The 72,089-nt window shown below is 26.1% G+C and overlaps 3 protein-coding genes across 3 annotated transcripts in view; 1 reads left to right on the top strand and 2 right to left on the bottom strand.

Annotated features, from left to right (window-relative positions):
* Nucleotides 1–2,534, bottom strand: part of LOC145849871 (zinc metalloproteinase nas-4-like) — a 3,403-nt gene extending 869 nt beyond the window's left edge. The window contains exons 1-4 of the mRNA XM_082954962.1: nucleotides 2,441–2,534; nucleotides 1,641–1,776; nucleotides 773–930; nucleotides 1–97 (exon numbers count right to left, since the gene is read on the bottom strand). The exon at nucleotides 1–97 is cut by the window's left edge and continues 869 nt beyond it. Of these exons, the coding sequence (XP_082811088.1) occupies nucleotides 71–97; nucleotides 773–930; nucleotides 1,641–1,725 (270 nt within the window). The 5' untranslated portion in view covers nucleotides 1,726–1,776; nucleotides 2,441–2,534 and the 3' untranslated portion in view covers nucleotides 1–70. The remainder of the gene's footprint in view (nucleotides 98–772; nucleotides 931–1,640; nucleotides 1,777–2,440) is intronic.
* Nucleotides 2,535–21,032: 18,498 nt separating this feature from the next.
* LOC145828564 (solute carrier family 13 member 2-like) lies at nucleotides 21,033–45,427 on the top strand. The gene is made up of 12 exons (XM_082936319.1): nucleotides 21,033–21,125; nucleotides 22,028–22,293; nucleotides 23,071–23,212; nucleotides 23,990–24,100; nucleotides 24,414–24,583; nucleotides 28,035–28,157; nucleotides 29,496–29,567; nucleotides 31,075–31,304; nucleotides 38,545–38,651; nucleotides 40,135–40,296; nucleotides 44,476–44,613; nucleotides 45,278–45,427. Exons 2-12 carry the CDS (start codon nucleotides 22,058–22,060, stop codon nucleotides 45,425–45,427), a joined length of 1,641 nt encoding a protein of 546 aa, XP_082792445.1. The 5' UTR covers nucleotides 21,033–21,125; nucleotides 22,028–22,057.
* Nucleotides 45,428–52,613: 7,186 nt separating this feature from the next.
* The window catches only part of LOC145849707 (H(+)/Cl(-) exchange transporter 5-like), a 36,229-nt gene continuing 16,753 nt past the window's right edge, over nucleotides 52,614–72,089 (bottom strand). The window contains exons 7-13 of the mRNA XM_082954737.1: nucleotides 68,538–68,702; nucleotides 65,087–65,224; nucleotides 64,469–64,655; nucleotides 63,718–63,898; nucleotides 55,917–56,134; nucleotides 54,227–54,440; nucleotides 52,614–53,292 (exon numbers count right to left, since the gene is read on the bottom strand). Coding sequence (XP_082810863.1) covers nucleotides 53,202–53,292; nucleotides 54,227–54,440; nucleotides 55,917–56,134; nucleotides 63,718–63,898; nucleotides 64,469–64,655; nucleotides 65,087–65,224; nucleotides 68,538–68,702 — 1,194 coding nt within the window. The 3' untranslated portion in view covers nucleotides 52,614–53,201. The remainder of the gene's footprint in view (nucleotides 53,293–54,226; nucleotides 54,441–55,916; nucleotides 56,135–63,717; nucleotides 63,899–64,468; nucleotides 64,656–65,086; nucleotides 65,225–68,537; nucleotides 68,703–72,089) is intronic.

Here is a 72,089-nt window from a genome sequence, read left to right as displayed (position 1 = left end):
TGTAATGTTGCTATATCCACAGCTTAAGCAGCAAAACCGCTCCATGTATTTCTGATTTGTTTTACATTTGTTAGTTTTGGCCCAATATGGACAGTTCCTGTTTTCGTCAAAACAAACATTTCTACCTTCTACACAGTTGTAAAGCTTGTTAATCACTGTTACATCATTATTGGACAAACCTTTGTTCTATTTAAAAACATATTTAATATTTTATTCAAAAGTTACAGATATACAAACTAATTTTGAAAATAAAATTCAAAAATTCTCGAGACTAAATGAATAACTAAATTTTTGTTTTCCAAAAAAACTTGTCTGAATAAAATGGCCGACACAGGTAAACAGTTTTATAATTTATTTAGGTAGTATGTATGCATTAAGAAAATAAACTTTAAAAACTAAAAAGGTATCTCATTTCTATTCCTGTATATAAACAGCATCACAAAAAAAATCTATATTAAGTAGAATAATAAAAACGAAACCATCAAAATTTTTAAATATACAACAATATGTTTTTTTCAGACTAAATAATGTAAAAAAACATTTACAATAAGAACTTAGGTAAAACTAATTAAACGTTTTTAATAGAAGGAAATTGAAAACTTTAGTCCAAAAAATTAGTGTACTAAATAAAAAGTAGCTTTAAAATAAAAATGAAAAGCTTGCTAAAATATTAACACTTACTTTTAGATTTACAAACAAAAAGTGTTAATTATTACGATAACAAGCTAACACATATGAAAGTATGACCTAAAAATCAAGCAAATATACCTACTTGTGTTACTACAGGTTTTCCAGTTCTTTTATCGATGATAGTTGGGTTTCCATTTCTTGTGTATAAATAAGCATTAGCATGCATTATTGATCTGGTATCATATTTAAAGGTTGTTTTGTACTCTTCATTTAACCTTTTTTTGAAAAGATGGCGGTAGTCTTTATAACATTTTTTTGAGGTTAAAAGGTATTTTATAATCAAAGTTTTGTTATTTTTATAACTATACTACTTTTCAACTTAGTTTGTTCATCTAACAAAGTTTACTTACTCATTGAGTTTTAATTAATTATTAAAGTTTAAGCTATACATCGAGTTTTTTTTAGTTCAAGACCAAAATTACAATATTTTAGTATTAGCGTAATAAAAATATTGTTTAGAAAACAATAAGGTATAAATTGAGTTAAGTGTTTTAGTAACGTTACACATTTTCATTACTAAATTTTTTTAACTTAAGTTAAGATTTAAATATTTAGTTATAGATTTTTGAGTTTTTAAAAAAAAACCATAATGTAAAGTGTGTTTATATTAAAAAAATTACAGCTTTTAACAAAATATAATGAAAATAAAAAATAAACACGTTTTAGAAAGTTTTACAAAAATTCTTTATTTTGATTTTTGAAACTAATTGAAATATAAAACTTTTAAGAGTTTAAAATATATCAACCACTTCTTATTTATTTTTTCGGTAAAAACAATAATAATAATAAAACTAATTGTAATTATTACAAAACCATTAACTCAATAAAACTATAATAACCTAAATAAACTTATAGAGTTTATTAAATTAAAAAAAAAAAATTTAATATCAAAAGTATACTCAAGAACTAAAAAAGGAGTAACAATAGAACTTTAAAATAAAAAGAAAAACTTTCAACAATGTCTTCTTCAATAACTTTTACATATTTGTCTCGGTCAGGTCTATTTTGTTCATTCATAAACCCCAATATTTGCATGATGATTTGAAGCACGCTTCCTTTGTACCAGCAGCTACTAGAAAACTCAATCTATATTGAAAATATTCTTTAAGTCCCTAGCTACCATGAAAAGTAGATTAAAAAAGGTGTTCAGTTAAAACAACACCGTTTTTTGGAAAAAAATAAAATATTTTACTAACTTTATTTATTTTAATTGTCAGCTTTCTGTTTTTTCAACAAAACTAAATAAATTTTTTTTAGGTGGTCATAATTGATCATAACTTGTCAAGCAAGCTTTTTTAGTTTCTCGTGTTTAGCATTATTTTATTATATTAAATACTAAGTTTTAAATAATTTTACAGCTAATTCAATACTTATTTGATGTTGTTCGATAAAAGAATTTAAACAAGTTATTTTCAAACACATTCGTTAACTTAGAATCAAAATGCAACTTTAAACAACATTACTAATTCTAATTCTTTTTAATTTTAATAGTTCTTTAAAGTCATCAAATATTTTAGAATATCTAAAGATACAATAGATATTTACGCAAAGCAAAAAAAAATCTTATTAACAAGTATAACAAACAAACTCGTGGTTTGCAGTTCTTGAAATGTTTTGAGCTATTTAAGTGCAGTTTTTGTTTTGTAATATTCTAATCCTTATCTAGTTTATAACATTAAACCTTGTTGTTTGGTACAAAGGGTATTTTTTACTTATAATAATAATTATAAAAATAATTGAAAAAACTTACAGTTTGGTTGTTTTTGATTGCTCCTAGTGTTGAATAACACACATTTTCAGTATTTGAAAAGCGTAGATACTTTTCTTCGTTTTTACGTATTTTAAGCTTTATACATGTTTCTTTCTCAAGCTCTGCTGAAGCTGCTTCAATTGCATTTTTTCCTTGATCACCTAAAGTTTTATTCAATATAAAACATACAATACTATCATCAAAGTTTTATTTCACATTAGTTGTATATATTGATTTCCGTTTAATTCAAACTTGGAACATTCATAAGTATTAAGTTTTATACACGTGTATTTGAAAAGTTTTAGCGGATAAACTATGCTTTCCTAATTTTCACAAACTTTACTTACAAAATGATTGACAAACTAAATACAAACAATAAAATAAAATTAATCCAAACAGCAGTTTAAATAGATTTTAAAAAAGACTCAAATTAAATTTATTTACTATTATGTTTAACATTATGCTGTGTGCTTATTACAAATACTATACAAAATTATGAGTTTACCTAATAGTTAGCCGTGGTAGCGAAAATTTTGTATAGTAAGTTTTTCAACAAAGTGTTTAGTTTTTTATATTTTTGGAATTGTAATGAAATCAATAAATTAGTTAAAATGCTAGTTTTAACTTTTTGTTGGTTTTAACTTTACTTTATTAGTTTTTTAATAAAAAAAAGTGTAGTTGTTAAGCTTTTTGTTTCTTAATTAAGACATAAAACGAAAATTATTTGACCTACGCTTGCAGAAACAACGTAAGGGATAATAAAAATTGATCCAGATTTATAATAATTCCATGTTGGAGTTGTATGAGTAATCTCTGTTCTTGGATTTAAGTTTTGCTCCTCATTTATATTATCCTCATTTTCCGCAGAGTTTCCAGTTTCAAAATGACCATCAGAATTGTCTAAATGAAGTTTATTTCAAATTAAAGTTGATCAAGACTAATCTGTAAAACGGTGTGCTTACTTGGAAAATTTGTAAAAAAAATAGTTAAATAATTACTATTTTTTTAAATGTAATTTTAGCCAAATTTTTATAGTTTAAATCTTTACTTAAATCTATATGGTCATTATTAATCCTGGTGTTATGAAAATATTTAAGTTCATATATAAGTTTTATTTGAAAGTTCAACCGCTTATTTTTAATAGAATACCAACAAACTTGTTTAACAAGTGTTTGTACAGATATTAGCAAAGTCAAAAAAGTGTATTTCGTAGATAAAAAATTTTTTTTTTGTAGACATATAAAGTTTTGCGTAATACGGACTTTGACAGTATTAAGTACATTTTATGTACTAATAAAATCATAAGACCTCTACCTCTAGGAGGTGTAAAAATTGGAGTTTAGAAAAAACTTGTGAAAAAAAAACAAAATTTGTAAAAATATTATTTAGTTATTACTATAAAAAATGTTATGTAACATTAAACAAACAAATATAATTAAAAAAAATAGTTAGAAAATAAAAATTAACAGTTTAATGAACTTCTTTATTTACTTTAAACAAAAATAGATAAAAAAGTCCTAGTTGAAAAATAAAGCTGTTACTTCAAATTCAGTTTTATCACAATAATAATGACTCTTTAGACTAAAATATCGGAAAAAATATTTCAAATAAAAAAAACTGTGGCGTACTGTTTTTTTTGAGGAAAACTGTCACTAAACATTAAATATATTTTCTTAACTTTATTATTGAAACCTGAGATTGTTGCACAACTTTAAATCACTACTTGTCATATAAATCTCTATTTTTAAAAGCTAGTGTTAATAAAAACTACATATTGGTAAGTATTGTTAATATTCTAAAGATAAACTGTGTAAATTAAAATTTAAAACATATATTACTTAAAGTAGTTAAAAGTTTTTGACTTTCAGTTAAGCTTGATTGAGTGTTTTCGTTGTTATTTTCTTGAAATTTTGTTTGAACACTGAGGTTTTGGAGAGAAACTAAATATTTTACATCAATTAGTTATTGTAATGTGTTCTTTAATTATAGGACTTAGCTTACCTGAGAAAATTAGATATACGAAAAATCCTTTGTACATTTATTTGATTTATTGAGCAATTAATACAAATCTTTAAAATCGTAGTATAGTTAATAAAGCTTACAACTTTATTATTGCTTCTAACAGTTTTTTCTATGATAAACTCAAAAAATTAAACGAGAAAGTGTTTGATAATATAAAGCTAAAACTGTTTTAGTAGTCAAAAAGTTATACAATACAAAAATTTTCTGATACATAAACGTTTGTTAATTGAGTTAAACATTAACTTTCCTTTAAATTAGTAAGAACTGTATAGTAAAATAAAACAATTACTCAAAGATAGTTTGAAACAAATACATAAACTACGCACATAATGCATGCAGTATGTTTGAAGTCTATGGCCAGATTTAATTATTAACTTTTGTGTTTACACAACTTTTATTTTAAAAACTTGAAAATATCAACAAAAATCTTTTTAAGAGTTTATGTTTAAACAAAAATGATGTAAAATTAAAATAGAAACTCAAAGATACTTATAAAAAAAGAAACAAATTTTAATTTGAAACATTTTTTTGGGTGCACGACTATTCAAATTCGGACAATTCAAATTCTAAAAAAATTGAAACAGCCACAAATAAAAAAGGTAATGTATATTTGTCAAATATAAAAATTACGTATGTAGGTCATACTACTATCTACAAGTCATTTTTTCTTTTTGTAAAACATTAAATATATTTTTAGATATGGTTTAAATACATAGTTGTTTTTAGTAATTTTAAAATATCGTAAAAAGTATTTTAAATTTTAAAAAGAAAAAAAAATTGGCTGGTAGATATTAACAGGATCTACGTATATACATAATTTTTTTTTAAACTTATATTACTTATTGAGATATAGTCTTTTGAATATTTTTTTAAGAATTTGAATTGTCGAAATTTGAGTTGTCCGAATTTGAATTGTCATGTAATCATTTTTTATACAGTCTTATTTTAAATAGACTGTATTAATTTAAAAAAATACTAAAATAACCACATGTTTATTAATTAATATAACTTTAATAATTTAGTGTTTTTTTTACTAAAATGCAAGGTTCGTTTTTAAGCAATCAAAAACAAAATTATAAACTAAAAGTATAACTATGTAGAGACAAAAAATGATACAAAGCTCCATACTAACTACGTATAAACAAGTATTCTTTTAAATCCTAACTGGCATAGTCAATAAACTTCATAGTTTTGCTAATACTAGAAAAAAGACCTGTACAAAATGAAGAACTACTCTAAATCTATCTAATAATATTTAAAAAAAGAGAAATCTATTTATGGTTGGATGTGACAGAGTTTTTAACTACCTAAAGTTATGAAAAACTTTGACCAAAAAAGTCAGTGATAAGAATGACATTTGGAGTTTAATTAAAAAAACAACTATCTTGCATCTCCGGTAGCAATCAAATTATTTAATCACGTGTGTAATGAAACTTAATATCCAAACAACTGAAAATTATAAAACGTAATTCAAACATTTAAGTGAGGATCAAAAATGTTACTGTAGCCAACTTCGATCTTATTTTTTAATAAAATTACTTCAAAAGTTGTAAGAAAACATTTTATATATTTGCTACTAGACATATAAGGTAGTTTTTTGTCTGAGTATGTTTAAACAGATGTGTCTACAGTTGATAAAGGAGAAGCAGTATGTGTAGTCTTACTAGATCTTAGTTTGTACTTAATTTTTAACCATTTTAGATCATTATTATTTTTCACATATAATAGTATAACTGAATAATAATTGTTAATATTTGTTAAGTATTAGTTTTCTAAGTTTTACATAGATAGTTCTATGCTGGTAACCAAGTTAACCTGCGAATTGTTAATTAGTATGTGTTCATGTAATAATACGCTGTAAAAGTATAAACCTCTACTTTACTTTGTTACTGTTGATTACAAGAGATTGCAGTATATATAGTTTCAACTATAGATTTTTGAGTGACTAAAAGTAATATTAGAAATTTTAAAGTATTAAAAATGCGTATGATGTTTTATTTCAACATATCGATATAAAAGTATGCTGTTTATTTACTTAGATTGACACTGTTTTCAGTATAAGCTTTCAATTTGTTATTATTGGCAATATAAATAAAATACACAAAGTGTTTTTAAGAGCTTTTTAAAAACAAACTTCATTTCATAAAAATAAGTATATATTATTTGATAAAAAAAGTACTCTATTATTAACTTAAAAACTAATAGTAAAAGAAAGAGAAAAACGAAAAATCTGTGTACGAAAATGTACAGTAGGTTAAAAGTAAGTGTTTCTTAAAACTTCAAAAACTTCTACACAGTAGATAAGTAAAGAAACATTCCTGAGCGTAACTGTATTTTAAGTAAATACATTTCTTACAAAAATACTACCTGTAATGGTTAAAACACTTATTTTAATAAAATATAAAATTATATCAAATAAAAAAAAAAAAGAAAAAAAACTAAGTGCTAAAGCTATCCGGCCTTTTATCAAACAAAACTAATTAAAAAAAAGTTACCCTGTATTTTATGTTCTAACCGGGATATTTTTATAATTCTAGTCAGAACCCTGTAATAGTCTCAAATCAAATAAAGTAAATATCAACTATATTTAAGTGGCTGATAACGATTTTAGGAAGTATTATAAATGTGCTGGACAAGACGTAAAAATGTATTAGTGTGTAAGGCTCGTTAACCGAAAGGTTCTTTGTGCACTAAGTCCTACGACCAAATGTTTTGAGCACTTATTTTTTGTCATTCAATAAGCTAATATTGTAAAGTATCCTATCAGAAAAGGTATTTAATACGGGAACGGGTCAAGTATGCAAGAAGACGTTTTTGCGCAAAGGGTCAAACATGCATTTATGCACGAAGGCACTTTTGCACGAATGGTCACTTTTGCACGAAGGGTCCTTTTTGCACTAGAGATAAAAAAAATGTCAAAATGTTAGCTATATAAAGTACACTATGTTTAACTTGAATCCATAACTATACTTAAAAATTAAATACTAATGTTTTGAATGGTACAAGTTGCTTACTCTTTATAATTTCTATAGATTCACCCGATATAATAATAAATAGAGTTGTTTTTCAAAATTTAATTTTAAATGAAAGTCTTAAAATCTAGAACTTTCGTAACCTTTTTACCTTCATTGTTACCAAAATGTTGCACTATGCATGTAACTAGGTTTGTCAAAATAAGCTCTTTCTGACGTATAAGTCGTTTGTTTTTTAGAAGACTAAGGTATAATAAATTTTGTACTTTAATTTGAATGATTTTTAAATTGTATTTTGTTTAACGACTGATAAGTTTGTTTAACTACTAAATATCTTTTCGTATTTTGTTTGTTTAAAATGAATAATACTCATTTACTATGGGATTTGATCTTTTAAAAACGTAAGTAGGAAAAGTTTAATGGTTTTACTGCTTTTTTATTGATATCATTTATCAAAACGGACAAAAAAGAACATTTTAAAGCAAAAGTTGTGACTTTTCAAAAAAAGTTATTCGATTAAAAATAACAACCTTTAAAAAAAACTAGTTTAGCAATTAGTTTCTAGTCGTTAGAAGCTTTTTTTTTGGACGTATGATTTATATTTACTGCGTAGTCTCTGTACAGCTTTTTCTAGTTTAGCAAAGAAATGCAGACTTTTTTGTTTAGTGAGAAGCATTTTTTAAATATATCAATTAAGTTTTAACCAACTATACAAACTGATCATTATATTAATATTTTTCAGTATTTAATATCAAAATTATTTTTTCAAATTTTATGTATGTTTTTGTTTAATCTTTGAATCTCAACTCTAATAAAATTTAGAATAATTTTAGTACACTTTTTAGTTATAATTATAAAGATATAAGTTGTGATTTAGAATTATGTTACTAATTCAAATTTAGCTTCTGTAACTCTATTAAGTATTTTTTGGTTTATAACACAGTCTGGTTTTAAATTTTTGGATATTGATTTACATTTTAAATATTTAGTTTACATTTATTTTTATAAAGCTTACTTGGTCATAATCATATACTCTATTGAAATATAAGTTAACTAATAAATAAGCATTGTACTTCTCCCGCTTACCTGGCTATTAAAATCCCTAAACCAAAAATTCAGTCCGATTGAACAAACCAACGCTTGTAACCAGCAAGGAGGGTAATTTTTCATAGGTTTAAAAAGTTATACGATTCCCTTAATTTAAACAAAACTTAATTTGTAAAACTTCAAATTGCATTAAATTTAATAAAAATTGTAATAACTACAATAACACAATTATTAAGTATCGATTTAGTTGGAATATCAACACTTTAAAACGTTTAAGAATACTCTCATTATAATAAGTTAAGAATCCGAAACTTACTTAACCAACTTTAAAGATAGAACTTCGATTATGTATCTTGGAGATAGTAGTGTTTGTATATAAGTTCGGGATAAGAATATTTTTGTGTATTTTAGAAATATAAGCAATGTCCTAAAAAAATTATTTTAACTTGTTTCCTGTTAAAAAAACCAAAGTTGTTAATTAAAATGGGAAATAAACTATTGTATTTAATTTTTGTATGACATCCTTAAAAGTTAGCAACAAGTATATTTTATAATGTTTGATCAAAACAGTGATAGGAATGACCTATTCAAAATATATTTTTTGCTTTAGAGTTATAATCTTTATTTGAGAACATAAATTATTACTGTTTTTTATAAGTTTTCGGTTGTGACTGACAGATGAGTCCTAATTAGGACGAACCGGTTTCTGTCTACCGAAGGCTTGTCTTCTGATGATCGAGTTGGTGTGATCAAACCTTATGTTAATTTCAGCTTGTGTCACGGCATATGAAGGTCCAGGCATCGGCTCTGTAGACTTTGGCCAATGTTTACGTTGATGGTATTTTTATCAAGTGTTGCGGTTTTTGAATCTGAAGTTTGAAAACTTCATAGCCTTGGTTTATACGTTATCTCAATTTTAAGCAATTATGTAATATTTGTTTATCAAAAAGTAATCTACAATAAAACTAAAAAGACAATAAAAACCGGTTAGTAGGTTATTGTAAATACAGACATAAAAACAAAAATAATAAAATATACCACATGTACAGACCAAAGGCAGCTCTAAGATTTTTAAACTGGGTAGCAAAGAACACATTTTTTTCTTGATAAACAACTGTTAGTAACGTCCAATAAAAAAGTTTATAATATAAGATGAGAATTTACTTGATTTTTTGGTAATCAATTTATTGCTAATAACAAAGTTTTTTTCATTTAAACAATTCATTTAAGCTATGCGTTCAAAATTTAACTAATTTCCTTTTAAAAACAAAATAAATACTCACAAAAGTAATTAATCGACCAAAATACGAGTAAACTAAAGAAACAATCAATATAAAACTAATTTAAAAAAAGATAATAAATACAAAAATGGACTACTTAGAAATGTTAAGTGTAGTTATAGGTCCTTTATCAGGACCTAGTTGATGTTTAAATTTAAGTTTAGTTTTTTTAATCACAATTGCCTCTACTGCTAGTAAAATATTTTGATTATTACAAAATTTAATTACCTTAAAACAATTAGAAATATCATCGTGATCTTGACAGATTTTACATTGTTCTGTATGTTAAAATGCTGCACTATTTGTAGGATTTATATGTTTTTTAATTCTGACAAACAGTTGTGGCTTCGTTTCTCCAATATATTGGGTACCCAGGTCAACTGGACATTGAAACTTATAAACGATGCAATTTCTGTAAAATTTATTGATCCGATTTTTTAATGAAAGATAGTTTCCAACTTTAGGTGTTTTAAAAGCTACTTTTTTATTAGTACCAATTGTTTCCAAAATTTTTGTTATCATTCTGCTGAAATTTTCTGAAACCTATAAAACTAACTGTTCATTACTGTTGCTTAGGAAGCTGTGGAATTTTATCTTCTAAACTTTGTAGTTTTTCTATTTCATTAATTATGAATTTAGTTGGATAACCGTTTCTTAAAAGAAAATACTTTATTCTACTTATTTCTAGATTCTGTAGTTCTTCTTATACTAATCTTTTGTTTCTAATGAGCAAGTGTCTGATCAAGTTTTTTTTTCATGATTGCTAGGTACAAGAGTTAAAATTTAATCGAACGTCTGTGTTTGATGGTTTCTTGTAAATTGAGTTAGTAAGTCTGTTCGCTTCTTGTTTAACATTTAAGTCAAGAAAAGGAAGTTTATTCGATGTACTGGATTCCATTGTAAAGATAAGATCTTGATGAAGGTTTTTAATTTTTGATTGAATTCATTTTCCTTTTTTTCATCGGAGAATATAGTAAAATGTCGTCGACATATCTAGTGTAAATTTTGGGTTCGATTTCTTTTAAAAGACTTGTTTCTAACTTACTAACAAACTAATTAGCTAAAAAGGGGGGGGGGGGCAATGGAGATCCCATTGATAGTCCATCCACTTGTTTGAACACTTGACCATTGAAGATGAATATGCTCTGAGAACTAGTTTTTAGTATGTTCTTAAACATTTTTTGTTATTTTTTATTTAGTGAATATTGAGAATGAAATTTTTATTGAATGACCTGGATACCAATACATTGGAGAAACGAAGCGACAACTGTTTGTCAGAATTAAAGAACATATAAAGCCTACAAATAGTGCAGTATTTTCACATATAGAACAATGTAAAATCTGTCAAGATCACGATAATATTCTTAATTGTTTTCAGGTAATTATATTCTGTAAAAATCGAAATATTTTACTAGCAGTAGCGGCAATAATGATTAAAAAAACTAAACTTAAACTTAATCATAAACTAGGTCCTGATAAAGGATATAGAATTACGGGAGCGGGTCAGAATGACACAGCGACAAAATGACACGGTCGTCAAATAGACACGGTGCGTCACTTTGGCACAGCGACAAAATGACACGGTGCGTCATCTTGGCACGGTGCGTCAGTTTGGCACGGAGGGTCACTTTGGCACGGCGACAAAATGACACGGTGCGTCACTTTGGCACAGAGGGTCACTTTGACACGGCGAAAAATTGACACGGTGCGTCACTATGACACAGCGAGAAAATGACACGGAGCGTCACCTTGGCACGGTGCGTCATTTTGGCACGGAGGGTCACTTTGGCACGGCGACAAAATGACACGGTGCGTCACTTTGGCACAGAGGGTCACTTTGGCACAGCGAAAAAACGACACGGTGCGTCACTTTGGCAGGAGGGTCACTTTGGCACAGCGACAAAATGACACGGTGCGTCACTTTGGCACTGAGGGTCACTTTGGCACAGCGAAAAAACGACACGGTGCGTCACTTTGGCACGGAGGGTCACTTTAGCGCAGCGACAAAATGACACGGAGGGTCACTTTAGCACAGCGACAAAATGACACGGTGGTAAATAAGGGAGGGAACGATTTGTGGTGAAACTTCAATCTTTATTGGTATAAACAACGATCTTATTTTTTAGGAAACTTTTCGGTTTCCTGTCTTCTAACTGGTTTTGTGGAATCAGCAACAATCACATTGATTAACTTTAAAAACAAAGACCGCAGGAATTTTTGTTCGTGACTTCATAAAATAAAGTGAAACACGTAATGTTTATACGTTCTATTCTCATCGTCGTACTTATAAACAACATGCTCATTTTTAAGCAGTAGCAAGGTGTTAGGTGTGCTTAAAAGCTGTGCTTAATAAACAACAACTAGTTGTTTGTATCAAACAACGTTCACAAAGATGCAAAAGCAGCAACTTTTTTAACAAAATACGACTGCCAAAATTAAAGGGAATTTATTTTTGATTTCTTTTGAATGGAAAAACTTAAATACAGTTTAGTACTAGAACTTGAAACGAGTAATAAAAATTAGAAAATGACTTGCCATTTTACGACTAAAAAGATAAAAACTCATATAAACACATTTTTTAAACTTCAGCAACATTCTGATTTAAAAAATACAATCTTCATTTTAGATCAATCATTCAGTACATCAAAACAATAAACTAGTAGATGTAAATACAGAGGAAAATTTGTTATATAAACTAAAACTCAGACGTTATCGAAAGCAACTTTTCTGCTGTTGTAATTCTAAATTCTAATGCGGTTCTTATTTTACGTTTTTATGCTTAAAAAATTAATACTTGCGCTCTTTTGGCGATTTAATAGGTTGCAATTTTGAACTAAAATACTGCATTCTCTGACGAAAATATAATAATATTTTTTTTTTTTTACTTTTTCATCAGAAAGAAATTAACTCCTAATTAATAAACAATATTGTTTTAAAATTTTAGAAAAAAGTTTTTAGAAATCTCAGAAAATGTATTTATTTTTACAAAAAACTCCTTTTTTTATTTGCAAGATTAAAAATAGAAAATTAAATATTATTTTAATAACAGAGTTAAGACAAAACCGAGTTTTTTAAAACTTTGTTATAAAACTCAAGAATATAAAGTAGAAGAAATGTTTTACAAGCAAATTAAAATCTGCTTTTACTGTATTATTATGAAATTTATTTACTGATTTTGTTTTAAATATAAATGCAATTAAATCCTTATATGCAATAAAATACTATAATATCTGTCATACTTTAAGTTTAATTTTTTATATTTTAGACTAAAAATTTTTGTAAAAATTAAAAAGACTTATAGTATTAACTTTAATAGAATGGCTGCAGCTTTAATTAGAAGGCTGCAGCAGCAATGTTGTATGTATAACCTCTTCCAGTGATTAATTTTTTTAAAGTGATAAATATGTAAATGCGCATGAATGGTTGCATCAGACTCTTAATTTTCTCTCAACTGTTCATAATACTGTTTTTAACTTTTTCATAAATTTAGGCTCCAGGTCCGTTCATTTTAATTATTTGCTTTTAGACAAGTTTATTATATATTTTCAATACAGAGTTTTAAGTAAACACCCTAACTTATTATCTTTTGTTGAATATAAATATACATACATATTTAATATAAATGGCTAGTTACTACAAAAGCAGCTTAACTCTGTATTTTTAAAAACTAGAGTTAAAACACGCATGACTTATTCTTACTATGAAATAACTCTGTATTAAATTAAATCTTAGCTATATTTTTTAACAATTCCTGATAATAATTAATTAAACTTTTAACAAAAAATACTAAATTTTATTCATTACATAAATATGAAAAATCGTGAAACGTAAAAAATAAAACTTAAGAATTTTTTTTTTATACTATGACTTAAATTTAAAAACAAAATATATCATATATAGTTTCAAATGTATCAAGCTACTAAAGTTACGAAAACATATAATAAATCTTTTGTTTAACTAACTACTATCAAAATTTTACAATTAAAAGTTATATTACTGAAGAAGTTTAGTTTTGCTTGTAAGTTTGTTAATCCATGCAAACTTATGCAATCCATGTTAGTGACGCACCGTGTCATTTAGTCGCTGTGTCAAAGTGACGCACCGTGTCATTTTGTCGCTGTGCCAAAGTGACGCACCGTGCCCAGGTGACGCACCGTGTCATTTTGTCGCTGTGCCAAAATGACGCACCGTGCCCAAGTGACGCACCGTGTCATTTTGTCGCTGTGCCAAAGTGACCCTCTGTGCCAAAGTGACGCATCGTGTCACTTTGTCGCTGTGCCATTCTGACGCGCCGTGTCATTTAGTCTCCGTGCCAAAGTGACGCACCGTGCCAAGGTGACGCACCGTGTCATTTTGTCGCTGTGCCAAAGTGACACACCGTGCCAGAGTGACGCACCATGTCATTTTGTCGCTGTGCCAAAGTGACGCACTGTGTCATTTTGTCGCCGTGCCAAAGTGACCCTCCGTGTCGAAGTGACGCACCGTGCCAAAGTGACGCACCGTGTCATTTTGTCGCTGTGTCATTCTGACACCCACCCAGAATTACACTTAACATTTTTAAATAGTACAATTTTGTATAAATTATCTGTTTTAGTTTTAATGATTAATTTAATTAGTTTTATATTGATTGTTTCTGTAGATAACTCGTTTTTTGTTTGATTAATTACTTTTGTGAGTATTTATTTAGTTTTGAAAAGGAAATTAGTTAAACTTTGAAAGCATTGCTTAAATGAATAGTTTAAATGAAAAAAACTGTTATTCATAATAAATTGGTACATAAAATCATGTAAACATCTTTCGCTACATTAAAATATTTACTTGTTTGTAATATACTTTTTGGTTAAAATATAAACATAAATAAGTACAGTAACCGGCAGTCCAGGTACGCACTTTGAACATAGTCCAAAAAAAAAAACGGCAGTGCGTGCCTTATAAGTGCGTACCTAGATGACAGGTTACTGTACTGAGAGAACTAGTTGTAAAGTATTACTGTTATATATGTTATAATTATTCCACTTATTATATATTCATTCCATAAATTAAAACTTAAAAAAAAATATATAATTTTTGATATTAGTATCTTTTTCAATTTTAAGTTCATATTTTTATATTTCTTTTAACTGATCATGTTGTTTTGGTTATTATTAGTTTATAAACATTACTATAATGACATAACAACTTTTTCTTTTAACTTGATGTTTTTCTTTTATATGCATATACATATTTAAATGTTGAAGCTATTAAAGTTTTAAGTTAAAGTGTTAATTTAGTTCAAAAAGGTTGAAACATTACCAAGGTACAATCTAACGACTTTTAGGTTGGGATTTATAAAGTATTTTTATAAGAACATTGATTTTAGTTAGATTCATAGTTCTAAAAAAGATTTTTAACGTTATGATAGTTTTTAGCGAGCTATAAAAATCAATACTTGTTAATAAGAAAAATTAAAACAAAATATCATGCTAAAAAACATACGGGAGTATTCTTTAATGCATATACCCTAGTTTTAAAACACAAACAAACAAATTCCATTTTTAGGCTGCTAATAAAGAGAAGTTAGCCTATACTAACTAATAATATTTTAAAGTTAAGATCGATTTAGAAAACTTTAGATAAATAAAAATCTAAAAACAGCAATATTTCAAGACTTAGGGAACTTAGGGACTCAACTTTAAATCAAGCTTTAGAAGTTTACAGCAGTCAAATACTTCAATAAAGCGTTAATAATTACATATATCTTATATACCTCTTATAATTAAAGTAAATCTGTTATAGTAATTGTTGTGTCAGTTTTAATCCAGGATGATGTTTTACAACTTTTTCAAGTAAATAAATTTAGCATTTAAAATATTGAAGTGTACCAATAACTTTTCCTCAAGCTCAAGTGAATAGTATTTTAAAATCATAGAATGAAAACAGTTCAATATTGTAAACTAATGCAAAAGCACCCATTATTTTCAATTAAATAATTGTTGTCGACCGATCGGTGGTTATGAAACCCGTAAAAAGATGAAAAAGATAGTTAAAAGTTGTGATTAATTTTTTTTATTTTATTTTAAACACAAGTTGATTTTTGTTTATTATATTTTTTTATCTTATATATTCTTAATTTTTTATTTGTTATACCTTCCATTTATCTGTTAATATTTTTTTTCAAGAATTATTTGTAACAACTGATGATTTATTAGTATAAGTGTGTAACAAGCATTGGTTTGTTGATAATAAACTGTAAAAAAAATATGTAAATCGTACTAATAATATTTTCAAATTTGTATATTTCAGACCTTTAAATTATTTTTTCTTAGATTCCTTTATTTATTTTTCAGTAAGCATTAACTTTGTTAACAAGTTTTTTTTTTCCTTTAAGTTTTGTTACAAAACTAAATGACTAGTAATATCAATTTTAAAAAACGGTTAAAGATTCTAACGTAGAAAGTTTATACTTTTGTGTATTGACCAGTTTTAAATATTTTGAAAAGATATATTATTAGAAATTTACTTTTTGATAAAGATATTCTTTAACCTTCTTGCATAATTTATTTTTTATGACCTTGATTAGGAAAATTGTACAAAGTTTGTACAAGAGGTTTATTTATTTTTGTTGTTTTAAAAGGATAATAATTAATCTAACATTAAATTACCCTTGATTTGATCAAGCCTGTTAGAGTAAACAAATATTTTATCAAAGTCACACTTTTGTATAAGGTTAGTAAACATTTATGTGCAAATAGTGTCTAGTTGTGTTAAAAAAATGTTCAACTTTATTTTTTTTTGTTGTCGTTAGTATAAAAAGCAGTTGTTGTTGTTAAAAAAGTGTTTTTGCTTATAATTTTTACTTTAAGTAACTTTAAAAACCATAAGCTAGGTTCAAAAGTAACTTATCTTATATTTTTTTCATAATGTTTAAAAAAAAATACTTTTCTTGTTTGATTTAGAACAAAAAGTGCACTCAAAAAGAATTATAACACGCTGTATTTTACAAATACTAATAAAACATTTTAATACAGCTAGCTTTTTATTATAAAGAGTCATTGGCTTAACTTTTTTCGATACACAGCTGATCAACTTTTTACTAATTAAAGATAAAACACTTGTAAAGTTTATGAAAGCACAAAACTAGTTGTAGATTTAATTTTTTTATTTAAATATTAGTAAGTAATAGTAAACGACCTTTTTAGCATATTGTTTAACAAGCTTTTACTTCTTGAATATAACTTACTTTCAAATATAAGAATATTTAACTTTAATTTAATATATTAAAGATGTTACAACTAGTTTTATAAGCTTAGCTTTTTACAAGCTAACTTATGTATTAATAACATTATAAAAATTATAAATAAATATGTCTTTTTAATAGTGACTGAATCCTTATTGCATTGTAAACGTGTTTTTTTAAAGCTATAAAACAGTTTAGAAGTTAAAAAAAATTATAATGGAACATATGAAGTTTTATATGGCTACTTTAACATTCATTAAGTTTTTATTTATGTTTTTATTTATTTAGTTTTTATAATATCTTAAAGTTTTAGGTTGTTAGCTCTGTTATTATTAATGCTTTGAAAAAAAAAGGAAAAGTTGATTGTATTTTAATGTTTAGTTTAACAACACTACACGTTGAAGTACAAAAACAATAAAAAAATTCTTTATTAAAAAAGATAAGTTTTCAATTGTGCATACTAAAAATTTTTTACTTAAAAATATTTAATAGTTTATTTCTTTTAACGTTTAACTTACTTTATCTAGTTGTAGTATAAACTATTTTTCCATTTTTAATTTCGTCAGTTTTTATTTTAGTTAAAATAATTATTTAATCTTTCTTTATTCAGATAAAGACTAAACTTAGTTTTTTTAAAAAAAGCACACTTTTTAAAAAATCCACAACATTTAAGCAAGCTTTTAGATAGTTTTGATACATGTTTATTTTTATCCGAACAGGCTTGGACAAAAAAATTAGGTCAAAACAAAGCAAACATAGCAATACTCAAAACAACATTAATATTTTTTTCTTTTGTATGATAATTAGTTTAGTATAAAAAAGATTAAGTTTAAAAAATGTATGGTTTGAAAATTTTTGAAAGCTCTTATTGCAATGTTTAGAGGCTTTTGTTGTATTAGCAATATTATCATATACAGCTAAATAAAGAATTAAAAAAACACTTTTTTGTCGAAATTTTTAAATAAAAAACTATTAAAAAAAGGATACTGTTTGAGTTTTTTGACTATATCAAGTTATATTCAATATAATTTTTAAGTTTAAGCGAGACTTTATGCTAGTATTAAGTTTAATTTTTTCAATTATTTGCAAGCTTTGTCTTTGTTTAATTTAACAAGTCAATTATTACTGTAGAAATATTGATCGTTTTTAAAAGTTATTTTTTAAAGAATTCTTTTGACGTTTTGTATAAGTAACACAACACTTTAAAAGTTTTACTTATTTAATAGTTATTTTAGCCACTTATATAGTTATTCCAAATATTTTTGAATATAAATATTGTTTAATCTAAACAAAATTACAATTTTTCAGCAAAAGTCTTATACATAAATAAATACAAATTTTAATTTACAAAACTTAGAGCAGGGGTCGGTAAACTGCGGCCCGCAATCACATTTTTATTTTGAATGGAATGCGGTCCGCGAGAGAAAAATCTGCGGTCCGCGACCATGTTAGTGTGGTCCGCCGAACAAAGCATTTTTAAGTCGATTTTTTTTGGTAAAATAATGTAATTGATTATAAGTCTTTAAAAACGTCTAAAACTCATTAAAAATATTTACTGGTTAGGCTTAGAAATGTAAAAAAGATAGATTGGCTTTCTTGCAGTCTTTTTTCTCAGTTTAGATAATAGCTTCTTTCTTTCAACAGCAACTGGTGAACTAAAAATAAATTTTAAAAGTACTTGGACTAGGTAAGTTATTTATAAAACTAATGTAAATTAAGTAAATGCGAATATTTTCTTTTTTGTACAAAAGTAATACACAGTAATGAACTAAAGTTTGATTCCTTTGAAACTTAGGCGTTTTGTTTAGCATGTAATTTAGACCTAAGTTTTAACTACATCTAAGTTTTAATAATAGATATCTCAACTACGTATTATATTTAAAAGATCACAACAAAAACACATAAGGTAGAAATTTTTCTTTTTTGATTTTGAGTCGTTTTGATTGATTTACATAAGTTTTCCTGTGCTCTATAAATTAGTTCTTATGCATACTAAGGTTTTTATAAATACGGTGACATTTGAGTTTTACAGCTATTTTTTAAGTAGTAAACCCCCAAACACACCCTGTGTAAAGTTTAAGATGATTTGAAGAAACTTCCATCTTTGCGAAATTTGATTTTCCATAACCCACCACACTGCAAAGTGTATGGGACCAGAAAAATTCGACCTTAGAGTTTTTAGTTGTATTTTTTTCACATGTCACAACTTATCACGATTTAAGAAAACTTAAAGAAAGTTTAATGGTGACACTTCTTGAGTTTTTGAACAAAAAAGTTTTTAGTTGAAATATTTCAAATTCTAAAATCTCCGATTCGGTTTTGATCATCAGTCTGACTTTTTTGCTCTGAAGAGTGGCAAAGAAAGCTTATGATGTATGTCGTTTTCAATTCACAGTTTTAGTTTTAATTATATATACAACTTAAAGCCGTGAAGATGCTATGAATTAAAATAATAATTATATTAATTGTATACATATAAGTTTAAAAAACGCACTCTAGCTTTTAAGGCAACTGCAGTTAAACCTGAAAACTTTTTCTGAAGTATTTAAATCGGAGTTGCCCTAAAAACCTTGAATCCAGGAAAAACCTGGAGTTTAAAATTTGTAAAAAACCTGGAACTTTGAACCAAAATCACTAAAAAATCTGGAATTTTGAACAATAATCACTAAAAACCCTAGAATTGTGAACAACTTTTACATATTCAATAGAAACATTTCGATTTGAAAGAAAAAATCTATCGTATAGATAAAAACTTTTTGTCATCATCAAATCAAAAAAAAAAAACACATTTAAAAAGCTTTACGATATCTTTTTAAAGTCGTTATACTATTAAAAACAGTTTTTTACCTTGAAATTAATTTTAAACTTAAAATAGACCCTAAAACGTGTAATTTTAATAACCTTGAAGAAATTTTGAAAACCTTGAGAAATTTTGCCAAAAATGCTTGGTAATCCTGTTTAATAAACCCAGACTGATTTAAGCTAGGCTTTAGTCACTTAGAATAATTTTCATTTACCTTAAAAGAGTGTAAGCCCTAATCCTCTTAAATTTGAATAGCAATTTAAATATATTATTATACATTTAAGCTTTATTATATAGAACAACGCTGTACTTTCAATGTCTTGCTTTGTAATAAAAGCATACAAAATATATTTTATTAAGATTAAGAACATATAATGAAACAGTATTAATGGCCTGAGTTTGTTTCAAAATTCTTTCTAAGGGTTAAAAACAGCACAAAAAAATAAACTTTCTTTATTTACATATTCTATGGTTACCACTCAGGAAAAACGAGCTTTTATAAAATAGTGAAAAAAAAAGTATAAAAAATAAGCTACTTATTTCTATGGTTAAAACTAATACAATTTTTAAGTATTTTTTTCTTGACTATTATGTAAAAATAATTTTAGTTTAGTTTGAATGCTGAATCGATTTAGTATTTAATAAAAATTATATTTTTTAAAATTGCTATCCACTTATACATTCTCAGACTTGTCTTAAAATTTCTAAAAAATAGGCTGGCTCATACATACTAGTTTGAAGCTTTTTTTGAAAGATTCAGGCTGTTTTATTATTTTTACTTAAATGAGATTAATAAAACAAAATTTCAAATGATTAATTATTAGGAGTTTGAAAAAAAACATGCTTTTGTCTTTCTTTAGTTAATATAGCATTACTATTTTGTCTTAGGGTTGCTACATAGTATTTAACGTATTAAGTTTTTAAAATAGTAAATAATTTATTAAGACTTAAGTACGTTTGTCAAAGTAAATTTTAGTTCAAAAATATGTAAAATGTAAAAAAGCTTTCTGTATATAGATAAAAATCATTTTAATTAATTAAGTGAATAAAACTAAAATCTTAAAGTTATTAAAAAGTGACTAAAACTAAAAATGCGGCCCGCGAAGATTTTGAAACTTGATATTTGGCCCACGAGCACCAATTGCCTGCCGACCCCTAACTTAGAACGATATCTGTAATTAATTTAATTTATAAAGTAAATATTTTAGCTAGTTAACTCAAATTTTAAAAGACAATGACTTCGAGTGCTAGTACATGGCAAAAGGTTTGGGCTTATAGATCTACTTGGTGGATAATACTGCCTCCTATTCTACTTCTACCTATTCCACTTGTCTTCCAAGATTCTGTTAGTAGATTGTTTATTTTGAACTCTTTGTTAAAACAAAATATTTTTAATAATAACATGTTGTAACAAGTAATTCATAATAACTTTCAGGTTATTTGGTTTGATAAACTAAATAAAAGATGTAAATACAAAAGTATTTTTTTTCAATAGTTGCACCATACTTTTAAATAATAGAATTTTTTTTAATTAAAAACTAACACTTTTACAAATTGAATAAAAATAGCTTCGGTTTTTGTTTTATGTATTTGCTTTCATTGTACTTATAGTTTTGTTTTTTTAAGTAAAGTACATTTTAGAAACTTAGTGTTGTAACTGTGGGAATAGACCTAATCTTAAGTAGGAATATTAGTTTTTTAAGTAGTTAAAAAAAACAGATCATAAGTAGATATAAAACGATGTTAAACTTTCTAAAGTAATCGAATTTAGTAAAAAATTTCTATTAGTTTATACAATAACTTAACTTACTAATTTTAGTCTGTTTGAATAAAAATATTTTTCATAACATTAAAGACTTTTTTGTTGTTCTTTTATATAAGTTTTTTGGTAGTTAATTTCTATACTCTTTGATTTTTATATAATTTTTAAACTTCAAAAAACAAAGTTAAAACATCATAAAACTATATCACAGAAAACTATATTGTAAATATAAAACCTATAAAAAACTCAAAGTAGGAGTATAATTTTATGTTTTGTATGGTAAACGTTATATTTATTATAAGTTTTATAAAATACTTAACTTGAAAAATGTTTTTCTGGAAAGTGGCCAAAATTCGAATTAAATAAATACTTATCGAAAACTATGACTACATCTATGTAAACTGTTTTAATTTGAATCAATAACTACTAAACATTTTTTATTAATAAAGAAGTTTTCCATTATTATTTTTTATTACTTTTTCAAGGTATCAGCCTGTGGATATACTATCTTGCTGATGGCTATTTATTGGATTAGTGAGGCAGTTCCTTTAGCTGTAACAGCTTTTCTTCCTCTGATTATATTTCCTGTAAGTGGTATTATGTCAGCTGAAGCCGTTTCCTCAGTTTACTTTAAAGATACAACTTTTTTGTTTATTGGAGGGTTGTTAGTTGCAATCAGTGTTGAAACTTCTGGCTTACACAAAAGAATTGCACTTAGAGTACTACTATTTGTTGGACCTAAACCACATTGGTACATAATTTTTTTATATGCTTAACTAAACTTGATGAAAGCTTAACTGTGCTAGTAAACTTGTCTTCTATAGTATTTTGATAAATTTTTGTTGTTATATTGTTTATCGAACAAAAAATATTGTTCAAAACATTTAGCTCTAGGATCTGGTGTACCAAAAATAACCTCCCGGTTATAGAGTCCCACAGCACTTGGGTACCATTTAACGTATTGTCCAAGACTATAAAAACTATTATAAATATATAAGTCGAAACAATAATTAAATACTACACACAAATTTTTGTTTATGTTACGTGTTCAAAGTAAAAAATAAGAATAAGCTACTATTTATATCGAGGTTTAGGGTCACTTTGAGGTGTTATGCAGATTTATCACACTGCCATAATAAATAATTACAACTTTTTTGTACAAAATATAAACATTATACAATAATTATGTACTGGTTATTTGTTTTAAAACTGATATCTAATCCAATCTATAATATTTTAGTGGATATTCTTACAAATAAAAATATTTGACCTTTAAGCTTAAATTACTACAAATTTAAAAAGGTCAGTTTTTTAACATTCTGTCAACTCCATGTTGCATTAGCTCTCGAAATTCTTTAGCAGGTTTTTTGTAAAACGTTGATTAACCAAAAATAACTAGTTTAATTTGACACTATTATTAAAACCGTTATTCTAATTTTAAGTGTTAAACTATATAAAAAAAGAATAATAAAGGTAAAACATTTAAATCAAAAAACTAATAATTTGTAAATAATAATAAAAAATACAGCCTTATGTTTGGATTTATGTTCACAACGTTTTTCTTATCGATGTGGATAAGCAATACAGCTACTACTGCTATGATGCTGCCTATAGTTGAAGCTGTTTTTAAAGAACTTCAGTCAAGTAATGCTGATGATAATGACTCAGAGGTTTGACAAACTTAAACCATAATTTTGAGTTATAATTTCTTTTTTTATTTATAAAAACTACAAAAGATTTATTTATATTTTTTTACAAGAATAGTAAGATTTATAAAGCAAAGTTCAATTGAAGAAGCATCACGATTTAAATATTTATACTTCAATCAATAGCAATAGCATATAAAAATAAAAATGTTTAAAAATAATAGCTAATAGTTTGTTAATACAAATCCTAACGAGTTAGTTGGAATGTACAATAATAATAATAATTTGCACAATACTTTTCTTTATCCAACTGAAATAAGATTATTGGTGTTAAAAAATTAAAACAGTTCCACGGAGTTCTGTGAAAATATAATCATCTTAATTAAGAAAAGAAGATGAAAAAAATTAATATTTGTATTTGATATAATATAAGCCATAATTAACATTACTATTAAATCTTAATCTACAATAGTTATGGCTTATATTTTAGTAAAAACATATATTCACCTTCTTTATCTTCTAACCTTTTTTGGAGTATTGTTTTTTTAAAGAACTCCGTGGAACTGTGTTAATTAGTATGAGTTAACATCAAACTGATAAAATAATTTCAGTTAGAAAAAGAGAAGTACTATGCAAATGGTTTTCATTATCACATGAAACTTATTTATACTTTTTTAATAATAGTTAACATTTTCGTAACTATGCTTATCTGGTTTAAACCATATATATATTTATTTTTTTTTGCAAAAAGGCTAACTAAAACTAGAAGTGATTTATAGTACTTCTGTTCTATAAATTCAGAAACTTCAAGAAAGTGAAACAAGCTCTACAATAAAGATGCAAATTACTTCCTTTAATGACAATGAAGCTTATGAAAGCGACAAAGAAGAACAAAAAGGCAACGATTTAAAAGTAAAGTTGTTGTTTTAGTAAATATTGTTCGAAAAACACTGTTTAAGTTTGAAAAATCACACAAAGTTATTATTAAACATCTTTATTTACTACATTTCCAATTACCTGAACAAAAATAAATATTGAAATAATCCTTTTCATATTCAATTTACGTTCATGTGGAACATGTTTTCTTAAATACTAATAACTTATCAGGAAATTAAACATACGTTCTATCAACATAAAACAAACATATTTACACCAGATAAAGAGTTTTTAAACATTCTAAGTATTTCTAATTTACAAACTTTTTATCATTCAATTTAAAATTCAGGAAGTCAGTGTTGAAATAGCTGATACTAAAAAATCTGGCGAACAAAAATTACGCCTTAATGAGTTTGTTAAAGGTATATCTATCAGTATTCCCTACTCATCAAGCATCGGTGGAACAGTTACGTTGACCGGCACAGCACCAAACCTCGTACTTGCTGGACAGTTCGAAACGTAAGTTTTACATCTAGACCAGAGTTTTATAGGCTTTTATGGCTAGTAAACTTAAAGGTCAGTCTGATTTGAATAATGCTGAGTATGCAAAAAAAAATTTTTTTTCATGTTGTTTTTAATATCAATTTTTATATTGTTTATTGAATAATAGAAAAAAAGCGCTCAAAAAGTTTGGTCTAAAGACCTTGTGTACGAAAAAAACCTTTCGGTCATCGAGTCGTACACCACATGATTTTACAATTTCTTACGAGAAATCTGAATTTTCAAGTCTTAATATATAAAACAACCAACAAAATTAAAAAATAGAAAAGTAAATTAAACGAAAACTAATAAAGAAATGTGCTTGTTTAATTAGGTTTTAATCATAATGTACTCAAAAACTAGTTTATTACGATAAAAATGAAAATACAGTCTAAGCTTAAAACTTAAAAGAATAAACATAGAAGTAGAGAAAATTTCTACAATTAAAAAAAAACCTAAACTTAATTTTCAAAACAAAATAAACAAAACTAATAGAAAATATTAAAATACTTGAAAAGTAGGTTATAACTTTTTTAACGAAGGCTTGTAACCCTAACAGTCTATCTTAAAGTATCACTTTTATATATAGAGCCAAGTTACTTTTTACAGAATTAAATACAAGAGCTACAGAGTAACAGTAGTTCAATCTTTAATCAACAATCTATAAACATTATGTACGAAAACAGCTTAATAATAATTTATAAATAATGTGTAGAAAATAAGTGCAAAAACAGCTTAATAACAATTTATTAATAATTTATAAAGCTTAGTGCAAAAAGAGCTTATAATTCACAACTCAATAAGATAAACATTAACCGCCAACACACAAAAATGGCCCATAACTAAAATACAATTTGATAATAAAGGGCGAATTTGTTACAGGTAAAATTGTAATAACCTGAACTACTTTTACGTTGAAGTTTATCAATATTTTATAAAAAAAAGTTTAATTTTGTTTTTAAATAATTGGTTGAAATACTTTCTAAAACACTTTTGTTTATTTATTCAAATATAAACTTACATAAGTATTTCAACGAATTGTTACAAAATTAAAAGTTAAACTTTTAGCATAAAATACTGATAAAATTCAACTAATTTTTATTATTTTTTAAAAAAGTGAATTTAACCACAAACTCAATTTAACTTTTATAAATAATAATATAAAAGTATGTACTGTAATTTTTTTACACTAGGCACTAAATGCGAAAAAAAAAGAAACAATAACAATGAATAATAATAACAAGAAAAACTTTTCTTCTATTAATTTTTTGTTCTTTTTGAACACCATTCTAAGCGCAAAAATATAACTATAAAGAAGCAAATAATATTTGCAAACATAAAAAAAGAAAAATATTTTTAGGTTTCCTGAGAAAATTAGATTAATTTGTTTTAAGTTAACTTGAGACAGTAATCTTAGCTTACCATCTATTTATATGCTTAACTCTCTGTTAAAAAGTACATTTATTAATTAATTTTTATATGGGCATGCTAGAGAAATATATACAAAGAAGTTTATAAATATTCTAGAATTAGTTCAAAGTAGTAATCTTAATAAATAATATAAAGAATAGCCAAATAGAAAATGCCGCAGTTTAGACTGAACCACTGTTATTGCAACCAAGCAAATAAACTTTTGAACTAAAGTTTTTGGATATTAGATGACAATTTTTATTAACTCCCTAAACAAAAGCAAATAAACTAGTAGCAATGATAACTTATGACCTTGATAATCACTATTTAATGAATTACTTTCTTTAATTTCATCCTGGAACTTTCCAAAATGACTTAGATTTTTAAACATAACCGTAGCTCAGTCCATAATTTTCTATTTTGGTAAGCTAGAAGTTTGTGACCACTATTGTTGTTGAATCTAGGTAGGAAATAAATTGTTTCTGAATTAGGTAGGAAATAATTATGGATATTTTTAAAACTTTTAAAGTAATCAATAAAGCCAGCTTATAACAATTACTGTTAAATTTAAACATAAAAAGACATAATTCGTATATATACAGACTTTCAAAATTTATTTTTTTATTTTCGGTTTTTAATTTTCTAACACTATCATCACATTTCTTATAACGTAGGCATCTAGGTGCTCTGTTTATAAGAACATTGGAACTATTTATACATTTTTATTTGCTCTTCCCCAGTACAACAAACTATATCTAACATTGCCCTATACCAAAGTTTTATTTTTTGATTAATTTTTAATACTTATGGGTTAGTGATAAAGGTTATAAATAAAAGAAACTAAAAAAAGGCTTTCAAAAATTTTTGCTGATTCAGCACATGTGTAAATCAGACGGACCTTTAAGTATACTCTTCAGCTTTTATAAGTATTGGAAAATATTTGTTGTTAATATTTTTTCATGAACTAAATTTCGAGGGAAACCGAAATAGCGAAAAAAAATCTATGAAGTTCAAATAAAATTCTTTGAAAGCAAAGTTATTATAAATGATCATTTGAAATTGAAAAAAAACCTTCATTACCGGATTTATTAAAAAAATCAATTAATATTTTTAACTAGGTGTTCTTAAAAATCATATATTTATATTAAAAACTAAGTAAAACATTTTAAGGGAAATTGTAGTGTGCTTTTAATAAAACAATAACTTTTAATGACAAAAACATAGCATAAATAATTAAATAATAAATATTAAGACAACCGTATTTGACTTTTCACGTGTTTCTAAATTGAACTAATTTTTATAAATATAAACTAAAAGTTTATAGACTGTTTAGTTATAATGTTTAACTTCATATTTTAAAATTAAATAAACAAAGTGTTCGACTTTAGTGAAGGAGGTACGATAGTTAAAATTGTGTTATAAAAAAGTATTGGTAAACAAAGTTTCGCTCAGAAAGCTCAGTACCAATAAATCTTATTAAAATATAATGTCTGATGATAGAATCTTAGTGTATTTTTTAATGTAATTCAATAAGCGAAAGGTTTTTTCGTGCACCAGGTCCTTGGACCGGACCAAATACTTTGAGTGCTTTTCTTCGTTCAATAAACTTTATTATATATATTATAAAAAACCATATAAATTGTTTTCTACCTTTTCTATAGGTATATTCAAATGATTTGTCAAAGAAAATATATATAAAGTTATGAATTTGTAACATAAGCACTGAAAGCTTATAAAAAATCCTTTTTTAGTTTTGATTTTTTTAAATTTTGACTTATGTGATCGTATTTGTCAAAACGAATTGCTTAATTATTCGAGCGTGAATTAAAACAAACAAGAGTTTATACGCTTTAATACTCAATTTGAATAACAACCATTTGCAGTTTGACAATTTTGCATGGGATAATATAAATATGACTGAATTAAAACATATTAAAAAAATATTCTAATGAAAAATTTAGTTATATCTTTGATACACGAAATATTTCTTTTAACTAAGTATATTTACATAAAACTTCAGTTTGTTTCCTGACTCTGATGTTGCGTTATCATTTGGTAACTGGATAGCATACAACATTGCTGGAGCTTCTGTTTTGCTGGTTCTAGCTTATATTTGGCTATCTGCATTCTATCTTGGTCTAGGGTTTGATTTTTAATGTTTATTTACCATAAAAGTATAAAGTCCTAGAAATTTACCAGTAATACTTTAAATTTAATAATATAAAATATCTAATTTAAATTTGCTTCGACCTATTTGATTATGAATTACTCATTTTAGAGTCAACTAACTTAAACATTAATTCAAAGTGTTTAATTTTTACTTTTTAACGCGGGATTTAATTAACTTAAATAAAAAAAAAATATTTATAGCTTATAAATTAAATATTCGATTTTTAACTCTTGTCTTTAACGCTTTTTTTTTGTAATGGTATAGTATTTCAATTATAAAGTTAGTTGTTTAACACTACTGTTTTGTTTATATATTTTTAAAACTATTTTTTCATTTTTTGCGCATGTTCTTAATAAAAAAATATAATATTAAAGTACTTTATGTTTTCGTAAGTATTCATTTTCATTTAACTTTAAAGTACGTTTGTTTTTATTAAAAAACAATTCTCAAAAAAAAAAAATTATATAAAAGTTCATATCATATATATTTGTTTTTATATAAGTACATTATTCAATGAATATTAGTAAATTAATTCAACTAGTTTTAAAACCATATAAAGCGAAATTGCATATGTAAAAAAATGATAACTAAAGTTCTCCAAACGTTTATAATAAACCAGTTTAGATAGTAAACAATAAATAAACTACATGGAGTCGGCTAAAATTTTTTATACCAAAAATGTTATATTTGATTGTTTTTTATAATTTTGGTTTTAAGTGTTTTAATTAGAGTACATAAGTATTAAATATATTTTATATTTTAAGTTAAGTCTTGGTATCTAAATTTATGTTTGTTTTAATTTCCAACTATGAATTGTAAGTGAAGAATTTTAACAAAACGAAAAATTCTTTATAACAGAACTTTTTGAAAAAACATGTAAAATAATACTAAACTTAACTGTTATATATATTTGCAATTAGTGATGAAGATTATAAATGTATTTTAAACTTGTAATTTACATGCATTGAAATGAAGAATCTTCTTTTAGTTTTCAAAAAAAAAAGAGTATAAAAAAATAAAAACGGGGCGAATAAATTTTTACCTTGTTATATATTAATACAAATTGTCCATACTCAATATTTGTTCAACAGATTTGTTTCACTTTAAAATGTCTGAGTTAATTAAAATTGTTAAAGAAACAGCTATAGCATTTTGTTTGTTAATAGTACTACGATTTTAAAATCTAAATTTTAATTAAGTTATTCTGATAAAATTTTTAGTTTAACTCGGTATTTAAACTTGCAGAAAATTAGGTTTTATAACTTTCTTAAAATATTTTTATAGAAGCTTTAAGAATGCATGTTTATGTAGTGGAGAAAATCCTGAAGACAAAAGGGTGACAAAAATTGTAAAAAGAGAGTATAAAAAATTAGGGAGTATAAGGTCAGTTGTTTTACACTTTTCGTAGGACTTAAAAGTAGAACTTATTAATTAAGATGTTTTAAGCTCAAGTTGTACCGTAATCTTACGTAATGTATTTTTAGATTTTTATTTTATTTTTTCAGAAAAAAAACATTGGTGAAAGTAATTAGAGCCAAAATCTGTACTTTCACGTAGCGTAAGACAAGCTCAAGTTGAAATAAAGTTTTAGTTGTAACTTTTGGTTTTCAGACTACTGCTTTCGGTATATTGAGACCTGGGTTACATTTCAATTAAAACTCGCATTTATCTTTAGCTTTACAGGGTTATTTTATACCTTTAATCAATAATGATTATAAAATAGAATAATGGAGGCTAGATGACTAGCTTATACATGGTTACACCTTCTTTTTTTTTGTTTAAAATACTTTGTTTTTATTGAAACAAATTTTTTAATGTTTTTAACAACATGTGATATACAATATAATCTTTAGATTAGTATATCAAAATGGTATAACCAACTTTGAATAGGAAATCTTAAGTCAAGAAAAAAAAGGTATTGAAATAATTTCTATAAATAGAATTGAGATAAAGTGATATTTATACTACTTGGATCATCAGACCTTAAGGTTTAGGTAGGCTAACACCTAAGTTTTTTATTTATTTGAACTCGTCAGTTAGTCGCAACCAATAAAATTTTCAGTAGTCAATCTATAGACTGAGTTTTTGAATCTGATGAATTTCGCCGATTTTTTTTAAACATATTTAAACCGAGTGTACCAACCGTCTGCCAAATGGACAATGTATTAAACGATGCACTGTAACTAGACAAGAATGACGTCACTGTTCAGTTTTCATACTATAAAACAGTGCTTCAGGGCAAAACATCATAAACTTTCTATATGTTAGCGACTGCAAATTTCTTTGGCTGCAATTAACTGCCAAGTTTAAATAGATTAATAAAATTAGGTATCAGCCTACCTAAATCTTAAGGTCTGATGATCCAAGTAGTATAAATAACACTTTATCTCAATTCTATTTATAATCAATTTATTAATTAATTTGGCTCTCTATTTATATAAATTATTAATTAATTTGGCTCTCTATTTCAAGATTGGGCACTATTACTCATTTGGTTTCCAAATTATACAATTCTATTTATAGAAATCTTTTCAATACCTTTTTTCTTAACTTAAGACTTTCTAATTAAAATCAGTTGTACCATTTTTGATAAACTAATCTAAATATTAGATTGTATATCACATGTTTTCAAATATAATTAAAAATATTTTTCAATAAAAAAGTAGTTTACAGAAATGAAAAAAAGAAGGTGTAACCATGTATAAGCTAGTCATCTAGCCTTTATTAATCTATTTTAAATCATTATTGATTAAAGGTATAGAATAACCTTGTAAAGCTGAAAATAAATGCTAAAAATAATAGTATTAAATTTAATTAAGATAGCTACTTAATTTTTTTTTTACATTATGAAAAAACAAATTGTTTGTAAGTTAATATAAACCTACTTTAGGTGGGGCGAAATGACTGTATTTTGCATGTTTATGTTAGTTGTTTTGCTATGGTTTTTTCGTGAACCTGGATTCATGCCTGGTTATGCAATTATTTTTCCGGAACCTGAGTACGTAAAAGACGGTACAGTTGCTATGACAGTTGCTTTTTTTCTTTTCATTTTACCTGGTAGCAAACCTGAATTTCTTAAGAGCAAACAAGAAATAAAGGATAGCGAAATAGAAATAAAAGGTTGGTGTAAAAATAGGTAATCAAATAAATTTAACTAAAACGTCTATAAAAGTTAATTTTACAACTTTATTACATTCTAAACTATTTAAAGGTTGTAAAACGATATTCTTGTAAAAATTTAACAGATAGTGTAGAATGTGAAAACAAATGTTGCTTTTTGATAAGAAAATAAGTAACATTAATTAATAAATATATATATAAATGTGACTGTATATGAATTAATAAATTCATATACAGTCACATATGGCAGTGCTTCTGAAATGAGGTTCCGCGAAGCCTTTCGAAATTAAAAAAAAAAATTTGAAAGAAAAAAAAAACATAAATCATAAAACTTCGAAAAAAATGGAACACATAAAATGGAAACATATATAATTATAGCATTCATTGATCTGCTTAGTGTGTATCTAGCGGTAGGACTTTTAATAGGTATTCAATATTAATAGGTGTCCTGGTTGCGTAAATTTTTGCAAATTTTTTGAATTTCTATTTATAGTGACGTCATAAAAATACTGGTGTTATCACTAAAGCAAACAATGTAGCAGCAATTAAAACAAATTCTAAATGTTTACACAATAAAACTAATTAAAAAATCTTTATCAGAAACTTATTTCTGGTATATTATATTGTTTCAAATGCTGTAAAAATGTTTAAAAAGATGTCTATTAGCTTGATTAAAAATTTAATATGTATAAATGCTTATTTTTTACTTAAAAAATGCTACTATAGTTTAAAAAAAAATCTGGCCAGACCTATAAAATTTTAACAGAAATTGAATTTTAAATAGTTTTTATAGACTTACATATTATAAAATGATGCTCTAATTTTAAAAAGTTGTGGCCAGGTCTTTAAAATTTTAACAAAAATTGAATTTGAAATAATTTTTTAATTTTACATGATAAAAATGTTTAAATATCTATGTGTTAGCCAAGTTTTAAAGTTTATTAATTAAGTATTAAATGCTTTTTCTGTTTAATTATTATAACTCAATGATATTTTTTTTAATATTCATTTATAAAAAAACACCTAAAGAAAATGACAAAAAACTTTTAATATTCTAAAAATCATATTAATTTTAAATTGATGATTTTAAAATAAAAAATATAAAATAATGGTTTGCTTAATCTAGGTTGTTTTTTTTATGTATTTTTAAAAAATGCATAGAGTTCAACTTCTCTGACGAAATATACAACCACCTTGATCTTTTGTTTATAAAGTTTCAACATTATTTTCCTTGAGATGTTCGCATCGGAATTTTGTGGACTTTGAATCCTTTTATGTGTGATATTGCTTCAGAAGAAGTGAATATTTCTACAGACACAGAAAACGAATTGCTGCAACTATCTGAATATAGCAATTTAAAATTGAGTTTACAAAGGAAAAGAGATTTTAGAATTTTGGATATGTGCAATTTCAGAGTACCCCGTCTTAGCAAATCGTGCAGTAAAATTTATTTTACCATTCACCACCACTTATCTTTGCGAGTCCGACTTTTCGCATATAACAAACATTAAAACGAAGCAAAGAAACTGTATGCTGACTCCAACCTTATCTGCCTGTCTCCGTCTCAGTCTATCTAAAATCCAGCCGCGCATTGACATGCTTGTTGCTAAGAGACAAGTTCAAGTTTCGCACTAAATGTTTTTTATTTATTTTTCGTTAGGCATCTTGCCCGTTTATTACAGTAATCTGTGAATTCGATTAGGTTCATGTTCATTTCGTAATTATTTGTAGCTCTCATTTGGTTTTTATTATCCAAGGAAAGATTTTTATGACGTTGCGATTAATCATTTTTGTTTTCTTTAATTTATTATAGAATCATAGAATACCTATTGCCTCTGGCGCACTTTGAGTTTGACTCGACTTAATACTATTACAATTGGTACTATTTCTAACAATGATATAGTTTTACTAAAAAAATCGTTTTTCGCTGAAATTCTTTTGTTTTTTGCAGGAAATATTATATTAAACATTTTATGTAAAATTAAATTATGGGTTCCGCGGAAAAGTTGAACTTTGAAAAAGGGTTCCGCCGCTAGAAAAAAGTTCAGAAGCACTGGCATATGGTACATAAATACTTTAAAAAACATGCGTATAACAGTTTTTAACATAGTTTTAAATTTTTAGCGGAAACATAGACTTTAAAGTCATAAGTTCTATTTTTGGTTTTCTAAAAATACTGAACTAATCTGAGTTGCCTAAGTAGCTTGGGTTTTAAAGTTTTAAGTTATTTTAACCGAATTATGTTAAAGTTTGAATTTGTTTTTATCTATTATAAATGTATTCTTTTTTAATTTAGCATTTAAATGTTAATTTTAGTTTGATATTCCCAAATGAAAAATATATTTTTGTTGTTTTTTATGCAATTTAGTAGAATATTTTCTAGTTTTGGTAATAATAGCTATATTTAAAATAACTATATTTTCATTCTATGCTTACATTAGCTTTTAAAATGATACTTAAACTTGTGTACTGTTGTACATGTAGTTTATTAAACAAAAAATTGCTCAATAATTTTTGGTTCAAGGACCTGGGTACACAAAAAGACCTCTCGGTTATTGAGTTGCATACCCAACTATAATCTAAATTATAATAAGCTAAAACAGGAAAAAAATCTTAACAGTTTAAATAAACCACTAAAACGTAAAACTCTATGAAAAATTGAGACTAATAAACTTTACCACATTTAATATTTTCCTAGACAAAAATATCCAAAATATTAAAAAAAAAAATTTTTTATAATAGTGTCTAACTTTGAACACTTATAAAATATATATTGAACTTTACTTTATGAAATTTTTTTTAATTTAAAATAAATTTATAATTTTAGCAAATAGTTTAACCTTTTATACATTTTATATGATTTAAAAAACAGAATAAAAAAATAAATTATAAGTTTTAAAAAGTATGTTCAAGAATTTGAAACTATGAACTTATTTTAATTAAAAATAACTAAGTAGTAATAAAATAAAGCTATAACATAAAAAACAAAATAAGCTGCAATATTAAATAAATTATATTAAGATAAGGCTGCATCAAAAAAAAACTATGCTTAAACTAAATAAAAAGAATAAAATAAGTATACCCTTTTAATTAAAACTGTTATTTTTTACAAATTTGAATAAATATCTAAAGATAAGAGTGTAACCAAACCAAAATAATAATGTAAACAAGCACAAAAACATTAGAATAATAAAACAGTTTTTTTTTGTAAAAATTTAAATAAAAAACAACAATTATTATTGAAAGAAGTCAACCTAATACTAATTTCAAATGTTATAAGTAGTTTCAGCTTAAGGTTAAAATATTTAATTTATTTTTTTTGCAAAAAATATAGATTAATAAGTTTATTTACACAGATAAAATGTAGACTATTTAATTAAATTCTTTACTAATACACTAATAAAGTATAAACAAAAAAAAAACATATTACAACTTTTTACCAACTAGACTTGACCAATGCTATTGAAACCCAATTAATATAATAAAAATGTATAGTAACCTACCTAGATGAAAAATTAATACTACTATTCTGTTTATAAAAAAAAAATCCTGTTCATATTATGTAAACTCGATTTTATTAGTTGATCATTTAATAAATTATCCTTCAGTTCAACCCGGAACCTTCATAGATGGCTCTGGTCTTTTAAACTAACAGGTAGGTCTGTCCAAAGCTTACTACCTTGGTAAGCCAGTGATTTATGACCATTATTGCTTTTAAATCTTGGTAGGAAAAAAATTGTTTTTGAGGACCTTGTTGAATGGCTATACATTTTAGTTATACTTTTAAAATAACACTTAAAATTTACTGGTAAAAAACTATTTACAAATTCGAACATAAAATCTCCCACCTCATACTTGATTAATTTTCAACATATAATATTTTTTTGTTATTTTCAAGCTACTTACACTCTCGTTGTACATTTTACAGTGAATGCACTTGAGTGCTTTATTTATGAGTACATTGATTTCAATAACTCTTTTTTTTTAGTTCTGCTCCAGCAAAACAGACCGTACCTTATATGGCTCATAAAAAGTGAATTAAAAATTAAGTATAAAGATTTTTAATTTGACAAGTACCTTGTTTGAAAAAAACACCAATTGCCTTTAATAATTTACTTTTTACAATTTCAATGTGTTCTGCCCAACTTAAATTATTATCTATCACTACTCCTTAGTACTTGTAACTTTTTACCAGTTTTGACTTCAAATTATATTTTTTCCAAAAAGTTGTTTTAACTGGATGAAATAGTATACTTCTAGTTTTATATATTTTAATTTTATTTTATTTTCTTTAAGCCAGTTCGAGACTTTTTGAAGTTCAAAGTTAAGGTTGTCACTGTCTTGTAAATATGTGTTTTTATTAAATGTTCTATACAGTAAGGTATCTTCTGCAAAATTTGGTACTTTTAAGCTAGTATTGTTTTGTAGGTCATGTGTATAAGAAATAAAAGAGGTAAACTTTAAACTTGTAGAGAAACTTCAAAGACGCATTTTTAATTAATGCACTCACGCACATGAGAATTTTGCATAGAATTTTTTTTCAAAAATGTGCTGAGCTGCAAAGAAGTGTTTTGGGCAAAATGGTCTAAATCTAAATTAAAGTTTTTTTAATAATATTACGTCATAAACTAAATTAAAACATTTTAGATAGTTTTTTTTTCTTTGGTGGAAACAACTGTGTCAATGCCCCACCCAACGATTAGCCAATGGTATAGATACATCATTACAGTTGTATAGTCTATTAGCTTAAAATTAGTAAAAAGAATGACTATTTTAATGGAACCACCTATATTTAGACTTTTACGATTTTGTCTATTTTCACAACTAGTTAATAAGCCTGAGGATAGTTGCCAAATTTATTAAAAAGAAACTTATGATATGTTTGAGAATTTCATGTCAGGCAAGAAATTCTCATTTTACTGAAATTTGATTGAGTTGCTTTGCAAATGCACAACTTGCAGAGAAGAATTCACAGTTTACCACAGAAGAATTAAAACCAGGGGGAGGCAAATTACTCTGTTGGGAATGGAAACTAATATTTGACGTTGGGGCAGTAGAGGGATTTTGAGTGGAACCAAACTCTTTTGACTTGAAAATTAAATAAGCAGAAGACATTTTGAAGGGACTGACAATGTTTTTAGCAGAAGTAAGCATATTGTGACTTGTACTATTCTTTTTGGGTATGCTTATAGATGTTGTTGCTTTTGTTGAATTTAGTTTTTGCTGACTTGACCTAAAGGGAGTCTGAGTAAAATTAGACTTGCTGCTTTGCTGTAATACATTACTTCTTTGTTGGTTGTATTTTCTTGAGAACTTATTGGATCTCTGACAGTTTTGTTTAGACCTTAACTGCGTCTGCCCATTACTGATTTGTTGAACTGGAAGTTCACCACCATTTATTTGGGGTGAGAGTTGCTGATTTTGATACTTAAAACACCTGTCAAAGAAATTTTTAGAATACCTTTACTCATAATCGATCTGTTGGACCTGCAGTATATTTCTTCTTTGATATGAATGTTGATTTTGTTTATTTAAACCTCTGCTAAAGAAATTTCTAGAATGTCTTTGCTCATAATAAACCTGTTGGACTGGTAGTTTTTTGTACTTTGGTATGACAATTGTGTATTTTGCTTTTGGTTCTTGAAAATGAGTTTTTAGGTCCTTGTCCATAACTAACTTTTTGGTCTGGCAGTTTATTTCTTTTTTGATAAGACAACTGTTGTTTTTGTTTTTTGAAGCAGCCGCCTTGTCTTGCACATTGTTTTGATCATGTCTCAGTCACATGTTAAAATCACATATCTTCTAAATTCTTCAAAACCTAGTGATAGGCTGCTAGATTTCTGGTTTTTTAAGTGTTCTGGTATGGTGAGGTGCGAAAGCAGAAGTTTCTGCAATATTTTCTTATTTTTTAAATCAGCAAACCACTTTCTGACTTTAACGTTGAGGTCCTGGCCACTCACATGGTGGAGTTATTTTTCTGGTTGTAACACCTATGGCAAAACTCCACCTTTTTCAATTGGGAATGTCTTTAAACTTGTAAAATTTCTATTTTAACAGTCAGTACATAAGGTATAGGCCCACATGTCTTTGTTAGCCCAAAACTTCCGAACTATCCAGTATTTTTCAGCTTATTTAAAAATGCAGTGATCAACTAAACGTTTCTCAAAGTATAAAAATTGTTGTTTTAGATCTTCAATATCAATGGTAAATCTTTCTGACAATTTTAATCTTCTATCTTCAAAGTTTACGCTCTGTACACCTTGCTGGTTTGTCATCATGGCACTATTGATATTTCCTGAGTTAGAAGGTTCTAAAACTTTTTTTTTCCTGAGTTAGCTAGAAGGTGCAATGTCTAAGTCCGGTCACCTATTGTAACCGTATGGCCTGCCTTAAGAGGATTCTTTTATATATAGAGCTAAGTTACTTTTTATACAATTAAATACAAGAGCTACAGAGTTATAGGTAGTTTAATCTTTTTTATTTATACTAATAAAATCAATAAAGAAATTTTCAGATACATGATAGCACTATGAAATTTAGTGTAAAAAAAAGTTAGCTCACATCAACAATTTATTAACAAAAAATACATTAACCGCCAACATAAAAAAATGGCCGAAAGCTAAAATCAAGTTCAATGACAAAGGGCGAATATGTTACAATAGTACCTAAATTGTTTCTAGAGGGATACATCATTATCAAATTTCAAAATATAATTAAATTAAATTATTTTCTTTATATTTTTTTACTTGACCAAAATTGGTCAGAAATAGTTATAAATTCTTAAAAACTGTAAGTAAGTTTTTAAAATAAATATAAAAAATACTTTGCAAATAATGAATTAAACTTTAAAGTTTAAATAAAAAATTTAATGAAAACCATTTGTTCTCGATTTTTTCAAAGGTGTTTATTATATTCTGTTAAATACAGAAGAAACTTTTTGTGCAACTCAAACAATTTTATGCATATTTTTTACTACTAAACTTATTCTTGTTGTAATTTCAACTTGTAAACAACGAACTAAAAATAGTTAAAACTTATCAAAATTAGTCTTTTTTAACAAGTATAGAAAATCAGTGTTGCTAGTGTAAAAAATAACAACATTTGCTAATGAAAAACTATGTTTAAGTAAAAATATTTTTAATTTACAAACAATAACATAAAAAATGAAAAATATCTTTGTTGTTAGAAAAATTACACAACAACTAACATATTAAACTTTTTATGCAATAAGGAAATTTAGCGAAACCAGTACCAGCAATATTAACATGGAACACAGTTCAACATAAATTTCCATGGGACATTTTGTTTTTAATTGCTGGTGGATTTGCACTTGCTGAAGGTAGTGAGGTCAGAATTGTTTATATTTTTGAGAGTCCTATTGAAATTCTAGGTGTTTCCCAATATTTGCTGAGTCAGCATAAAAAACGTATCAAAATTTTGTTTATAAAGGGTTAGGGTTAAGGGTATAAATTGAAAAAAAAAAAGCTGATTCAGCAAATAATAGGGGAATTACGTTTCACTTAAAATCGGACCCGGCGTTTTCTTTAATAAATAAAAAAGCTGAATTTATAAATTAGTTTGTTTTTTATATAAGCAACTATTCTATTTCTGTTATGTCTTATAAGTACTTTTTTTCTAAAAAAATCTAATTTTTAACTTTACGGGTATTATAGAATCTCTAAGGCTCGGCAGGCGTTTGATGGTCGCTGAAAGAACTTCAAAATAAGCAGAAAAAAATAATTTTTCGAGGTTTACAGGTGTTATTTTAGTTACAACGTGAATTTTTGTTTACTCAAAACTATAAACCTCAGTCTATCTACGCTATATTTTTAAAATTTCTTTCAAAAGCATCAAAAACTAGTTTGGCTAATTGGCAAAATCTAATTGGTTAATTAACTTTATCTTTGTATAAAGTTTATAAAGATTTTGTTTTTATAATTTAAAGCTTTTTGTCACTTTTATATAGTACTTATATAACCTAAACATATAAAAACAACACTGTTAAAAATTAAATTCAATTACTATCTACTATTGCTTATTTTTTTAATGACAGTTAACTCTATGCATTTAAAAAAAATATTTAATAAATTACAAAAAATTTTCAAAAGTTTTAAAAAAACAAGTACAATACTCGATACATATTTTCTTATAAAACAGTTATAACTTGATTAATATCGAGACTTAAGTTAATTTTTTTTGTAACTGTTAAAAAAAAAGGGTTTGGCAACCTACGGTCCATGACGTATTTTTTAGCTTTAAAATTACGTGTAAAATGTACTTGAGCTTACTTTTAACAATATATTGAAATTTTCTCTCAATTTATTTTTCACACGTAGGATCATTATGATTATTTTATTGCAGTTTGGTTTTTATAGAGCTTTTAAAGTTTTCATATCATATTTTTTTAATTTTACGTCGCCCGCAGACTAGGGAAGTTACCTTTTCTTATTTTATAAAAGAATTACTATTATTTGAATATTTGGTGGTATTTTTTTTTATTGATGTAACTAACTCATACATAATAATATCATTTACGATAAAGTATTTTTATAAAAACAAAAGTACTTTTACTTTAGTATGTATAACAGTTTATAACACCATTGTAAAAACAAGGTGTGATAGTTTGTTCAGGTTTTAGTGCTCAAAAAACAGCTAATTCGGATACATTTTATTTTAGTGTTTTATGTAATATATTTTAATATCAAAATTAATAAGTATGTTTTCTTCTTCCAAAGCTGTAATCAACTAGTCTTGTCACATTAAGGTCTACTTAAAAAAGATGAAAATAAATACGTAAAGTTTTAAATTAAACAAACTAAAAAAAATTCAGGTATCAGGTTTTTCTAAGTGGATGGGTGATCAGCTAACTTTCCTCGACGGTATCGAGCCATGGGCAATATGTCTTGTGGTAACCTTAATTGTATGTATTTTTACTGAATGTTCAAGCAATACGGCAACTGCTTCATTGTTCGTACCTATTCTTGCAGAACTAGTAAGTAAGTTAAAACAAAAACACTGTAATAGTTTTATTAGGTTTACTTAATAACTAACATTGCTAATAACGTTACTAGACAACAAAACATTTTAATAACTTTATTATCATACCTTTTTCAAGGTTTAAATAACATCAAAAAACATAGAAATTATTTACAAATTACTATCGAACTACTAATGGAATAGGTGATATATTAAGCATTAACAATAGCTTATTAAGGTTGTATAGTTTGTATTGTTTATTTTTGTTAAGTTTTATTTAATTCTAGATTTTTTTGCGCTTCACTTCTAATCTTACATATTATATGTATATATATAATAAGGTGACCATTTAAACTCAATCACTTTCTACAGAGCCCACTTTAAGGGCTTTTAAATAATTTTTTAATAAAATGCGATTAAAAAAATTCCAGAACATATGTTTCATAAAGACAAATAAAGATTGTCTTTAATCTTCAGCTGCTTCAATTTAAAATAAAAAGAACTTTAATAAACAGAGATGCAAAAATTATACAAACAAATATAAAACAATATGACGTAAGATTTGAATATTGTACATTACAAATATTCGGTGCAAAAATTGATCTTCAATCTAACTAAACAATTAACTAAAATTCACAAAAATCACATTCAAGCGACTATAAAATACTTTAAAATTTATTTTATTTTAAAAGAAAAAGTTTAACATATACTTAAAATTGCATTTTTCTAATAAATTATATATATATATATATATTGAAATGGCGATTTTAAAAATTCTGGAACAGACAAAGAAGATTGTCTCTAATCTTCAGCCAGTTCAAATTTAAAATAAAAAGCACTTTGGTAAACAAAGATGCAAAAGTTTACAAAAAAACAAAAACAATATGAAGTAAGAATTGAACATTGTACATTACAAATATTCAGTACAAAAATCGATCTACCATTTATTAATCAAACAACCAAAATTAACGAAAACAACAGTTAATTGACTATAAAATACTTCCCATTTCAATAAATTATTTAAAAGCCCTTCAAGTGGGCTCAGTAGAAGGTGTTTAAGTTTGAACATTAGCCTTATTATATATATATATATATATATGTGCTTTGTATTTTGAATTTAACTGGCTGATGATCAAAGCTTTATGAAAAATTAAAGCTTTGTGAAACATATGTTCCAGAATTTTTAAAATCGCCATTTGAATAAATTATTTAAAAGCCCTTCAAGTGGGCTCAGTTGAAAGTGTTTACGTTTAAACATTAACCTTATTTTATATATATATATATATATAATATTACTTATTGAAAAGTAAGATTTTAAAAGATACTGGTACATATGTTTCATAAAACTACAGGCTTAATCATCAGCCAGTTTGATTTAAATTATTTAAAATCCCTTCAAGTTGGCTCAGTAGAAACTGTTCAAGTTTGAATAATAACCTTATTTTATATAATATTATACATATATATATGTTATAGAAATTTAAGTTAGCTTAAAAAAATACGACAACGACTCTGCCTCCATAAATAAAATATGTACTTCAAAAAACTAAAGCTTAATTCAATAACCAAAAATTAAAGCAAAATAAAAGTAATAAATAAGAACAAACAATCCAAAACATAGCATAGTTTTACTGTACAAAAAATGTTTCAAAAGAAGCCTAACTAAATTTATTCAAATGTATTTTGTAAGTCACAATACGTATTTTTTTCTTTTGTTTTAAATTTGCCAAAAAATTTTATTTTGCTCTGAAGTTACGCTTTAAGCCTCGAAATAGTTGTAAGCAAACTTAAGAATAGTTCTTTTTTATACACAAATAAAAATAAATAAATATATATACATATATATATAGAATTAAGTTATTTAACTTAATAAATTAAATTTTTCACACTGAGCCCACCTTGAGGGCTTTATTATTAAAAAGGTTTATTTAAAGATGCAAAACTCAAAGGACTCGAGTTTCGTGACTATTCACTCATCAGCTTCAAAACAAGTTTAAAATAAAGCACAAAACAAAATCTTTAATGAAAGTTAAAAATTTTTTGCATAAATAGTTAATGACGTAATTTTGAAACTCACAAAAGTCATGCAAAACGGCTTGTGCAAAAATTAACTTACCAATCGATAATAAACTAGCAAAAATTCATATAACTTCAGTGAGTAACTATATATTACGACAGATAATTGAAAGAGATAAAGATAAAATTAAGATGCAAATTGAAATTTAGGTTATTTTAAGATGAAATTAAAACTTGTTTTAAACTTTAAAAGCGACTTTTTATATGTCTACAAGACGATACAAACTCGCCTCTTTTGTTAAGGCATCTCTTGTCTTTCAGTGCATATACAACGGCTGATGCTTCTTTGAGACACAGCGTACATATTGGGCTATTGCCGTCGGCTATAGGCTGTGCTCTTTTTATAACTTCCCAGGATATTTCGAAGTCAATGCCGCTGCGCTTTAAGCCACAAACATACTTCGAAAGTTCAGTGTCATTTTCATATATGCCGCTTTTAAAAGATTTTTTATGATTGGCATACCTGAATCTAAACTGAGTCGAGCACAAGCCGACATAGAACCTCGTCTCAACGCCAGAGTTAACTGTGGCCCTGTAGACGATGTTCTCTGAACGGCAATTACCCCCTTTCAAATTATATGTACAGCTACTAGCGCAGCCACATTGACTTTGAATTCCTGAGTTTTGATTTAAAATTTTTTAGTTGTGTGCCTTAATGATATTCTCTAAATTTGCCGTACACGAATACCTTATTCGCATATTATGTTTGTTGAAAATTTTTGTTAGCGGATTTTGTTTATTGAAGTTTTTTTTGACTAGATTTATACATTTTCTTCCAATATTAGTTTTTACAGAATTGCTAAAAGGAGGGTTGTACCAGATTACATTTCTTTTTCTTTTGTGTTTTTGATTATTAGGTTGCTGCTCAGGTTTTTCAAATTTAAGTTTGTTGTCGTATCCGCATTTTTTCATTATTTTTTCATATTCATCTTTAGTCTTTAGAAAATTTTCTTCTTTGCTTGATCGTTTATACACATATATATATATATATATATAATAAAGTTATTATTCAAACTTTAACACCTTCGACTGAGCCCCCTTGAAGGACTTTTAAATAATTTATTGAAATGTACAATTTTAAAAATACTGGAACATTTGTTTCATAAAGCTTTAATTTTTCATAAAGCTCTAATTATCAGCCAGTTCAAATTTGAAATAAAAAGCACTTTGGTAAACAAAGATGCAAAAATTTACAAAAAAAACAAAAACAGTATGACGTAATAAATGAACATTGTACATTACAAATATTCAGTACAAAAATCGATCTACCATCTAACTAATCAAACAACTAAAAATATATATAAATAAATATATATATATATATACTGATTTTTTAAGCTAACTTAATTTTTTTTTCTCGATTTCAAGTTTTTCTAAGCTACATAAGTTACTTGTTTTGTTATTTTTTTTTAATTAGGCAGAGTATCTCCTGTTTTGAATTATATTCTTTTTCTGCGTCTTTTAGTTCCCAAATGTAATTTGTTAGCTCAGTGCTATTTATTTTTAGTTTATTCTTAAAATTTGCCTTATGATTCAGGTATCTACTTTTAAATGTTTAGTAGTTAAGCCTACATATAATTTTATTATGTTATCTGTTTTATTGTGGCTTGGTAAACTAGATTGTTTGCTAAGCAGTTATTATCTAATAAGGCATTTTTTTTCCTGTAATTGCAGATTTTTTTTTGCTTTTTGAGGTTTAGGTTGGTCAATACTTTATTATTGTGTATGAGAATCTTTGTATTAAAATTTTCCATGCAACTGTATGATATTTTTATTGTGTTCCTGTTGAAAGTTTGTTGTATGGATGGTTTGTGTCAAAATGTTCTTTTGTTTATTTTTTTAATTTTTACAGTTTTTACTAATACAGAAACTATAAAAAATAATATTATGATTTTTAAACATTAACAAGACTCATAGTCATTGCCGTACACAGAGACACTAAACGTTTAAATTCTTTATCATACAGAAAACTAAATAAATCTAAACAATTAAGCAATAAGAATTAACTCTAATACTTCAGCTTATTTACAGAGGTATAATAACAGAAACTAAACCTTATTGATAAATTTTTTTATAAGTTATGTAGCTAAATATTTCTCACTTTACTAAAAATTAACAGGCTAAAAACTTATGTGTGCATCCTTTATATTTGATGCTTCCACCAGTTTTAGCATCGTCATTGGCTTTCATGTTGCCTGTTGCAACCCCACCAAATGCTATTGCATTTTCGTTTGGTCACCTTAAAGTTATCGACCTCGTTAGTTTCTAGTAATTAAGTGTTATCAGATAGTTTATATCTCTTACATTTTTTTGCTGTATATTTTTCAAACTGATTTAGGTGATTTTATTAGAAAAATCATTTTTTTGTTATAAAAGAGTCTTTAGTTTAACTTATAGTACCTTTTTTATTTTAACTTAGTATAATATAGTTTTAGACTAACTGAAAATGTAATTAATTGAAAAATTATCACTAAAAATATCTGATTTGAATTTGTAAATTTAATACTCAAAAAGAAAAGTTTTACAGTAAATTGACAGTTTAAATGTTGGAGCTGATGGAGTTATTCAAAATAAACTGTTTTAAAACTTTTAATACATTCTGCTTTAAAACTACAATAAATATTTTTTTTATAGAAAAATTATGTTTTTTTAGCATTCTTATTTAATATTTTATTATATAAATCTAAATTGGATAAATCATCAATTTTTACAATGTTTAAAAAATAGCATTTAAAGTTGAAGTTAACGTTTTTTTAATTACACAACTAACTTTAATTTAGAGATTGTAATATTAAACATTGTAATTAGCCTAAAAAGTATCGTACAAAACTCATTTAATAAAAAAGAGTTTAAAGTTTGTCTACTACAGTTTGTGAACTTGAAAACATGGCTTGTAATCTAATTTAGATTTTCTTAATCAGGTGAAAGCAGGCTGGTTAATGAACTTACTAGGAGTTGGAGTCATTTCTTTGTTTATAAACACGTACGGAATAAGCTTTTGGGGTTTGGATGAATTTCCTGCATGGGCTGTAACTGACATCAACCAAACTAGTTGTGAAGTTACACCATGAAATATGTTTTTTTTAAGTAGAGAGAATAAAAAGTTACTGTATTTAATAATTTTCTAAAAATGCGTTATGTTATCAAACTATTTTGTATTGAAACGTTTTGAAAATCATACTGTTAAGTACAAAACCTGTTTATAAACTGACTTTAGATATTTTTACTATAAAGTTTAAGTCAACATGTTTTAAAATAGCTTTTTATTTGTATTAATAAGCGATAAGTTTGATTAACATTTTTATACAACGTATTTTTGTGTTTAGTGTTAAGTTTAACTATAATAATCAGAAACATAGTTTGTTTTAAAGATTAAGCTTGGGTTTTATCATAGTTTGTAATGTGTTTTATTTAAGTGTAGTTTGAATTTGTGTTTATTACGATTGAGAAATAATTATTCTTAGACTTCTTTGAACAACGTAAAAAAAACAAGTTTTAAAATTAAGTAGTTTTAAAAAACTTTCGATGTGTTAAGTATAACTTAAAAGTAGTTTTTAAATTCTTCAACAATTACGTTATAGTTTAAGTATAGATTTAAAGTTTAGATTTAGAGCAACATAATATAATATTAAAAAACTTAAACCATAAACTCAAAAAATCATTATTCTTTGTAGTAGTTTTCATAAGTATTTTTTTACAAACTATTTTTTTTTGATAATTTGTTATACCATAAAAAGTTATCTGCTTTTATATACATTTTAGTAAATTCTCTTATTGTTTTTTTTGTTAAGATTAGCGATTAAATAAAAAATTATCTAATAAATTTTTAAAGCTAGTAGTCAAAAATTATAAATAAAGTTATTAACTAACAATAATTATCATTATATTCGAAATAAATTAAAATGTGTTTTAAAGAATCAAAAAACGTTAAAAAAAACAAAAATATGCACTTTCAATGATAATAGATTTAAATTTTATACTAATTTATATCATTTTATTTATTTTTCAATAAATTTCTAAGACAAATGAATTTTACATAACGAATTAAAATCTTGAATTATTTGTTAGAATGCTGGAATATGAGTAAAAGAAGTTAAGTTTTGTTTTTGTACGCTATTGTTGAATAAAAATCAATGAACATATTATAAAAGATAGTTTAATAATTTTTATCTACCTGGAGCGTGTCTGTATTTTTTCTGTTATTTATTGACTGAAACAATAATCGTTATTTAAGTCTTGAGGTAAATTTGTATTCGAAATTTAAAATATTGCTAAGCAAGTCTGATAGTCTAGTGCTGATTTTTTTACTTACATGATTGAAAGTATACTTGTGATCAGTGAACCTATCTTTAAATGGCCTCTTGTCGATCAAATATAAGTTAAATCATTCTTATTACAATTATTAATTTTATCGTTATTATAGTTAAAAGAAGTCATTTAAAACATAGGTACACCGGTCACAAGTATACTTGTAATCATGTAAATAAAAAAAACAGCACTAGAATATCCGATTTTGCATGACAGTATTTTAAAAGGTGTGATATCAAACCAGAAACGGAATGGAGCTTCCTTCACCAAGTCAAAAGTAACATTGAAGGCGCGAGTAAGATTTGCTAAATTTGCAACGCCGATAGCGTGGAACTAGGAATCGAATAAAAAACAGTTGTTAAACAAAAGGAAGATATTTCAAAAAAAAAAACTATGTACATAATCGAAGGTTCTTCTACAAACAACATCTAAGTTTTTTCACCTTTCAATGTAATTTAATTTTCAATAGTAATAAGCAACAAGTAGCGACTTTAAAGTCAAAAAAATATTAGTTGGTCTCTTTTCGAAGTATTATGTATAAAGATGACTAAACTTCAAGTTTGATTTATTAAAGTTATTCCAATGCTGCGACTGATGAAACTAAACATCTTAATTAGTAAGGGCAGCTTATCTAATGGTATCAAATTATTTTTACTTTTTTCAATTACTTTAGTATAATAAAATTGTCCAAAATTTGAGCATTTTGTAAAACTATAGTATTTCAAATTATAAATTGTTTGTTTCTGTCTACAGACAATTGTTTACTTGGTAGCTTATTGTAGTACTTAATTTCATGGGTAGGTGTCAAAAATGCACGATGAGACACTTTTGTTCGAAGAAACTTTTGCACGAATAAACACTTTTTATTTATTTATTTTTATTTTTTTTATTACCACTGTTTCCGCTAACCCATACTCTTGGTGGGTAATCTTTTTTTTACTTCTAAATTTGGTTCACTATCATTTCTAACCCGATCATATCTAACCCGAACACTTCTAACCCGATTATTTCTACCCCGTCATATTTGTCCCGATCACTTCTAACCCGATTATTTCTAACCCGATCATTTCTGACCCGACCATTTCTAACCTGATCATTTATACCATGACCACTTCTAACCCAATCACTTCTAATCCGACTATTTTTAAACCGGTTATTTCTAACCGATCATATCTAACCTAACCATTTCAAACCCGATCATTTCTAACTCGATCATTTCAAACCTGAAGAATTAACCCTTTTGTTAAACTTGAGCTTGTCTCACGGCAAACGAAAATCCAGGTTTCTGCTCTGCTGACTTTCGCCGATGTTTTTTGTTGATTCTCATACTTATTAAATTATTTGCTAATATGGCAAATTTTATCGAACATCTACATTTGAATTTTTTGTCTCTGATAAGATAGATTATTACTAGCTATATTATGAGCTTTTAGGAATTGTCATAATGTGGCTCGACTTGAACGTTGGGCGACCTTTGGTTTCAATTAAGTTTTAAAATGTGAACGAAAGAACTAGAAACAATGAGCATAGAATTAGCGACCAGGTTAAAGTGTGGCACAGAAGATTCCAGTCTGTGTAATAATGGTGTAATCCTGTTTTTTACTTGTGTTTAAGCATTGAAAACAGGACATAAAGACACCAGTAGCAAATTCAACAGACTTTAAGCTGGCTTTTCTGTAAAAAAAGAAAAATAAGTATACTGCGTGGAATAACAGTCATAAAGTAGTTGACGAAATGGAATAAAGAACTGTGATGGAGTTTTTACAAGATATTGCTTGTAGTTAAAGTTAATTTAAAGATTACTTACTTCATTATTTTTTTTTTTAAATGTCCTTTTATTCTGTCTCAATTTATTTAGTGCTTTCGTTGTTTTAATTCTTAAAAAAAAATAACTGTAACAATATAAGTATATCAAACAAAATGCTAATTTAAGTCGTAAATTTTAAAAAATGAATTAAGTTATATTGCATTACGGAAATTATATAAACTTAAGTAAGTTAAAAAAAAATAAAGACGATATTTTATTATCCTCAAACTGTATCTATAAAGAAGTCTGATTAAGTTTCAGTGACTTTTTTTGCCGTAAATCTAAGTAAAATTATATTAACTTAATAAAAACTATAAGGTCAGCCGACATTACATGCTTTTGCGATATGATAAATGACATTTAACTGCTTTATAAGTTTTTTTTAGATATTTTATATCTAAAAGTTATGATTTTCCTCTTAATTAAACAAATTATTCAAGCTCGTCTATGTTTGTTTAAAATGTTTTATCTGAATAGTTCTGCGTAAATTGTAGAGTAATTTGGATAAGTTTTTAAGCTAAACTAAAAGTTTACGCTAGACTTACAGCGTAGCTTATAGACTGTAATTTAAAGATTTTTGTATCTTAAAATAGAATTTGTAAAGGTTTAACTTTTTTTTATCTTTTTGTGTTAAAAACATTAAAGTTACGTAAATGACAAGAAAACTTAACTTAAATATAATTTCAACTGTTTACTTTAAGCAATCAAACAGAGCAAAGTTTAAAAGTATTGAAAAACTATTTAGTAAATCTTACATAATAAAAAATAAAAAGTTTGATTTAGATACATTGATAAAAAGAATAAAGTAAAAAATAATAAAAAAGTTGAAGCTATATACATAAATATTAAATATTTATTTAACTTTTGTTTTAAATCAAATTGACTCTCTGAATTGAATGTTTTAAGATTAAATCCCTGTGGTTTAAAAATATACAAAAATGAAAAACTTTTGAAACAGTGATGAAAATATCATTTTCTGAAGTTTTATCAAGAAGATTAGAATCTACTAAATCAGAAAAAATAACACAATAAGACAATTAGCTTGCAACAAGAAGACAGACTTAAAAACTCATTAATATAAACATTTTTTCAAGAATAATATGTAATATAGATTATAATTTTTTGTTTATATTTTAGAACCTTATTTTTTAATTAAAACTTGTTTTAAGGATTTTATAAATGCTTAGGTTAGTTAAAGTTTTTATTTTTTCAAGATTAATATAAACAAATTATAGTTTTTTATTTTATTTTAGAACTTAATTTTTTAATTGAAACTTGTTTTAAAGATTTTACAAATGCTTATCTTAGTTAAAGTTTTTATTGCATTTTTTAGCAAAGTTGGAAGATTTAAATTTTCAGGTTTGTTAATGATGTCAAAACAAATGTTTTTCTAGATTTGAATGATATTTTGATTTTATTCCTAATTTTCAAAGGTTTTTCATTATCTCTGTTTTTTTCATCTTTATATTAACAAGTTTTAAGTAGTTTACAAAATTACAAAAAATAGTATTAGTACATTTGTATTTTCTAGTTAGCCTTACATTTTGAAAAATAGTTTTTGAGTTTTATTTGTATTACTACTGTAAACTTGGTACTCTATGTGTGGATTTTAACAAATTTAGTTGTTTTACAGATTTTTTAAACTAAATTTAAAAGTTAATTTTTCTAAGGGTAAAGTTATGCAAATATCACTTGAAAGTAAAACCACCCACTTGGTACCATTGACACTCAAAGCTATTAACAAAGTCAATCAATCTGAAGTTCAGTTGTTACAAGAGTTCCAGATAAGTACTTCAAAAAAAAAGCTCTTTGAATGATGTTTTCAGACAACTATATAAAATATAAAGTTTGTTTCAACTTGTTTTTAAATATTATTGTAAATTTTATTTTTCTACAAGCATAGTTGTTTACAATATGAATATTTTTGTATTTTACTTTTCTTTAAACGTATCAAGAATATGTATTGTATCTGTTGTTCTAAAATAAGTTTTATATAACTTTTTCAATCTAAGATTAAAATAAATAAGTTAATATAATTCATTTGAACAAATGTATAGTTGTATTGTTAATTCATAGCAAGTTTAAAATAATTAATATACTTTATTTTTAAAAATCCTTATGTTTGAACTTATTTATAAGTTTTACATTATATCTGAAAAATATTGATTTTTAATATTTAAAGTTTGTGATTATTTAACTAACTTGTTTTATTTAACAAGTTTATTTAGTAAAAAAAATGTTTGATTCTTTTTTACAGCTTTTATTTAACAAATTTTTTTTTTAGCTAGAAAATATTTTAGCTTAAATCTTATTGCTACCAAAGCTAGTAATAACATTTACATAGACGTGTACTCTTCCTTTCTTTATGAATTATTTCTGACAAAATAAAGTAATCGAAAATATGAATTTTATCTAATTTTGTGAACTTTTTTGTCTTATATCTGTTTTATTTTTTATTCAGCTTCTAAAATTTATGATTTTTATCTATTAAAAGCTACAATTTTTGCAAATATTTTCTAAACTGTTTTCAAAGTTATGTATTTTAGTCCTACCTGTAATATTATAAAAGTTAAATTCTTAATTAATATTTTTATTTTAAATGAAAGGTTTTATAGGTTCGTAAAAGATTCAACACATAAAGAATTATAGGGGGTCAAGAGCAGTATAAACTGCCTTGTATTCAGTTATTCGTTGTACATCAAGATTCAATTTATTTTTAAACTTTTAACAAAACTGCACACTTTCATATAAAATTAAAGGTAGTAAAACTACTCTGTTCCCGTTATGAAGTCATCACACGTTATTCTTGATTTTATTTTGCAGATTCGTAACTTTTTTGAGCTAGCTACGTCCCTGATGTGCACTAAAAATTAAACTAAGAGCCTAATTAAAATTTATCGTTAATGGTTTTTTCTGTTAGACTTCTAAAAGATTTTTTTATACTTAAAATACATCGTGAGCCATAAATTTCTGTTTGGGGGTCGAATCCGACCCGCGGGACATACGTTGCTCACCCCTAGTCGAGACGTTTCAATTATGTATAATGAATGTTTAAATCAGTGAAGTTATATATATTAATGTAGGTGATTTAACCTCAAAGTGAAGCAACTGACGCACTAAATAAAACTTAGCTTCTTGCTATGCTGAATACTAAAAAATCAATTGAAAACTACAATCAGTAAATCGTCGTGCGTTTTAAGAACAACTAACAAATCCTGAGTAAACATCTTTTTAATAAAGCAGTATATAAACAATGTAAATAAACATTCAGTACTTATTTAACTATTCTATCATATTTTATTCTTTATTATTTATAATTATTAGTTAAAAAAAAGCTATCAATTATCGGTAGTTATGTTGGTGTTGCAACTCCATTGGAAATGGTAAATTTTGCCTTTTTCAAAATGAAATGAATAAATAATTAATACATAATCATAATTTTATTTTTTTCTTGACAAAAATTCTCGTCTAAAATTGAACTTTTAATGACATTTTAAAACAATTTTAGAAACATTAAAAACTTTTTGAAAACTTACAGCTGGTTTTATACCAAAATTTTAAAATCACAGAATAGATTATAAACAAGTTCAAAAAAAAATACTGAAATGTAAAATACTTTTTTATGAAAAATGATCTGATCACGACTAATCAATTAAAATCTATGAAAACGTTAATTTAGATTTAAAATAATTATACTTTACAATAAATAAAAGATAAATTATAACAACTGTATAAAAAATTCAGGAGGCAAAACATCTATGCATCAATAATATGCATTAAAATCCATAATGAAAACCCTAATATGCAAGTTAAAACGAAAGCTAACTTGATTATAGGTATCTAAAAATTTAAGCGTTAGTTTTGAATTTGAAGATAAATAAAATACTACTGTCTAGAAATTAGTAGTAACACTGAATATAGTTTTAACAAAAAAGTCATCACAAAAATAAGAAGTCATTCATATACATTTATATATTTATTTAACCTAAGTTAGTTTTACTTAATAACATATACTATAACTTTTTAAATATATTTAACTTTTGTAATCGATACTGACTTAATTATAAAAGCTACTAAGCATGCTTAATAAAATTAAAATAGCTTTTAACAAACTATCCATCTTTTAAGTGGAGTGTTATCAAACGAAAATAAGATAACAAAGACTAATCATTCAACTTTAATAGTTAAGAAACTTAAAACAACATGTGTATGTAAATTTATATCAAGCATTGTTGTAAACAAAAAAACGTTATTTAAAATATAAAAAAAGAATCTCGTTGATAATATAAATTTGTGTAAAAAAGTGTTGTACTTCTAGAAAGTGCTATCATCTTAACATAAATAACAATTTAGATGACTTATAATTTTTTTAAACTTATTTCCAAAGGAAAAAAATGCTGCAAGTTGTAAATAGAAATTGTAATAACAAAATAAAATACTGTTTTTCGTGATTAAAAAACAATAAAACTCTACCATTCTATAAACAACACAGACAGTATAGTATAGAAATTATAGTTATTCTGAAACAAAGCTCGGTGAAATTGATGTGTAGTGAAAACCTCAACGTTCTTTTTTTTAGTTTTACGAAATTCTCAAAAACAAAGATTTTTTTTTAAACAACTTTGGACCTTCTAGCTAATGCTAAAACTGTTCCACAAATATTGCAAGTTATTTAACCATGAAGTATACAAGATAAAAAATTCTATACAAAAATAAATAACTTTCAAAATTCAGTTAAATAATATAGAATCAGGATCTTGTTGCTTCAGTTTAGCTATGTGACGTAATACATCCTTTTTAGTTATTATTCCCAACAGTCTCCTGCAAATTATTTTTATTCAATTTTAATCAAAAGGTCTTAATAATATTGTTTTGTTATCATTTTGTGTTATTAATTCTTTTTAATACATTTTGAGAGTAAAACGAAACGCAAAAGTAAATAAGTTGTTGTAGCCTTGCTAAACTTTCTTGTTTCGTACCTCAAATGAAATGTATAACTAACTAAAACTAATAATCTACTTGATTTTAAAATCCCTTAAAAATATTTCAAATAATATGCTTAAGCGACGAGAATAGTTAGAAACGTTTTATGAAGTTTATTTCGTTAAGTTTAAAGTTTTTTATAAGTCATTCTTTTTAAACTAGATGTAGAATACTGTTTGTTTTATATTAAACTTTAGTTATTTTTTTTGTTTAAAATTCAAGGTTTTTTCCAGGTTTCTAAGTTTTTGGGCAACACTGTATGTACTATGTTTTCGTTTAATATAACCAAAACCATATATAAAAAAATAAATAGATAACTAAAATAAATATGTAGTAAAAAGATCTTAAACATAATAAACATTAACTATATTATTTTTTGAACTAATTATACTGGAAAATAAACTAATGTCAAAACAAATTATATTCTGAAATATTTCTTTGAATGAAAATGTACCAAGTATTTTATTAGAAATATAATTATTCAAACCAAGATTGTCAAAATAATATACAGTTTTCAATATTGATCATTTACGTGTTTTGGACCAACAAAACTTATTTACACAATACAACAAAAAAAATTTATGTTATTAAAATTAAACTACCTTTCATAAGTTTGTCCGTGAAAGCTTAGAATTACGTTAAATGTTAATAAACTGTTTATATTCCACAAAAGTATAATTTACTTATATCAATAATATTTTCATAAGAGTTCAACGATAATTTGTAATTGTCTTAAAATAAAATTTTTAGAAAACTTACAAATAGTACATACCCGTTATGAGTTACTAAAGCCTGCCTGATGCCTAACTTAGTAAAAATTTCAACTACTATTTCCATAGGCGTATGGTCAGTTACAGTTATAGGAGACAAATCAACGATATTGAAGAGTCTTATAAAAATTTCATGATTCTTTTGTACTGAAGGTGAGCTCAAAGTGAAGTATACAGGTGTATTGCTGTGTACATTCTCATGTTGTTTTTCATTTTCTGAGAATACCGAGTATTAAATTTAAGTACTAATTTATAAAATACACTTTTTACGACAAAAACAGATTTTAGCTTCTTGCACATTTTACATCTGATTATAAATATTTCAAATAATTTAAAAAACTTAAATGTACAACAAAAAAAATATATTATCTATCTAGTAGTAAACTATTTTAATTTAACATTTTTATGTTTAAAAATAATAATTAGTTTATCAACAATGTAGATTTTTAAATAGTACAAATTTCTGAGTCATGGGCCAAAATAAAAAATTAAATTGATACATGATGCTCAAAAAACATTGTAAATTAAATTTAGATACATTGTATATAAAAACATCATTATAAATTCAATTACATTTTATATTTATCTAATATTTATCAAAACAGTCTTGAGCTCATTTTGTTTAGAAGAATAAAATTTGTTCAAACTTTTATCAAAGAGTTTGTAGAGTAACAAAAAACACAAACGAAATAAAGTACAAAGATTATAATAATTTTTTTTTCCTAAACACAGGTAAATATTTTGACTATAATAAAAGCTTTGTCATAGAAATTATATTGGCATATTGTAAAACATTAAAAAAACAGTTACTATTTTGTGTAAAAGTGAAACAACTGATCGTCAGGTAGAAAATTGTAAGATAGTATCTATTATACTTAAAAAGTTAAATAATAAATTATTGAGGTAAAGTTTGAAGGAGCTTATATGTAAAATCATAAAGTTTAGTATTACAAGCTAAATTAATTCAATTAAAACAACAGTATAAGTAAATATTTTGTTTAAAAAATAAAGCAAAACACATTTAATTTTTTTCTTAAATTTATTTAAGTACTTTCGAAGTAAATAATGTCAAAAATTGTATTATACTAGATTGCTGATCGAGCTAATATTATAGAAGCCGTATGCAATCAGTATTTAAAGCCCAGTTTATGTAAGCAGAAAAAGTTCGTATACCAAACTAGAATTTTAAATCCTTATATTAAGTAATTATAAAGTAATTGATTTCGCGTAGATTTTTTTAAGGTGTAGTTTTAATTTTATTTTTTATCGCTGGTTTGTTTTAGCTTGATTTTAACCTAACAAGTAATATTAGTACAGCAAAGTTATAAAGTATAAGCATTTAGTTAATTTTGCACTTGATTATTACGTCATTTTATATTTTAAAACTTCAAACTACAGTATAGTTTTGTTTAATTTCAATTCAGTTAAATTTAGTAAGATACAATTTTGACAAGACTTACTTCAAAAGTACTCAAATAAATTATAAAAAAAAGTGTTTTGTTATATTTTTTAAATAAGTTATACACTGGAAAAAAGTTGTTTAAATAGTTTGTATGGAATATGAAATGTAGTACATGTAGAAAGTAACTTAAATTATTTGTAAACATTTAAGGTGCACAAAAATTACCTATTATTTAATGATTAACTAAAAGTTTATATCTTTTCGCTAATTTAAAACTAAACGTAACTAACCTAATGCTACAATTAAATCTCTTCTACACAAATACCCAACTAATCTGTTTTCTTCACTACTAGTGACCACTGGGAAACCATTATAAGTAGTGTTTCTAATAATTTCTTCCAATTCTCCTAATGTCATACTATCTTGTGAGACTGTTACCAATTCAGCCTCACCTCTTCTAGGACGCATGACATCAGTTGCAAGTGTTGTATGGGTGAATTCTTCTTTGCTGTTTTTATTCATTTATACTATAGTATTTGTACAAATGATTATAAAAAATTTTTAACACTTATAACACTAACAGGGTGGTCAACTGTTTTTGAGAAATTTCTTCCAGGTTTTTCAAGTAAACGTTTTTAGCTCTACTTTTAGTTTAAAATTAACTTTAAAGTAAAAAAACTCTCTTAAATAGTATAAAAATGTTGAAAAGGTACTGTAAAGCTATTTTAAATGTGTTTTTTAATAAAAAAAATTGATGATGACAATTTTTTTTCATCTATATCAGGGGTCGGCAGGCAGTTGGTGCTCGCGGGCCAAATTTCAAGTTTCCAAAATCTTCGCGGGCCGCAGTTTTAGTTTTAGTGACACTAACAAAAACTTTTATTTTTATTCAGTTTTTTATCTTTAATGACTTTTAGCTAAACATAGATTACCAATTTAAATTATACATATTTATTGGAATAAAATTTACGTAGACTAATATACTCAAGACTTAATAAACTATATACTATCTTTAAAAGTTGATAAGAAAATCTTAATATATCTTTTGTTTTACTTAGAACTTAATTCTCTAAAAAAACTCAGCTTGAAAACCATCTATAATCACTTTTATATATTTTCTGTATTGTCAACCACTTTTTCATAATTTAAAAAATGTTAACTGCTGAAAATAGTTTTTACGTTTCAAATAATTTGCTTTTTAAAAAAAATTCAGTAGCTAGTTAACTAAATAAATAATTAATGCTTGAATACTTTAATAAAATACCCTATTAAAAATTAATTAGTCTTTTAAATGGTTGCCACTTTAAAAGCAAAAATGTCTGAATATCATAAAACTAGCCTGAGTTTATTAAAAGTTAAAAAAACCAAAAACTTGCTTTGAAAAACAAAAGGTTTAATACTTAACAAAAGTTCCGTCATAAAATAGTACAAAATATTTAAAACGAAAGTAAAAAATTATAATTAATAAACTTCACTGCAGTCATAAAAACTATTCTGAGAATTCAAAGATTTATTCAAAGTGTTTGAAATAAAAATTTCACACGTACACCTAAGTTTTCTAAAATCTCTTAAATAGGTTTAACCAAGTGTGAGTTTTTCAACTAGTTGACTTTTTTGGCCACCCTGTTTTAAATAAAACTCACGAAATAAAGAAATAACGAAGTTTTTTGACAGTGAAATAAATATATACATAAAAAAAAATTTATTGTAAGCCAGCTTGAATGGACAGTTAAGTTATTTAAATAGTGTTAACGATAGTATAAAAATTTGTTAAGCCATAAATGAAGTAGAAAAACTTTTTTTATTGATAATTGTAGCAATTATTTATTGCTTTATCTGCAATGAAAATATTGCTTATAAAAAAGAGTAAACTAAAAATATAAGACGATTTATAAGAGTCACAAAACGTTAATTAGGAGTTGTTGCGAGAAACTAAAAAAACAAATCGCTTAAGTCAGTTTTAACAAAGCACATGATTATCTTCAGTAACTAAACTTTACAGAAAAATTTGTCAAGGTAAGTTATAAAGTGGCAAAAGTAAATACTTATAAGGCGTCACCGTTTAGATTTGAAAACTTTTTTAAAGAACTTGTGTTAGTGGTAGTAAAAAGTTATTTGTTAATCTCTTCAGTGACAACAAAAAGTCCCTTTTAGGCAATTTCTGATATTTCAAAGTCAAATAAATCAATTTAGGAATTTAAACGATCTATAAAGAAAAACAACAACAAATGCTGCTCATCTGAGAATAATTGTTTGAGGTGTTTTTTATAACTTAAGTATTGTTTAAGATTTGGTTTAAAAATGAGCATCTCTGTACATTGGTGTGCGTAGAAATAAATTTAAGATACACAGAAAACTTCTAAAAAAATCAAAATGAGTCAAAACCAAAATTAAATAAACATTATTTCTTATTATTGTGTTATTTAAAAAATTGTGTACAATCAAATATAACATGTAGTGATAAAACATTTATAAGAGAAACTTAGGTATAAAATACATGTCAAACAAAGTACCTAAGTTGTAAAAAAATGATATTTTATTTAATTTTTGTGATTGAAATTATAACTATGATAATTTCTGTATAAGTCTTTACATGCATTTATTAAGAAAATTAAGAACATTTTTTACTGCGAAATCATATGAATCTGATTATCTACAAGGGGTGTTAAAGATAAGAAAATTAAAACAGTTGGTCATTATACTTAAAATTATCATTTTTACTTATTTTCTAAAAAAAAAATTCCTATGTTGTATATAAATAACATATGTCAAACAAAAAATACTTGTGCTACTTTTAACTCTTACAAAGAATGTAAACAGTTTTAGGGTTGCTATAGGTTTTTAAGAAATTTTTTCCAGGTTTTCTCAATTTCTTTCATGATATTAAAAGTGCAAGTTTTTAGTCTATTTTTAGTATAAAATTAAGTTTACAGTAAAAAAAACTGTCTAAAATAGTATAACAACATTTAAAAGATACTGTTAGGCGACTTTTAATGTGTTTTTAATAGTGATGTACCGGACTCACTATCCGGGTCCGGGTCCGGCCGGATATTGCCATTTTTGTCTGATATCCGGATCCGGCCGGACTCTAATTTGAAAAAAAAAGTCCGGATCCGGTTCCGGCCGGATTCTAATGTGAAAAAAAAGTCCGGGTCCGGTTCCGGCCGGATTCTAATTTGAAAAAAAAGTCCGGATCCGGGTCCGGCCGGATCCTAACAGAGATCCGGCCGGACCCGGATCTAGTTAGTAAAAAAGAGCATACTAAAAAGTATTTTTTCAAAAACACACCCTGTGAAAATTAATAAGAGTCATTTTTGTCAGTTAAAATTAAACACCTACCGTGATTGGCTCATTTTGTACACGTGACTAATTTACATTTGTTTACATTTAAACTATAAATAAGCATTTCATGAAATGCAACTCTTTACATATGTTGTAAAATTCAAAACTTTGGAATGAATACTAGCATTATTTATTGTTTAAAGTTGAGCTCAGAGAATATTTAGAGTTAATACGGTTGAATGTACAAGAAAATGAGAATCATATGACGAAATGTTTCAAAATAGACACTGATGCAACAAAACATCAGAACATGACAGGCAGTTTATATGTAAGCAGTTAGTTAGTTTGGTGTGTAGCTTGAAGCAACAAAATATCTTAAACGTTTTCGTGAATGCTTATTGTAAGTACTGTTTTGTCTTAAAATTATATATTTCAACAGGTGATTAATTGTTTAAATACTTAAGCCAGGTTTATAGTTAAATAGTTTATTAAAAATTTTACAGTTTTTTGTTTACTAAAAGTTTTATTTAATTTTTAGTTTTTTGTTTTAAGTCTTTTGATATAGATTAAAATAGCTTCCAGTTTTTAAAGTGTTACCAAAGTAATATTTCTAGTATTTCTTGTTGTGTTTTATATAAAAGGTTCATCACTCAAAACTGTCGTGTCTGATTATAGAAAGTAGTCTCCGTTAGAATATAGTATTTGTTAGATATTAATTAAATAATGTAGGATTTAATTATGATGGGTAGTACTAATAAAATAAGTGTACCACAATCAGTCCACAACTTTACAACCAAATTGTCAACCTTTGCTAGCTGTTCTACTGATTACTAGATTAAAGTAATTTTTCAGTTTTTAAAAACCTCGTTCTGACTCAGGCTTGTTTGTAATCACTCTAGCTAGTTTTATTGACTTAAGGCCATAGGGTGGGGGGTAGAAGCCATTTTTTGACCAAAAATAACATATAGACTTATATTATAGTAAATTTCATAATCTTTCAGATGTTTCTTTTAGATTTCAAAAATATTCACTAACTTTTTTTTTATAACCGGTTATATAAAGGGTTGTCTTTATAAAGGGTATATAAAGGGTAACTTTAAAGCCGTTTTTCTCGAGTTTTTAAAAACGGGCTTTAAAATCTATCTTCTCCTTCATTTTTCAAGCAATCTTCTTCAAATTTTCAGGAAATGTTCCTTACATTATGAAAAAAAAAAGTTATTTGTGAACTTTAATAATTTAAAAAAAAATAAAATTTTATGACAAAAAAAAAAAAAGTGATTTTTTATGAAAAAAATGTTTTTTTTTCAAAAAAAAGGTATTTTTACTTGAAATTTTTTAAAGTCACAAATAACGTTTTTTTGTTATTGTATAAAGAATAGACTGTGAAAGTTTAAAGAAGATTGCTTAAAAAATGAAGGAGGAGATAGATGTTAAAAGCATTAGTCTTTTTTTGCCGTTTTAGTTTTTCCTTCCCCATAAGGAACCTGTTATGCGGCCCGACTTTGGCCGGCTATATCTCAAAAACTAATTCGAATTTTTAAAAACCATAAAAATCAACTTGAAGCTTAGTAAAAACTCTATAAAATAAGATCAACTTGTAAAAAACATGGCCTACCCCCCTATGGCCTTAAACAGTGGCAACCCTGCTAGTTTAAAAATTTTCGGGAATTTTAGAAAATCTTAGACTGCCTCAGGCTAGTTAAGTTTTTTATAAAAACTTAGGCTAGTTTTTCTTTTAGATTTTGAATGAGTTTGAGCTGATCAGTTTTCAATATTATGTAGTTTTCTAGAGTATTTTGTTCAAGAACTTGATTTCAGATTTTTAATTGTAAATAACAACTAAATTTGTAAACCTTGTGGCTAGCTGTTCTACTTATTATTAGATTAAAGTTCTTTTTTTTCAGTTTTTAAAAACCTCATTCTGACTCAGGCTAGTTTATTCTAGTGATGTACCGGACTCAATATCCGGGTCCGGCCGGATATTGCTATTTTTGTCTGATATCCGGATCCGGCCGGATTCTAATTTGAAAAAAAAGTCCGGGTCCGGTTCCGGCCGGACTCTAATTTGAAAAAAAAGTCCGGGTCCGGTTCCGGCCGGATTCTAATTTGAAAAAAAAGTCCGGATCCGGTTCCGGCCGGATTCTAGTTTGAAAAAAAAGTCCGGATCCGGGTCCGGCCGGACCCGAAATTGTGGGTCCGGTACATCACTAGTTTTTAAATAAATAAAATTGTTGAGAACAAAAACTATATTTGTTTGATAGATCTTTTGTGTAAAGTCAAAGTTTCATTACTTTACGTGTAAAAATTGTTTAAAACTCAAGGTCTTTTCCGAAATTTCTCAAGTTCCGGATTTTTTTAGCCTAAACTGTCAAATTTCAATTTTTTTCAAAATTCAAGGGTTTTTGGCAACAATGATTGATTACATTTGTATGTAAACAATAATAAAAGTAATATTTCCAATTTTAGCAGCTGCAGGACTTAAAACTTAACATGTATCATAATTAAAACTAAAACTGTGAAGTGAACAAAACATACATCATAAGTTTAATTTGCCACTCTTCAAAGCAAAAAATCTTGCCTGAGTGATCAAAAAAGTATCCTTACATTTAAGAATAAAAAAAAAGCTTAAGTCAAAAACTGAAAAATTCCTAAATTGGCATGATTTTCAAAAAGTTTATAAACTAGCCTGAATTAGTCTGAGTGTGTTGCAATGTTAAGTTGTTTATTTGCTTAAATTTAAACAATTTTGATTGGTAATACACAGACTCAACAAATTTATCATCCCTAAATCTAGTTTGTATTAAATATGTTTTTCCAAAAAAAGAGCATCTGTGTATATAAGTGTACAATGCAAAGAAATTAACTTAAGTTGCCAAAAAATTTTGTTTGTAAAATAAAACTGTATACTGAACAAAAACTATTTTAATTATGTCATATTTATTGTTTTAAATGTGTCTGTAGACTCTTAGATATTGTATGTAAAAACAATTATAATCGAAAATTATGCTTAAATTGAACTTAATCTAACTTAGATAAAGTCTTAAAAGTATTTTTAAAATGAACATCTCTGTACATTGATGTGCATAGGAGTTAACTTAAAGTAAACAGAAAACTTATACAACATTTAACATGTGTTAAAATCTAAATAAAATAAACCTTGTTTCTTTCTATTATGTTATTTTTAATGATTTTGTGTACACTTTAATATAGTGATAAAATATCTTAGGTATAAATTACATATTAAAGAAAATATATAAACTGTAAAGAAATGATGTTTTCCTTAATTACTGTCCATTTTGTACACAAGGGAAAACATTTGCATTTTGTTCATTTACTTAAGATATTTATATAGATAACTTACTGAATACATGTATTTTTAGTCCAATTTATTATAAAACTGAGAAAAAAAAAAACACGGCTCGAATGCTAATCTGTCTTTTTTACAATTTTAACCTAAAGCAGTGAAGCCTTTTAATTGTTTCAAAATGTTAAACAGGGACTTCAAAACTAATCAAATTTAAACAAACTACAGCATTTTTACCATAAAAAATTAAACTTAGAATATATTTTTGCTCAGCGGGCCTCATTTACATGCTCGCAGGCCGCATAATTTTCTTTCGAGGGCCGCATTCCATTCAAAAATAAAACGTGCTCGCGGGCCGCAGATTTACCCTTCAAGGGCCGCAATTGGCCCGCGGGCCGCAGTTTGCCGACCCCTGATCTATACGATAGATTTGTTATGTCAAATCAAAATTTCACTACTTAACATGAAAAAATTGTTTAAAATTTCAGGTTTTTTAGTGATTTTTGTTCAAAATTTCTCAAATTCCAGGTTTTTTCAAGCTTTTTTATCCTAAATTGTCTAATTCTAAGTTTTTCCAGGATTCCAGATTTTTTGGTCACCCTGTACTTAAAAAAACAGAATGTTGTTTTAGTAAGTAAAAAATATTCTTAAACATTTTATTGCATCAGCGTTTCATTATATATAGTGTATTTAAAAGCATTTCGAGACCAAGTGAGAATAAAAAATCTGTAACGTTAACCACTGTCAGCATAATAGAGTACCTGACTTTTCATTAAGAGTTCGGTGCAAATTCGTAAGTATATACTTCTACAGTTAACAGAAAGTAGGAAAACTTTATTTGCTGTACCATTTTAAAGTTTCGTATTAAACAAACTAAAATTTTTAGAAAAACTTATGTATCTTCATTTTTGTAAAATATTTTTTGTCTAAAATATTTCTGTCGTCGTTTTTTAACTTTCAAAATGTTTAATTGTTCAATGTAAAAATTATATTTAGTTCTGGTTTAACTTCCGCTTTGTTCTTTATGCTTTGTGCATAAATGCGTCTATAAGACTATTATGTTTCTTGGCTTCTTGATATTTCACTGACAAAATAGATTTGATGTAAATAAAAAGTTTCGCTTAACATTCTATTTTTATAAATTTTTCCATCATAAGTTTTAGCTTACAATAAAAAATATTACCAAATAACAGTTATTGATGTAAAAAACGAGTTCGTTACCATCTGCTATTAATATTGTGTATCTTTTGTGATGACCTTTCAATAACTTGTAATGTTCAAAAGTATCGTATTCATTATATATTTTACAAACAATTCTAATACAAGCTGCTCTATTTTTAGAAGCTTCTTGAATTTTTGTTGACTTTTTACATACAGTTAAGTGAATGTACTTTAGTTTGTTTCTTATAGTTTGACATCTTCTATACTAAACAATTTTTTTTTTAATTTACTAACTTCATAATAAGTACATTTTTGCATTGTACTTGTACCAAACTTATACTTACTTATCAAGAAATGGATAACCATTCAGCCTAATATGACCATCATAAATTCCTTCATTTCCGAACGCATCACCAATCCACTTACTGAACATCGAAGCAGCCATTAGTGGTACAATATATTGCAAACCTCCTGTCAGCTCAAACATTATGACAACCAAAGAAACTGTCATGCGTGTGACTCCACCTGAAAATATTCCACTAATCTAAATTACATTTCATTTTGCGTAAACTAATAAGTCTGTTTTAAAAAACACCTAAATAATTCTTGAACCAAAAATTATAAGTAAATTTTTTTTTGAGATAGAATAACTAAACTAATTAAAGTTTAAAACAGCTGAAAATTAAAAGTATGTTTTATATTAAAATATTGAGCTAATAAACAGTAACTGTAATAACTAATAGTAAATATGAATGCTAAAGTATCTTTTACACTAAGAATAGATAGACATAAAAATGTTATTAATTTGAGTTTAAAATATAGTTCATATTTTGATAGTAATATAAGTTAAGACATAATCTACTAAATTTAAAAAAAACTAGGTGTTTTACCTTTTTTTAGTTAAAAGTTATCTAGCAGAAGAAGTTACACGGATAAGTGACAGCTTACTGTATTTAAAAACTGTTTGTGCCCTAAAAAACATTACTTTGAAACTAACTTTTTTCAGTCAAAAAATATTATGTAAAAAATATTCACAAAAAACAGTTTAACAGCTACTTTAGACAACCTTTACAAAATAAACAGTTTTAAAATAACCAAGAGCAGCAGCAGCTCCAACCATTGCATATAAGCCAGGTGTGACGCAAGAATGACCCGTTTGACATGCAGAGGACCATAGAGGACAATCAGGAAAGTGAAACACCATTTGTTCTACTCCAATTCCTAATAAACGACCCATAATTGCGCCACATGATAGAATGGGTATGAATAGACCAGTAGGTAACTTAATTTAAAATTAAATTGAGCTAATTTCAAAAAAAAAATTATTACTAAAATTCTAACAAAAATTTAGTGATTAGTTTACGCTAAACAAACAACATTTTAATTATAAAAATTCAACTTTGTTTATACTTTACCTCTACTTTTTTAGTATTTTTTGACTTCATTAAATCATTAAATAGTTCGTTCTTCTCAACTTAGTTTAATAATTTTAGGTGTTTTAACTAGATAATCATTACCACAAATGCAACTAAACTCACAAATAACAATCCTATTTTGTGTATAAGTGAGACATCTTAATTGATTAGAATCACATTATTTTATTTGCAATAAATTTAACTAAAAATGTCTAAAACATTTAATCCTTAAAAGTTTAAACTTTAATTAGTACAATCATTTTAATCGAAAAAATTAACATTTTAGTCTTATACTTACTTTGATACCAAAAGTAAAGACTGTTAGAACAGACTTTATAATGAATGCCACAGCTAACTGTTGAATAGCAGTATATATTCCAACATCAATCGAAGCTGCTGGCCTTTCGTTATTTGTGTATGTTGTATGATTGACTGACTGCCATTAAATAAATGCAGCTAAAAACTACTACAACCAGAAAAAAAATTACTGTACAAAATAAAATTTTAAATTTTGTAACGACTAGCTAAAGTCGTAAAATTATATCTATAGTTAATAAAAATATAATTAAAAAATAAGAGTAACTGTAGCACCGTTGCTACAGATCGAGCTGCAAAAATTTCCTGACTTTTCTAAATCAAATTCTTAACTAAAACTTTTTTAAAATACATAACCAAAGACTTAAAAGATTTTAACTTATTTCAAAAATTCAACTTGGCCATGAAAAAAAGAAAATTTGCAAATTTTTTTTTTTGAAAATAACATTATAATATGCATTTTTTAGTGATGATAAACTTTTTTAAAGAACATGTTTATACTTAGTTTTCTTACTTTTCCTGACTTTTTGTTTCGAAAAACACCATTTTTTTCTGACTTTTCCTGACCTTTGTCTTTTTTCCGTTATTCCTGAATCCCTGCTAAAGCTAAAAAGTATGTTTTAACAATATAAAACTTTTAAATATAAATGCAGCATTATATGTTTTACTGCTTTATATGATATTCGTCAAAAAGTTGATTTTAAAAACTTGAAAATTTTATGCGATTTCTTTAACAAATAATTTCTACATAACATATAATATAAATACTACTACCATAATATGTGTATAAGATGACCTTAAAAAGTTTTAAATTACTACATAGTTGCATATAAAACCATATAATTCGTTAATAAATTAAAAAGCAAGTCGTGCTTTTTGAATTGATAATGCCAAAGTGGTGTTGAACAACAATAACAACATAAAGTTATCTCTCATACCTCACTGTTTAAATACATTTTTTATTTTTGTACGTAATTCCATACTTAAATATGGGTGGGTGTCACTTTTGCACGAGGTGAAACTTTTGCATGAAGTGGACACTTTTGCACGAGGACACTTTTGCATGAGCGTCACTTTTGCACGGCTTCACTTTTGCACAAGTGGACAATTTTGCACGAGCGTCACCGTAGCACGATGGGACACTTTTGGACGGAGGGTCACTTTTGCACAGATTGAATTTTTTTTTTGTTAATTTTAATTTATTTTTGCTATCACTATTACCGCTAACCCTTACCATCGGTTGGTAAATTTTTGATTTTATATTTTTCTTTGTTCCTTAAATTTTATTTTTTATAATTTTTTATTATCCTGGTATTTTTTGATTAGGTATACATATATAATTTTTTTCTTATCACTGTTACCCCTAACCCTCACCACGATTGGTAACTTTTTTTTTTTTTTTTATTAGTTTATTATATTTTTCTAGTTTTGTAGTTTTTTTTTTTCTTTTTTTGTTTTTTTTATCTTTTTATGTTTTCTATCACAGTTACGACTAACCCTTAACCTCGGTCGGTAACTTTTAATTTTTTAGTTATTAATCTTTTTATTTTATTGATCTTGTTTTTTTTATAATTTTTTTCTTTTCATTTTAAATATCTATTTTACTCTCGTGCAAAAATGACCCTTTGTGCAAAAGTGAGGCCGTGCAAAAGTGAGTGTCTCGGTACAAAAGTTTCCCCTTGTGCAAAAGTGACCCGTTCCCCTTAAATATATAATACAAACATATTTGAGGTAGTTTAAATTACTCCACACCCCTAAAGACGTCAAAAAGCATTGCCACTGGTATATAGTAGTAAGTTACTTCTGATTAAAAAAACACTACTAACAAATATTTAAGTAGCTACTTAGTGAATAAATTTGGATGTCCAAGAGACATGAAAACCTAATATAACTAAGTTGCAACTACTTCTAAAAATCAAAGAAGATGACATAGATATGAATAGTACATTATTTTACTTTTCAAGATTTTAAGTAAATCGTTTGCTAATAGAGATTCAAGTTTACTGGAATATATAATAATTACAAATTTAAACAGCACTCTTTCTTTATTAAACTAATACATGTTTCTGGTGCTAACAAGTTAACACACTTAAACGGATCTATGTAAAAAAATAAATACTGTAAGGAAAGAATAGAAGCTAAAGTAGGTGTATATATGTGTTTATTAAAACAGGGTTGCCACTCGTTTTTTCAAAAAAATTTCCAGGTTTTTAAAAGTACAGACTTTTGGGTCTCTTTTTAGTTTAAAGTTAAGTTTAAGTTAAACATTAAAAAGATACTGTAAATCTACTTTAAATATGTTTTTTTAATTAAAAGAATTTTTATAATGACAAAATTTTTTTATTTATATGACAATTTTTCGAGTCAAATCGAAATTTTACTACTGAACATGTGAAAATTGTTAAAATTCCAGGTTTTTCCAGGTATTTTTTCATAATTCCTCTAATTCCAGGTTTTTTTGGCCGAAATTTTCAAATTCAACGTTTTTCCAGGTAAAGTGGCAACCCTGATTAAAAATAAGAATAAATACTATATACTATTGTATATTAATGGTTAATAATAGACACAATATATAATGCTAAATCCGAGTGTTATATAAATATAAAATATTTGTAACTACTAAAGCTAAATTATGATGAAGTAAAGTAAAAAACAGGGTAGTCACAGATCAAGCTAAGAAAAAATTCCTGACTTTTTACTTAAATTTTCCTGACTTTTCTAAATCAAACTCTTAGTTTAAAGTTATTCTAAAATACATAATCTAACACTTGAAACTATATAAAGCTTTCAATCTAATTTAATACAGGTTAGAACAACAGTTTTTTTGTTGAATTTAGTCTCAAACTTCCATTACATCACTTGAACCATCTGTGTATGATTGATGTATTTGCAATAAAAAGCTCTATCAGAAAAATACTTGTATTATTACCTTATAATCACAGCTTGTCTGAAAAAAGACACTATTTTTAAGCATTTCCTAACATAAATGTATCTAAATAAACGAAACGACATATAAGAAACTTTTACAATTAAAATCTCGCATTGCATTTTGATTGTTTTTCAAAGATACTAGAAGAAAAGGTAACCCTGATACAAAATAAATGTGTTTATACAAGAACTAAACTATCACAATAATTATTATAAAAAGTCTGTCGCTAGCCGTGACAAACAGTGAATTTATTTTATTTTATGAATCTTTAACTCTTAACTTATATTTTCCTGTGGTTTAACGAAAACTTTGGATAGACGCTTTTATAAGCCTTTTGCAGTAAAGGCTATTATTACGAATCCCGCGATTGACGGAGCCGCGGATGACACTCTCCCAGTACAAAACCCTCCGTAGGCTTTAGCAGGCCCGCCGAGCTGTCAGACTTTTTACTTTTTTTTTTAAGCTTCATACTTTTAATTATAAAAAACAAACATAAACAACTTACTACTTCTGCATAATCACATAAATTGTTTTCTTCTACCGGGCTACACTCTTTAAAAAGTTGTGCAATCATCGAGCTAGAATCCATTCTAGTATAAGATATAGGAAATGAAACCAGAGTTGTTATGAATGTTACAAACAACACTTCTGCTGTTGGATAATTTCCTAACTGTAAACCACATTACAACAGGTAAAAAAGCTTGTACAAGTATATATAAATAAGTATAGGTTTAAAATAATACAGAGCACTTTTTAAACTACTTATCTTTAAAAAAAAGTTGAGGATATACTGAGTCGAAAATTAGCAATATAATTTTCTCTTCTTGATTCAATTTTTCATGTTCTCTTAAACGTACACTTCATCATAAATGTAAAATTTAAAATACTTTGTCATTAATAGTCATTTTTAAAAAATATAATGGTTAAAACCATAAGCGCTGTTATTTGATTCTTTTTAAAATCATAAGGAGGTCAAAGATATTTTATTTAAACAAAATAATCTTCTATAATAAAGTTTAAAATATGCCTTATGAATAGTGATGTACCGGACCCACAATTTCGGGTCCGGCCGGACCCGGATCCGGACTTTTTTTTCAAACTAGAATCCGGCCGGAACCGGATCCGGACTTTTTTTTCAAATTAGAATCCGGCCGGAACCGGACCCGGACTTTTTTTTCAAATTAGAGTCCGGCCGGAACCGGACCCGGACTTTTTTTTCAAATTAGAATCCGGCCGGATCCGGATATCAGACAAAAATAGCAATATCCGGCCGGACCCGGATATTGAGTCCGGTACATCACTAGAATAAACTAGCCTGAGTCAGAATGAGGTTTTTAAAAACTGAAAAAAAAGAACTTTAATCTAATAATAAGTAGAACAGCTAGCCACAAGGTTTACAAATTTAGTTGTTATTTACAATTAAAAATCTGAAATCAAGTTCTTGAACAAAATACTCTAGAAAACTACATAATATTGAAAACTGATCAGCTCAAACTCATTCAAAATCTAAAAGAAAAACTAGCCTAAGTTTTTATAAAAAACTTAACTAGCCTGAGGCAGTCTAAGATTTTCTAAAATTCCCGAAAATTTTTAAACTAGCAGGGTTGCCACTGTTTAAGGCCATAGGGGGGTAGGCCATGTTTTTTACAAGTTGATCTTATTTTATAGAGTTTTTACTAAGCTTCAAGTTGATTTTTATGGTTTTTAAAAATTCGAATTAGTTTTTGAGATATAGCCGGCCAAAGTCGGGCCGCATAACAGGTTCCTTATGGGGAAGGAAAAACTAAAACGGCAAAAAAAGACTAATGCTTTTAACATCTATCTCCTCCTTCATTTTTTAAGCAATCTTCTTTAAACTTTCACAGTCTATTCTTTATACAATAACAAAAAAACGTTATTTGTGACTTTAAAAAATTTCAAGTAAAAATACCTTTTTTTTGAAAAAAAAACATTTTTTTCATAAAAAATCACTTTTTTTTTTTTTTGTCATAAAATTTTATTTTTTTTTAAATTATTAAAGTTCACAAATAACTTTTTTTTTTCATAATGTAAGGAACATTTCCTGAAAATTTGAAGAAGATTGCTTGAAAAATGAAGGAGAAGATAGATTTTAAAGCCCGTTTTTAAAAACTCGAGAAAAACGGCTTTAAAGTTACCCTTTATATACCCTTTATAAAGACAACCCTTTATATAACCGGTTATAAAAAAAAAGTTAGTGAATATTTTTGAAATCTAAAAGAAACATCTGAAAGATTATGAAATTTACTATAATATAAGTCTATATGTTATTTTTGGTCAAAAAATGGCTTCTACCCCCCACCCTATGGCCTTAAGTCAATAAAACTAGCTAGAGTGATTACAAACAAGCCTGAGTCAGAACGAGGTTTTTAAAAACTGAAAAATTACTTTAATCTAGTAATCAGTAGAACAGCTAGCAAAGGTTGACAATTTGGTTGTAAAGTTGTGGACTGATTGTGGTACACTTATTTTATTAGTACTACCCATCATAATTAAATCCTACATTATTTAATTAATATCTAACAAATACTATATTCTAACGGAGACTACTTTCTATAATCAGACACGACAGTTTTGAGTGATGAACCTTTTATATAAAACACAACAAGAAATACTAGAAATATTACTTTGGTAACACTTTAAAAACTGGAAGCTATTTTAATCTATATCAAAAGACTTAAAACAAAAAACTAAAAATTAAATAAAACTTTTAGTAAACAAAAAACTGTAAAATTTTTAATAAACTATTTAACTATAAACCTGGCTTAAGTATTTAAACAATTAATCACCTGTTGAAATATATAATTTTAAGACAAAACAGTACTTACAATAAGCATTCACGAAAACGTTTAAGATATTTTGTTGCTTCAAGCTACACACCAAACTAACTAACTGCTTACATATAAACTGCCTGTCATGTTCTGATGTTTTGTTGCATCAGTGTCTATTTTGAAACATTTCGTCATATGATTCTCATTTTCTTGTACATTCAACCGTATTAACTCTAAATATTCTCTGAGCTCAACTTTAAACAATAAATAATGCTAGTATTCATTCCAAAGTTTTGAATTTTACAACATATGTAAAGAGTTGCATTTCATGAAATGCTTATTTATAGTTTAAATGTAAACAAATGTAAATTAGTCACGTGTACAAAATGAGCCAATCACGGTAGGTGTTTAATTTTAACTGACAAAAATGACTCTTATTAATTTTCACAGGGTGTGTTTTTGAAAAAATACTTTTTAGTATGCTCTTTTTTACTAACTAGATCCGGGTCCGGCCGGATCTCTGTTAGGATCCGGCCGGACCCGGATCCGGACTTTTTTTTCAAATTAGAATCCGGCCGGAACCGGACCCGGACTTTTTTTTCACATTAGAATCCGGCCGGAACCGGATCCGGACTTTTTTTTTCAAATTAGAGTCCGGCCGGATCCGGATATCAGACAAAAATGGCAATATCCGGCCGGACCCGGACCCGGATAGTGAGTCCGGTACATCACTACTTATGAATCACTTTTTATATATTATAAAAGTTTTAATTAAATTTTGATATGGAGTCAGTTTTGTAAAAGCATTTAGATACAAATCAAAATTTTTTAATTGTCAATTTTCTTAGAAATTAAAATTGAGTTAAAAATCTCAATTCTTAGATACAATGATTTGAACAGTATACAAGCTATCACGTGTTTAAACGTTTTAAATGTAAAATATATACGTATATAATTTAGGTATTTTTTTTTAATTATAAACTTTCTTCAAATTAATGATTAATTTGTAAGTAATAGACTAACTGTAAAAACTAAAATTAAACTAATTAAAAAAAAAAAAAGTCAGTAAAAAGTCTTGCCTTTTTATTAAACATTTTCTACCTCGAAAAAAAAAATCGACAGGCAATTGGTTGTCGCGGACCAAAATTTGAAAACAAAAACACTCGCCGGCCACAGTCGTAGTTTCAGTTTGCATGTGGCCCGCAGGCTCTGACATAGAAGGAACCTATTGAACTGATTTATTTGTTCCCCTACATCTCAATACTTAC

Source organism: Thalia democratica, chromosome 2 (genome assembly GCF_965202585.1).
Source record: "Thalia democratica chromosome 2, ktThaDemo2.hap1.1, whole genome shotgun sequence".
NCBI classification, from domain to species: domain Eukaryota; kingdom Metazoa; phylum Chordata; class Thaliacea; order Salpida; family Salpidae; genus Thalia; species Thalia democratica.
The sequence above is the reverse complement of the archived record's forward strand: the minus strand, read 5'-3'. Positions and strand labels throughout refer to the sequence as shown.

What these genes read in the sequence shown, in the direction of transcription:
- LOC145828564 (XM_082936319.1), top strand. Translation starts at nt 22,058, where the DNA reads ATGGCTATTTATTGGATTAGTGAGGCAGTTCCTTTAGCTGTAACAGCT. An exon ending in AAAAAGGCAACGATTTAAAA is followed by an intron (nt 24,101 to 24,413) that starts GTAAAGTTGTTG and finishes TTTAAAATTCAG; the next exon opens with GAAGTCAGTGTTGAAATAGC. An exon ending in CTTGCTGGACAGTTCGAAAC is followed by an intron (nt 24,584 to 28,034) that starts GTAAGTTTTACA and finishes ATAAAACTTCAG; the next exon opens with TTTGTTTCCTGACTCTGATG.